A 56,660-nucleotide genomic window follows, 5' to 3' on the forward strand; every position below is an offset into this window, starting at 1 on the left:
AGCCTATAGAATCAATTCTAAACTCTTCCAAACGGCATACAAGGCTCACAGTCTGCCCCTAACTTATCCTTCCAGCCTCGTTGCTGGGATGCCTCGTGTATTCTATGGTTCTGCCTGTTAAAAATCAAACTACCAGCTAGTCCTGAAAGAAAGCTTGTCATTTCATTAAGCTGGTGGTTCTTAACCAAGAATACATATCATATCACCTGGGGAGTTTTTTAAAAATACAAGTTCCCTTTCTCCATCTCAGACTTATAAATTGAGAATCTGTATGAATGGATTGCAGAATCTGGATTTTAACCAGGTCATCGGGTGATGGGGATACCCATGCTTGGTTTAGACATTTGTTCATGCTGTTCCTTCTGTCTGGAATGCCCTCTCTCCTCCACCCCCTCCTCCCATTTCTCTACCTCGCTACCTCTTACTCATTTTTTTTTTTTTTTTTTTTTTTGGCACCTGGATAGTACAGGGATTGAACCCTGGACCTTGGTGTTATCAGCACCATGCTCTAGCCAACTGAGCTAGCCGGCCAGCCCCTTCTTATTCATTTTTCAAGGCTTAGCTCAAATATCCCCTCCTCTATGAAGTCTTCCAGGATATACACAGGTTAAATGAATTGCTCTCTGGTGCCTGGTGCTTTAGTATTAATAGATTGCTGCCATAATCATTTATGACTTTGAATGCTCCTTGTTTGTTTATTTTATTTATTTTCATGGCATTCTCCTGCGAGAAAGCAAACTCCTTGCATGTCTTTGTATTCCCAGCACTTTGTATTGCCAGGCACTGTGCTGAAGAAAAACGTAAGAAAGAAAAAAAGGGAGGAAAAAGGAAAGGAAAAAGGGAAAGGTGGTGTAGCTTAGGCTGGATCTGGGGCCAAAGTGAAAGTATAAAAAGACATTCTGTCTTCTATTTCTCAGTAAAAATCCTGTTACCGTCTACGGTTGGCCCCTTGTGGTGGGCCTCATCGGATAACATACTGAATGCTAACTAATCTTAAAATATCGATGTGGCCCAGGAAAAAAAGGAGTAGGTTGGGAGCTTTGCTTGTTTACAATGTTCAGTTTCTGCCCCCAGAAACTTCTGGCAGCCCCTGATAACAGTCCAGCAAGGGGTGCCTTGTTACTCCCTTACTCTGTTCATGTTCTCTTGAGTACAGAAGTAGCAAAACCATGTAAGTTTTTACCACAGGGTGACATAACCTCAGCGAAGCAAGTTGAAGGGTGGTAAGCAAGGGTGGTAATTTTACACAACTGCCTTTCTTAGAGGTCCCGGCAACAACTTCCTTTTCCTCAGTGTGAGCTGATGGCATAGTCACTTCCTATTTGGTCTCAACTGCCAGTTTTTTTCCAGTTTTTAACTGCCACCTTGGACTAGAGCTGTTTTTTTTTTTTTTTTTTTTTTTTTTTTTTTTTTTTTGAGGAGCCTACAAATTAAAGAACAAGTGGTCAATTCAATACATTTTTAAAAGTCCACTCAGAGGGGAAAAATATCACCCAGATTTGGTTGTTTAGCATCATTTCATGGTAACCCATGAAAGGCTCTCCTGTGACTAAAAACTGCACCCTGGAGAGCACAAAAAAGTTACCTGACCTCATTTACAAAGAGCCCAGTCTCTGAAAGATTCTCTCCCAAGAAACTCCCCAGTCTCTTCATGTACCCATATGGTAAGACAAAACTATCATTAGAAGAGTACTGTGTTATAACCCCTAGGTCACGAGTTCGGATCCCCATACCAGCCAGCCACCAAAAATCAAAAAATCAAAAAAATCAAAAAATCAAAAATCAATGACTGTTGCAGCAAGCAGTTGTTCTCTCAGCATTGAGGAGTCTGTGAGTGAGCCCATACAAGCTTCTGAGGGCCTTCACCTTGGGTCCAAGGCATCTAAAGGTCAGTGGTGGGATCCTTTGAGGGTTTAGGCAGGTAGCAGGAAGGCAGCCCTTAATGTTCCACCCTTTGACTCCTACTTCTACATGTGAATGAGATTGGGCCACATTTACCTCTCTCAGCTTTGTAACCAGCTGGTGAAGGCAAGAAGACAGGAGCTTGATTCTTTTGGCACCTGAATGCAAACATCTCAAAGCAAGGAAGCGTATATGCGAAGAAACGTTATAAGCAGGAAATCGCTGAAGCAGCATCTGCTTCCACCCACCTCCTCTGTTGCTCTATTTCCCTCAGTAGCATCAGGAAGTAAAGCTACTGAGAAAATTCAGCTGTGCTGAGTCTTTGATAACCATAGTTTTTGTTATAAATGATACTATGGTAGAGTATTGCACAGGCCCCAAAAGGTACAAGATTACTCAGGCGAATCCTGCAATTAAACAGGTTGAATGTTCCTTGACCAAGAATTGATTCAAATAGGTTTTTTCTCAGAATGCTTCGCTAGAACGATATCGAGGATACAACATCTGAAAGAACTATTATATCATGGCTTCCAATTTGATACCCACAGAGAGTAAAGAGAAGACTTGTGGTATCACATATGCTTTTATTGAAAAAGAGAAAAAAGGACACTTGAATGTTGTTCTTCCAAACGTCAATACAGAGTCTGGTAGCCTGAATTGGAATATTCCTATCACTGAATGGTGGGTTTCTAGAATTACCTAGATAATTTCCTTTAGTTTCAAATATTCAGATAATTGAAATAAACTCAGATAATTGTATCAATTTGCCAGTATACATTTATACATTTTATATATTTCGACATAGTCATTAGGCTGAAAATGTGAAAGTCCAAAATGTGAAAACCTATCTTTAAATTTTGTCAAGTGGACTAAGAAGTCAAATTTATCTTGATAAGGTAACATATTTGAAGGCTCCTAGGTAATGCCTGGTACATTAGAACATGCTCAGTGATTATATATTTTTTAAGCAAATCACTAATTTTTCTTAAAGTTATTTTCAGTTCAATATTACTTTTCCTTAAGTTGTATTCACTCTTTTGGAGCAGATGATCTATGGTTTGGTGCAAAAAGAACATAAGAATACTGTTTTGTTTCCAGTACCCACTTGTGGCCCAATATCTTGTGAGGGTTTTTTTGGCCCCAGCCACAACACTGAACTGAAATCTACAAGGAACAGTGATTCCCATGTCTGTTTCTTGGTTAGTAGCCCCAAACGCAAAGAGCATAGAGCAGGATTTCTCAAATCTTGGCACCACTGACATTTTGGGCTGGATAATTCTTTCTTGTTGGGATTGGCTTCTGCATTATAGGATGGTTAGCAGCATCCCCGGCCTCTACACACTTAATGCTAGGGACAATGCCCCCTCCCCATTTGCAACACCCATAAATGTTCTTCAGGAGGCAAAATTGCAACCATGGCATTCAAGTTTATTTGGCCATTTCTGTCTACCTACCTACACTTTAGCTACGAACCAGTTTATTCAGTAAACATTTATAAACATGGGTAAAGTAAAATAGTTAATATTGAGAGTATGACAAACGTCAGGAAATTGAAACCACAGATGCTAAATTTAAATTATTAAGTTTTATGGGGTTCAAGGACACTGACGTGGACTTCACTGACTTTACTTCATCTATGTATAGTCTTAGTTTATTATATGGTTATCAAGTATTTACAGCCACTCAGGTCACATCAATCAAGCAGGTACCAAATTCTATCTGAGGTGCTATGTCACACTCTATGGGGCTACCAAAAAGCACAAGATGTGGTGCTTCTCCTCAAGGAACTTTTCCCATCAAGCTATAGGAATACACTGTAATGTATTACTAGACTCTGGGCTGACATTTTGAAGTAAAATATTCATGTCCATTTTCTATGTGTGTGGGTGGGGAGTGGTAGCAAAAGCATACCTGAATTTCTTGTCATTTTATTTAAATTAAGAATTTGAGAAGTAATGCAGTCCAACGGGGAAAAAATTCCTGGTGCTCATAAAATCTGGATTGTTTTCAAATATGGACAACTTCAAGGGCCGGCCCGTGGCTCACTTGGTAGAGTGTGGTGCTGATAACCCCAAGGCCACAGGTTCAGATCCCTATATAGGGATGGCCAGTTAGCTCACTTAGGAGAGTGTGGTGCTAACATCACCAAGTCAGGGGTTAAGATCCCCTTACAGGTCATCTTTTTTTAAAAAACAAAACAAAACAAAACAAATATGGACAACTTCACAATATTTTATGAATACATACATACACACACAATGGAAAAAGCATAAACAAACCCTGTAAACACTCAAGTGATCTTTATCAATAATAACAATAGATGGTTTATTTAATAACAGTAGACCTAAATAAAGGTCAAAAAGTTTACTAAGATCTCAAAAGTTGTGTATTTTAGAAAATGGCTCAATAGTCCAGGTCTCAAAATTTAGCATTCAGTTTTCCACAGTATTCCATAACTCTTGCCCAGAATGATGTCAGGGAAAGTTACTTCTCTGATATGTATGTAAATTATAGAACTTACTCTCAGGTAGTTGTGAAATTAAAGTTACTGAAAATAATTTAGGAGACAAAAAATGAAAGGTATAACACATAATAAAGTGAACGACTTAAAGGTTCAACAATTAACCTAGCATCAATAAAACAAACAGTGTGCTCATTAGGCACCTAGTAACCTCAGTGCATTCATTCATTCATTCATTCATTCAACAAATATTTATTGAGGGCCAACTATATGCCACACACTGTTCTAGGCTTTGTGGATACAGCAACGAACAAAACAAACAAAAAACTTGCCCTTAGAGAGGTGCCATTTCTACCTGAATAATTCTGGTGTAAGAAAAGCTGGATCTCTGGCCTCCAGGACCTAATAATTTTGTTGGGCAGATAAAACAAATGAAATACATGAAGTAGGAATAAAGAACAACACTGTGAGCGCTGCTTCCACCAACATACAATAAGAGGGATTGGAGCAACTGGGAAGGCTCAGTGAAGGAGGTGGGACTTGTGATGGTTATTAAATGATGGCACTTGATTCAGGCCTTTGCTACTCAAAGTGTGATCTAAGGCTCAGCAGTATCAGCACCACCTAGGAGCTTGTTAGCAATGCAGAATCTTGGGCCCAGTCCAGACTTGTGAGATCAAAATCTGCACTTTAAAAAGAACCCTAGGAGATTTCTATGGACATTAAAGTTTAGGTGGCACTGCAAGGTCAGGCTGGCATTGTTAAGTGTGGGAAACCTAGACCAGATCAGGGCCCACCATCAGGTTAGAAATAGCGAGTTCCTGGACTTGGGGAACTAGGAGTAAGGAAAATGCAATTATATCCTTTATCGTCATTAAAAACAAACAGAAACCATAGAGGAAGGAGTAAGTTTATCACCAGTTAGAATTTGAATTCCCAGCTCTCCCACCTCTTAATAGTGTGATACTTGGGTCAGATTATTTAACCTGCTGAGCCTTTTTCTTCATCTGGAAAATGGGGAAAAAAGCAGTTACGACCCGAGAAGGCCCTTGTAAAGATTCAATAAGGCAATGCATATAAAGCACTTAGCAGTCCCTGGCACACACACACACACAAAATAGCATCTATTAATGATAATGCTATTGATAATAATCATATGCTATTCTCTGAGAAAGATTAAAGAGAAGATAAATATTTATTGAGTGTCTACTAGAGCCCCCCCCCCCGAGTGTGTTGGGTACAGACCTATAACAAAATGCAAGATAGGGAACTTCATCCTCATTTTAAACTGGCTCTTGGATTTTACGTTTTTAAAATGTAATTAACCCCTAGTGTGTTCCCAAAGGTGCCTTCCTAATGAGATTCCTGTAATGGATATTATTTTAGCATTGTTACTGCTATTATTAGGATACTCTCAGAAGAGCTCATCACCCTCCTAGAGTGGAACTTAAAATGAGGCGGAGGCAGGGAGTTGGCGTAACCACTGCTGTGTATGCTGAATTCAGCCATCCGTACTGCTAATGATCCAATCTCATTTCCCACGCCTCTATTATCCTCATTAATTTTTCTGCCAATATACCATCTGTTTTCCAATTTCTCTCTCCCTTACACGTGCAGAACTTGTAGAGAAAAACCTCAGTCGGGCCGTCCCCCAAGTGATAGCCCAAGAGGCGGGGACAGCCTCAGGTTGAAGTCACCTGAAGCATGTCTGGGGACGGGGAACACGGAAAGCCAGAGAGTGGCTACGGGTCCGCCCAGTGGTGCAGCCCCCGGCTGGGGAGAAGGGACGGCGGGAATGAGCAAGGGTCCACCGACTCAGCAGTTCACTGTGGACCCAACTTCGGCCAGCTGGGGGTACCAGGAGAGACTTCTAATACTCCCCAAGTTTCAACTCAAGAAGTGTCTGAGGCTGCATGTGCCCCAGTGTCGCACGCCTGCCTGCAACGTGGCCGCGTCCGGGACGCTCTCATACCCCCAGGGTCTCCCACACTCTCCCATGCTTTCTCCAGGCCCAGATGCGTTCCAGGTCTCCCAGTCCCGTGGTTCTCCTCTCCGCGTGCCAGGAGAGTCTCCCCCTTCTCGGGCTCCCGCAAGCCCAGTCAAACCCCTTCGCTGCCTGGAACCCTAGCTCCCCTGACACCGCCCGGCTGCGGGACTGGGACGGGGGCAGGGCCAGCGGGGGAACCGCCCCCAACCGCCTCCCCGGGCAGGCGAGCGGGCGGGTTGCTGGGGCGCCTCCACCTCCTCTTCCTAAAGCGGCGAGGCGCAGACGAGCGGCATCACTCGAGCCCAGGTCCCAGCCACCGCCACACGCAGCGCCCCCCGTTCAGGAAGAGGAGCAGCAGCGGAGGCGGCGGCTACAGCGGCAGGCGGGCGCCAGAAAGGTAGACTGAGTCCCAGGGAGCCGCGCCGCGAAGTGCCCACCTTCCAGCTCTGGGCTACGCGCCACCAGCCCAGTAACCCCACTTCTGTGTGTCCTAACAGGCCCCGATCGAAAAGCCTGGGAGGGCCGCCGAGCTACCCCCGGAGGAGGAGCCAGTCTCAGCCCAAGGCGCCACCGCCGCAGAAGCAGTGCGGAGCAGCAGTCGCCTTCATGGCCCACTCACCGGTGGCTGTCCAAGTGCCCGGGATGCAGGTGAGGAAGCCCCGGCCTCCCCCGCCACCCACGTGACTGCCCGGGAGCCCGGTGCGCGCTCTGCGCTGGGCACCAGCCACGAAGGGGCAGCCCCCGGGCTCCCCTTGAAGGCAGGGCCGGGCACTCTGGCCAGGTGACCTGGGAGTAGGGCTTGAGGTGTTTTCTGGCGTCTAGGCTACCTGGTGCTCTGCACTGTGAAGGCGAGGAGGGCCTGGGACGCGCAACTAGGTGGGGATTGCGGGGGAAGGGGGGTATAAAAATAGGCCAGAGCCAGAGACACCTGCGCCTTCTGAGCCTGGCACGGTTGGGTTTTGGGGGTGGGGGAACTTAACCTGAGAGCGATGGAGGTGTCTCGGAATTCGTGGGGTAAAAGGCGAATCGTGCCCCCCAAAACACACACACACACATACACACACTCAAGTTGGGGCGGGGCAAGACAAGGGGTGGCGGTGGCGGCGGCATTGAATTGGGCTCTTCCTGTGTGCGTAAAGCGAAGAGCGAGGTGACTTTTTCCCTTTCGGTGCTGCTCTGGTGCTGCTCTTAAAGGGCGAAGTTGTATCTCGCTCCCCCACCTGGCCCAGCCCATAGTGTGGCGTGAGAAATGTAGGGTCCTATTCAGAGTCGCCTCGATGATGACTTCCCAGCCCCCTCTCCCTGCCTTTCCCACAAGACTGTTGCATGTGGTTAAAGGAAGCTTTTTGTCTTGGACAAGGGACTACTGCGTGGGACCCAACTTCTTATTCAAGGTCTACCCAGTCCAAACCCTCCCCCTATTATATTCTCACTTCATCAAAGAAAAACTATGTCAAGACACTTTTTATGCTGTTATATTTTTAAATCGGTGCATTTTAGGCTCTCTGCTAAATATTATCCAAATCTACTAACTTTTTTGAAGCATTCACGTTTTATTTATTTTTTCTTTTGTTACATAGCCCCAATAACCCACTTATGAATAGGTCAGAGGCTAAAAACACTAAAGCCTCAGTCCCTCATGATCTTCTAATAATGCAAAAGCAAACTTTTTTCAAGTTCAGAAAAGAAATGTTTGGAGTCGTAAATAACTTATGTTTCTAGTAGAAATCAAAGGACTGTGGATGGGGGCCTCAATTAACTTATTGATGAATAGAATTCTTTTTTTTTTTTTTTAAAGCAATCAGTCTAATTTTATGCATGATCACAAGAGTGATTTCTAAAATCCTTTCCCAAATCAAGGCTATTTGTGTAGGACATGTCTAACCTAGCATTCCTGTGTGTCCTAAGCACCAGGCCTTGAAAGACCTGCACTTAGAGTAAGTCTGTGTTGAGTCCCAGAAAGTTGGTACATATTTAATAAAAATAGGTGAAAGAGGGGAAAAAAAGAGAGAGAGAGAGAGAGAGAGAGAGAGAGAGAGAGAGAGAGATAAAGGGAAATAGGTTAATCCATTCAAGCTTTGCAAAATGCCTCAGACTTCCTTCTCGGGCTGTCTCCCCCCCTTCCCTCTTTCTCTTTCCCCATCCACCCTGCCCTACACCCCTACACCCATTCATTCAGTTCTGCCTTTGATTGTATCAAGAGAATTAGTAGTTTGCAATACTAACTACAGTTTTGCCGTGTCTGATCTGGAATAATGTGTGAAATTTTCCCACTGTTCTCTTCTTTCCCTTATGTGGCGAGAACAGTAACAGATGTAAAATTAGTCTCTAAGGGTCTCCAGTCTTCTCTCTCCATTGTGTGCGCATGCCTGCATGCATCCCTCAGCAGAGAACCTCCGGTCATCAAGTTGGTGATTCTGGGGAACTCTTTGTGCTGAGGAAAAAAATGGTTTCTGGCCTTTATTTGATTTGTCTTGACCTTATTTGATTTATATGGTTTCTAGTCTTTATTTGATTTGTCTTGACTTTATTTGATTTATATGGTTCAGGAACTGCTTGCTGTTCAGTATTTCTTATTGCTCCCCACTTTAATTGTCTGGGTTGCCTATCTCTTGAGTTTTTAAATCTTAATTAAGGTGGATGAGGATGTGAATCACATATTTTAAATTACAAATTCTGCCTTTCACTTCATACCCTCCAAAAGTTGTGAATACTTTGTGCAGCAGTTTGGGTAGGACAATCATCTCAATATTAGCAAACAGAAGAGGAATATTTATTTGTCATTCTCTCCATCTTAGTGAAGTGGTAAATTCTTAACTCCTTATTTCCATTTTCTTTCTACACATGGTTTTTAAACAAAAGTTTTTTTCCGTATTTGAAATTGTACAGTACCCTATAAATAAATTTGACGGCATGAAGTGTGACTCTTGAGCCTAAACTACTTTTACTATTTATCTGTGTAAAAATATTGCGGCTGAGATACAGAAATATACGACAAGCTTGTAAGATCTCCTAAAGTTTTATTAGAGTTAGAAGCAACTTTTAGACCTTTAGAGTAGTAAGAAAACTTGAGTTAGCCATGTGTTCTTGAAATCAATGTATAGTATTTCCACAAATCAGGGTGAAGTGGTTGACCAGCCTGTAACTTTTTAACAGTTTATTTTAGAGAATTATGAAGATTGATGTAAAAAAAAATGATTTTTCCAGAAATACAAACAAAATTACTTTATCCACAATGTTTTTCTCCCTCTGAGGACAGACGTGCAGTAGAAGCCGAGCTACCTGTTCTATCACTTAAGTCTTCCAGCATTCCTGACTTGCAAACAAAGAAATTTCTGTTGCCACTAGTTTAAAATAGGAAAGAAACTTGGAGTGAAAAAAGAAAATCCAGGATTTGGTCCAGTTCAAACTCTTCCTTATGAATTAGTTATTCAAACTCATATTGTTGATATTTCTTAATATTGTGGTAATGAATATTTTTGCCATATTACACCAAATGTTGAGGGTATGAATTTTTTTGTACTTAATTTGTGCTTACTTTTTTAGTGTAAAACTAAAGGAATTTTCCATACCAGGAACTGAACTCTTGAAAAATATTTAAAGCACAACCTAAAAAAATAAATAAATAAATAAACCAATAAACCTGTTTCTTTCCTCTCAAATATTTACTCTTTATTTAAAACCTGTTTTTTCCTTTGAAGTTTTCAGTTTAACTTAAGTTTAAAATATTTCCCCTTAGAACCTGCATTAGTATTTATGAAGACAAATAAATTGACTGTCAAATTTTTTATAAAGTGTAGGTGGGAGAATAAAGTTAAATGCTGAATTGTAGTACTAATGATGTTATATGCTATGCATTATGCTCTGCCTCTCACTAAAGAATTTTTTTCAAGTTTCTGGTAAAGAATTTTTAATTAGCCTTCATGTATCTTTAAATACGATCGAGGCGGTACAGTTTGAAATGCTTGTTCTTTGAGTTGTGAAGTGCAAACGAAGTTTAAGGATTAATAAACGCTTTATTGAAGACTTTTATCGAGGAAGTGGAGAACATTGCCTGGCACCAGTGAACCTAGTTACTGGGTTCTTGGAAGGGTACAAAAATATACTACATGATCTGCCCTTAAAGATCTTAAAATCGTGTCGAGTTGTTAAAGCTAGTACATGAAATACCAACTAATGCAAAAATCTGTGAACTTACTGTAAGTACAATAGAACTTTCGGACTGGCAAAGTTGAAGGCTTCCAGAAGGTAAGCTGACCCCAAAGTATTGTTTGGATCCATATTGGGGAGGGCATTTCCAAGCAGGGAAATACCCTGAGCAAAGATACATATAAATGGAAAAGAAAGGGTATGCCCCCAAGTGCGAGTACACACACACACACACACACACACACACACACACTCTCTCTCTCTCTCTCTCTCTCACACTCACACACACACATACATGTAGTCTTTGAGAGCCGGATAAAATTGCTTGGGCTGTGATGAAGAATTCCTCTAGAGAAATAATAGGAGATAAGATTGGAAAACTGGATCAGATCCAGATCGTGATGGTCCTTAAATGCTAGGGAAGGATTTTGGCCTTTGAACTAGTCCTCAAACACTTCTGAGTAAGAGAGACTCAATGAACAAAGTTATATATAGGAAGAGAAATTTCAAGATTGGATGAATGGATGAATGGGAGACATGGCAGTTTGATCTGTAGAGGCTATTTCAATGGGACAATCATGACTGTACAGACCCAATGGACCTTGTACTGACAGATTGCTTCAGGTATTCCTAGTACTGTGAGGGAAAAAAAATTACCAAACTTTATGATTAGCTAGTTACAGAAGGAGGAGTCAGAGTGTTTGTGGTGTTGGATATGGGGAACTGCGAGAGTTATGGCACATGTGAAAGAAATTGGAATGTAATGCGGAAGAGCCAGATCTGGTAGGAATTTACTGATTTCTGTCCTAGACTTGAGAATATTGAGGTAACAATGAGATGACAAAGTAAAATTGTCCAACAAGTAGTTGAAGATACAGAACTGGAGCTTTAGTCATTCATCAGGCATTTACTGACCTCTACTTATGCCAGGCACTTTATTTGAAAATGAAGAACCAGAGCCACCAGGAAGGGAGAGGTTCATAACGCCAGAGAGAATATGTGGACGTGAGGGCCCTCATTGTAAGAAAAGGAAGCAGGGCTTTAAGATGCATGCGAGGACAAGACGATGTTTCAAGGCAGACAGAGAGTTAATGGGGGCAAGAGGTGGGGAGCAAGGATTGTTTATTTAACTGTTATCAGGAAACCTAAATTGGAGAAAGAATTCCATTTGGTACCACAATCTAGTTTGTGGAGTTCTTATTTCTCTTACACGTTCCAGAGGGACTAATCAGTTTTGAAGTTTGAGGTGGAAAGCATTGCCTTGCGTTAATGAACGCAAACCATTGTCCTTGTTGAGTGGTTGATGCAGAAATATAGCACATGCTAATAAAAATGGCAGAAGACTAGCTGAAACAAAGTAATCAAAGCCAAGTGTTATCTGGGAGAGGTTGGGCTAATTGGAAGGTTCGAAGCTGGGGGCTAGAGGCCGTAGGGAGAGTAAATGGGAATTGGGCCCCTGGGAGGGCATGTGCTTTGAACAGTAATGAGGGTCTCGTAATGGCACTTGAGTACAAAGGTTCATCATGTACCTCCCTTGCTTGAGTAATAGAAAATGAGATAATATAATTTAGCTGGTACTTAGGAACTATTGAACATTGTGATACTGTATTTTTTAATTCTGCCTTTCATTTATTCAATGACCTTGAGCAAATCATCTACAAAATGGGGAATAATAAAAGCTGCATTTCCTTTGCCTCAATGAGAGGTTATTAGGATGAATTAACTATCATCTGTGGAATATATTTTGAGTTCCTTTACAAAAGGTGTTATGTATATGGGCATTTCATCCTGCAAAACAGTACTAGGCTAATCACATGAAAACACTCTCATATCTTATCTCTCTCCTGCTTAATAACACATATTTTTCTATTGAAACCTAATCACCACCTACATCCCTGCAATTGGATCCAGAGCTTTCTGCTCAGCTCTTGTCTATAGTTTAAACTCAGTTCTCACTACTTCCTAACAAGAAATCCCTTTTGTTCTACCATGCTAGATAACTCAGTAATCACTGATTGGCCAAATTCTACCTGATTTTCAAGGTCTTCACCTTACCTTCTCCAAGAACTGCCTCTTGAATGTTGCAGGCTATAGAAATCTCTTCCATTTGCAAGCACCTATTTTGTCTGTTGTCAGTAGCCGACAGTCCAGTCCTTGATTTATATACCGCCTTAGATTTTCTCTAATTATATATGTATATGTGTCTCCCAAACAAGGCTATACATTTTTTGAAGGTGGGGACCATATATTTTACTTTTCTTTATACCATCAGGTATGACTTATATGTAAAGTGGTGGCTAATGAGTATACAAAGGTACTTCAAAAAGTTCATGGAAAGATAGAATTAAAAGATAATACAAACCTTTCCATGAACTTTTTGAAGTATCCTCATAGCATAAACTGGACTTTTCTAACTTTTTTCAATTCTGGCTATGTTTCTTTAAATATGTTCTATAATGCTTGAATTCTGTGGATCACGAAGGCTTATTTGTGTACAATGTAGACTTTCTATAGTTATTAAAATGATTTTAATGCATTATATGTCTAGCAAAATTTACTTGTAGTTACAAGTAATTAGCTGTTCACACACTGAAGCTCTTACTCGGTTGCCCTCCAAGGCCTTTGAGAGAAAAAGGAGCCTCGTTGCTTTCCTAGTAACCGGGGCAGATTGCAGGCAAATTTGTGTCTTTGGGAGAAATAAACCCCCCTCCCCTCCTCTTTCCTCATCTTCTTTCCCTTTCTCCTTCCTTCTAGGTGGTAGTTGTAGTTTCTTATGGCTCTTCAGAGTTGTCTTCCTGGTGATTAGGACCTACCTACCTCTTGTCCCTTCCCTCTGTCCTCCTCCCCGCAAAATGAAGTTTTTACTTCCCTGTCCCAGCTGTCACATCAGAAAGAATCTGATAATTTCATTCATATTAAGATTTTTTAATTAATGGCTCAGTGTGTGACCTCTTCTACAGATGTTCACATTTTACAGGGAATAATGCCTTAAAGAAATGAAAATCTAATAGTAGAATTTCAGACATCTTGATAATAGTTTTGACCGAGTTGTGTCTTCTGAAAGAGTGGTGGTTTTACTGGTTTAGTTTGTTGCTAGAAAACGGAGTTAGGAGAACAAAAATTAACTCAATTATTAGGTGTGCTGTAACAAACTCCTTTTCATTTCTCATAATTAGGACTCAAAGAATCTCCACCACAGGTACATATAAAACAATGTCTCTGGAAGTATGCCTATGAAGTAACTAACATGAAGAAAAACAAAAATTGATAATAAAACATGCACAACTAAAGTTTTGCCTTCAACTTATGTACATTTCTCACTTGGTCATCTGCCATTTTAGACTAAGGTGTTATGTGGTAAGGATCACATCTTTGAATTAATATTTGTAGAAATCAAATGCTTATTAAATATATTAAATAATTCCTGTCAACAATCCTATGAAATAGGAGGAGTGAGTCTATAGGAAAATGCCTTCAAATTTGGATTTAAAAGTAAAACTAACAGCATATTGCTGGCCAACTCTACCCATAACCCTCTTTGTTGTCTCTCCCCTAAACCTTATATGACCTGATGTGCACATTCAGAGAAACAGGGAAACCTATGTAGAGAGCTGATCTCTGAATATCCTCCTCTGTTCCTGGCAGCCTCTCCCCACCTCCCTTCACCAGCATATATATACCTTACTGGGGATAGAGCTCCAGGGTGCTGCCGAGAACACCCCCCAGTCTTTTCGTTTCAGCATTCCCCTGACAGTAGCCTGCTGGTCCTTCTTTTCTTTCATATCGTAGAATCATGAATTAGAATGATTCGTGTCCTAAAATATCGAGTAAAATTGTGGTTCATACTCCCTGGGCCCCAGAGTAAATAAAATTGTAGGCAGCTTAGATGCAAGAGTTGAAAATATTTAATTATCTTTTTTTTAAGTGTCCACTTTCCCCCTGTTTGGTAAAGTAACTTCAAAAATGTGCTGTTGAGGGAATCCCAGGCATTGTGTTCTTGTATTTTTCTCATGAAAAATATTTACAGAAAATATTTACATTTCAACCTGTAACCTCTGTTAGAATAACAGAGATTGTGTGTTGTTAGTGGTATTTTTAAACATTTCTCTCTCCCCTTTCACCTGTTAAAGAAAACAGTGGGGGGTGGAGGAAGCGACCTGTAAAACCCTATTAATTTAAAATACAAAGGACTGAAACAAGTCAAGTTCAAATCAACCATCATCATTGGATTTTTAAAGTTTGTTTGTTACGGAACAATTGGGTGTCTAGCCAAAGAATAACAGTTGCTTTGCATTATAGAAGCAGCTTCACAGTATCAACTTAATGAAGTTTTACTGGATTTGAAATTCATACCACACTAAATGTGTTAGGAAATTTCGAGGCATAGTAGCAAATTACTCTACCAGGTTTCAATAGTGCCTGGTAACACAATCCTAGGAGTGAATTTTTGGCAGGTGGAAGAAATATTTCAAGGACATCTAGATACATCCAGATTTTTCTTTGAAAATGCATTTTTGAGTTGCTCTGTTAGTGCCTTTTTAACCCCCCCACTCCTCCCCCAGCTTTCCATTAAACCATTGGCTTTGGGACATATCACTTTACAGTATGTTATATTAGGCTAGGCTTAACTGTTTGATGCACTATAGTATAAATAACAGAGCAGTGGGTGATAGGGGAGGAATGGGCAACGTAGACAATCAGGTGGGGCATAAGTTGTTATTAACGCAAGAAAATTTGGGGGAGCTGAGCCATAGAAACCATAAAGTCAGAATTTTTTCCCAAAGCTTCTGCCTGATCATTATTGCTGCTCACTAGGGCTGGGAAAGTTTCTAGACTCCCTGGTCTCAATTTCCTGCTGCCTGCCTTAACTTTAAGCAGAAGCACAAAAGAAACCAATCAGCAAAGCATGCACACATGCTACTAAGTATGGTGATAGAAAATAGAACTTTGACCTCTTGTGGTTAAAGAGACTATAGTCAGTGTGTCTGGCAGCCTCAGGGAAAGAAGCATATTTCAAATGTATGCTTTTTAAAAGCTACTGAACCCCATGGGAAGAACAGTTAGCAAACTCATTAATTAAGGTCCTGTTTGCTTCTCTAGTTTTAGTCTAAATCCTTTGTTTGAACTAAACTCTGAGCCTTCCTGTGTGCTTGTCAGTAAATGGTAATATATTGGACTTTCCCAGGTTGGACATTGGTGACCCAGGTTTAATGTTTTTACACATTTAGCCTTTGTGAAACAACGGGGTCTGATTTAAGCTTGAAGATTATTAGTAGCAAAGGCCTGCTTTGCATAAGACACAGTGCTTATACCCTAACTGGAGTGACTAGATGCATTTAGAAATCCAACAACGCAGAGCAATAGTGAGGAATCCCAAATAGTGAGGAATCCAAATAGTGAGAATCTGATATAGAAACATCCCAAGAAAGGAAACTGTCATTTATAGAATACTTTTATGCTACTGCACTGCATTGCTTCTAGGCAGGGTGGCCTTCAACAAACCCTTAAAAGAGAGTGGGGGACAAGCAGGAGAAAGGGCACAAAGGACACACACAAGGTTCCTTCTGTAACAGAGGTATGAGCTAGGTGCCTATGGGCATGAACTATGTTAGGCCAGATTGTAAAAAGCCTTGAATGCCACACTGAAACATTTATTCCTTACTCAGTCCATAATAAGGAATTTTTCAGTAAGATGATGAAATGATGGAAGCAACAACGTTGTTTGCTTTGGAAGATTGCATTAGGCTTCCAACCCAACAGGCTCAGCTGCAGATAGGGGAAGGCTGAGGGCTTTAGTTGATAAGGGTGATCTAGGGCAATGAGTGGTCAAACTTGAGCATGTATTTGAACCACCTGGAAGGCTTTTTTAAAACACAGACTGCTAGGCCCCATCCCCAGTTTCTGATTCAGTAGGTCTGGCTGGAATTTGTGGATTTGCATTTCTAATAAGTTCTCAGCTGCTCTGCTGGGCTGGGGACCACTCTGAGTACCACATGAAGAAGATTTTAACAGACCTTGGTGACTCATTGAATGTGAGAAGAGGAGAAACATGATGGGAGAAGAAAGAGGTAAAGATATGGTTGAGTTTGGAAGAAAACGAGTTCATTTTTTAAAATGTTGAATTTAACATTCTGGTCATATGCAAGCAGAAGCATTTAGTGACACGTTTGTTCAAGAGAGAAGATGGAGATTTTAGAGTCCTGTGTGGAAATAGATAGATAGGTGAAATTGAGAGATGAAAGTAATAAGACTTCTAATTATCCTTCCAGGAAGCTAAACTCTGTGTTAAGTTCTACAGCTTCCCAAATCTCACTGTCACCCCTGACTTCTGTTTTCTTTGATCCAGGTTTGCAATTTAGCAAATGCCCATTGTCATCATTATACCAGTCTGCTTCAAAAAGTTTGTGGAAAAATCGAATTGAAAGATAACACGAATCTTTCCACAAACTTTTAAAAGTACCCTCATATATTTATTGCTGACCCATGTGTGCTGTATGTAACATACTTCAGTTTTTATTGATTTAATGTTTTTATTATGTTATATTTATTTTTTCAACTTTTTTGTCTGGATGAGTTTCTTGGATGACAAATCTTGCAAATAAAACCTTTCTGTGGAATTCTGTTACTATGCTTAGTGTGATTAGGTGTTTACTGTAGTAAATAGCTCAGTAAATGCTCTTATCTTCAAATGCAAAGCCCCATGAAGAACGTGAAATCTCTTTATGCTTATAGTTGTGAAAATGCAAGTTGGCTAAAGTGAAACAAAATATCAATAAGTGGCAACATTTCCCCCAAAGGTCAAGATTTTGATACATCTCACCAATTTTTATTTTTCAGAATCCCTTATTCCTCCCCCTATTATCACCCCCATCCCCAAATCCCCCCAATCAAACTGGACTTAGTAGCCCTGGGCTGCTATTATATAAAAAATACCCCTTCACAATTATGACATCCCAAAGCCAACTTATGTTTATATATGTAAATTGCTGGAAGAAAGAGGAAGTCACTTCTGAATCATTAAGGAAATATCAAACCACTTCCTAAATGGCTTCTCTGCTCTCTAAAATATTCTCTATACCTGTCAGATTATATATTACCATTTGCTAACAGGTACCATGTAGTATGGCTCAGAGTTTAGTTCAAACAAAAGATTAGAACTGAAAATAAGAGAAGCAAATAGGGCCTATTTAATAAGTTTGCCAACACCAAACAATGTGAGCAAACTTAATTACCCTAATCCTAGGGTTATTAGGATATTAGACATGTTGCAATTTTATTGTGTCACATGTTGCAATTTTATTGTGGGTAGTTCCTTTCAGCCTTTGATATTTAAACTCACACTATTCTTGAAGAAATTGAACTCACAGCAGTCTGTTCCATACAGGGTACAGATCATGGGAAATGACTTAATGAAATTCAATACCAGTGTTCAGCAGTTTTAGTGAATAAGAATTGAATTGAGCATTATATGGGACTGTATTTATCAAGATTTTCAATTCTCCCCTTCATTTCTCCTGTAGTATAGTCTTACAGAGAATCATTGCATCAATCATTATATTTGCTTTTGATAAATATCAATCTGTTTACCTGTTAGTAAAATCAAAGATATGTGGGCAGTATACTAAAGACTTCTAGTTAACAGAAACTTCTAAACATTGTGTAAGCTCTTATTTTGAAGCTAACATTGTTATAGGTCCTTCATGCTATAGATTTTAAGGCGATGAGGAATGGAGAGGACCAGACATTGGATTCTGTTTCAGTGACAAACAAAATTTTTTACCTGGAGAGCTGCTGTTCTTTTTTTTTAGAAAAAACTACTTATCTCTTCATGAAAAATGGTGACTGTCACTGAAAGATCTTTTTTACTCTGTCACAGGCTTTCCAAAGGGCACATAGAATGAAAACGTGGGATTCGACTAGTTAAATATGAATCAATTTCGAGGTTTTAGCATAGGTGACACCTCCGTGGTCGTCGTTTTGGACTGTGATTTCTGGTAATAGCAAGTGAAAAAAACTATTACTGCTGTTGCTATGAATCTTCTATCTGCTGAGGTTCAGACATCGTTTTTTTGGAGGCTGCAGTGTAAACCCTGCTTAGCGAAGGTAGAATTTCATAATGCCAGAGGATTACTGCTGCCTCATGAGCAAACAGAAAATGTAGGTGAAGAAAAAGGTGGACTCTGGAAGAACAGAAAGACAGTATTTCCAAGGAAGGGGAAAAGTAGTCTTTTGCTTTAAAGATTGAGAATACTCTCTATTTTTTTAGAATGGGAAATTTCTCTACTTTCTGCAGAGAGGAGAAAAACCTAACAGAAAAGGAAATTGGGGAGGTAAATAGTCATTCCTTTCTTTCTTGTTGCTTCTGACTTCTGTGATAAAAGTGACATTTACATAATTAATGTGTTATGGCAAGAAAGTGTCTGTATAGAGTCTTTTGGGTTGGGAGGAAGCTTGTGAAAGATCCAGGGGAAGAACTGACATCATGGGGAAGTGATTTCAGCTGCTTTTTTATTTAAGATGTACAATTTTGGTGGTATGTGTACTCGGCCAATAAATTGTTTCTAGACATTTGGAATCATTTTGGGTGGCCTTTTTTTTTTTTTTCTTCTGTAGCCAAAATAAATACTTTTCATTAACAAGGAAAAATGCCAGAATATCACTAGATTTTATTTGGCTAATTGAGACTGCTGTTTTGTGGAGAAGAGAGGCTAAAGAGAAGTCTCACTTTCAAATGACTGGACTTAATATCATTGTTACTTTTCCAGTAGGTTCTGTCATTAAAGGTCTCCCTCGGGGAATGATTAAAACAGTTCTTTAGAGCATTTCAAGGCTGAGTAGCATCTCCGATTTACTTTAAAATAAGTTTGCCTAATGACTTCTTAGCACAAATTGATTTATGTTTTGGCTGAGAGAAGAGTTCTAAATAGTAATAGTAGTCCAATCACTTTTTCTTTAAAGAACACTTGTGGAAACTGAATAATGTATTGTTTCTATAATTGACTTTTAACTTTCCACTAGTTTAAAAGGTATAAATGTCTTCATACTTTAAAAAAAGAAAAGAAAAGAAAAACCAGTTTTCTGCCCAGGGATTGCAGCCCCCTCTCTGAGTTCCAGCCATAGATACACTTTTCTCCCGTTGCCTGCCCATGTGCCTGGGTTCTGGGTCAATCTGTATAACTAGAAGCATATTAATTTAATTACTCTTGTGTGTATTTTTTGATGACCGTGCATCATACAACTGCAATGTAAGGGTGATACTGGTTGAAAGATAAAGCATAACTTTAGGCATTTTTTTTTTAAAACCTCCTTTAACTGAAAGAATATTCTTATTTAACATGGTCAGTGGTTCCAGACCTTGAGAATTTAAATTTTTTTCCTGGTAAGAAACTAAGTCGTTTGCTCCTAACTCTTAGAATGAAGAGATAGTGTATTCTGTTCCATTATACTATGAAATAATGCCTGCATGCATCTCCTCAAATGTAAAGTGAGGGGATTGCATAGGTAACCCTTAAACTCTTAAGCTGTGTGTTTGGGGGATTCTGCTCAGGAGTGGCAATTAGGTTATTATTGTAAAAGACAAGGCACACACCACTGTTTATATATGGAAGGGATCGGGTACCCTTTTCAAGCAAGTTTTGAATTCGATGTAATTAACTTTCTACTGAGACAATTAATGTGTAATTACTTTCTTACTATTTGTAATTAATTTTCTACTAAGAGGTAATAAGGGTATAACATTCGCCTTATGCTTTGGACAAAAGGAAAGTTCCTTGAGATAGTTTTGAATGCCTATATTTTTTGAAAATAATAATCATTCACCTTCTTCCAGTAGTGTTTGTAGAGTTTTGTTAATCTAATGCAGACTTTCTCAGCCAGGGTTTTCATCTGAAGCATAAAACAGAAAGTGATCAGAGGTACTGTTTTCTCTATTCTCCCGAGGATATATAACTAAGACCAATTCTAGATGCACTAGAGAGCAGTCGATTTATTACATACAATGGATTGAATCCTTAGGACAGCAGTTGGCAAACTACAGCCAAGGGCCAAATCCTGCCTGCAGGCTGTTCGTGTATGGCCTGCAAACTAAAAATATTTTTTACATTTTTAAAGAGTTGTTGAAAAAGAGTATGTGACAGAAACTCAGAGACTGCAGAGTGTGCTTGACCCACAAAGCCTAAATTATTTACTATCTGGCCCCTTAAAGAAAAAGTTTGCCAACTCCTGCCTTAGGGCACTGAAACCCATTGAGAATTGGTGGTCTGAAGAAAGGCAGCTTTCACTGAAGTTCGGGATATAGAATGATAATAGAAAAGTTTTTCTCTTTACTAAGGTAACTGACTTCTATATTGGTCCCATTACTGTAATGCTTAATTCAAGGAAAGACCTCAGATTATAGTTAATAGGTAGGCATATTTTTGTTTGCTTTTTAGAGATAAATTTTAACCACTGAATTATGTGGAAAGTTGTATTGGTAATGACAGTAAATGATAAATTGTGTGTGTGCATACTGATATTTTAATATTTTTCTCAATTTCTAGAGAAAGAAAAAACTGGGTGGATTTTATAAAGGAATAAAAGAGAGGACCAGGGAGAGCGTTAATTGCTTTTATCAAAATTTTAAATTAAACGGCCATATCTATTAGTGAAAGAAAGTGAAAAGCGAGCGTTGTGTCAGATACAATCACATTTGTTTCCTTTTTGTACTGAGTGTCTTCACCCCACAATTAACATTTCAGGTATCTTGTCAGCTGTAAGAAGAATAATACTTAATCAAAAATGCATTGAAGTTATTAGATCATAGCATATGAAATAATCAGCCTCTACCAAATGCCACTTAACTACTTGATTTAGTGGGGGAGGTGCCCTCAGCTGTAAAAGACCTATGGTATTAGTAAATCACAAAATTATCAAGGGGAGAAAAGACCAGCGGGCATTATTGTAATTTGCTGCTGATTTTCTTTATCTCCATATTCAGTTAATCGTGAATTCAATCAGCATTTTTTTTCCAGAAAATGTTAGACATCATCCCTTCTTTCATCACACCATTCTGGCCTTTGTCACTAAGTAGACTGCAGGCTGCGTGCAGACATAATGGAGTTACCTGAAACACAGCCTTTATTTTTTCACTCAGCTGCTGAAAGCTTTCAGTGGCTCCCTACTAGCCTGACCAGAAATTCCAAGGAAAGATGCATCAAGCCAGGCTGCAGAGATGGTCAGGAAAGGCATCACTGAGTAGCTGAAGTGGCTTTAAGAGACTGGGTGTGAAGAAGGGAAACAAAAGGAGGAAATGAAATTAGCCAAGGCAAGAAAGGAAAAAGGGAGTTCTGTGGTCGTTTTTTTCAAAATGGTCTGTAAGTCCTTCTGGGGTGGGCAGTGAGGATTTGTTTGGTGAATAGTACTTTCTGGTTAGGGCTGTAAAATGATGGGGTACAAGTCAGCTCAAGTTGTAGATCACAGATCTCCTTGGGTAGACACTGTTCAAAACATTTTAATTACTTTGAATTGCTCATCAAGCTTATTTTGGCTATGGCAGTTCAAGAACTAATTAAAGAACTTTCTCATTTGTCTCATCTTGAGGTTACTTGTTTATCCTCGCCCACCCCACTGCCAGCTAGAAATCACTCGTTATAAAATTTAAAAAGCCAGGTATTTTATAAGGGTCACTTCCAGTTATAAAATCTTATTGCCCTCGAAAGTTCCTAAACAGACTATATAGCATTTCTGGAAGGAAAAAATAATCAGTTTGCATACATGTTCAAGTTTGGTACTGGACATTGATTATCCTAATTGGAGAATTAGTTTTGTTAAATTGATTGCCAAATAGACAAGGACTATAAATTTCAATTAATAAAATGCTTTGTGTTTACATTGGTATGTATTATCTTAGTCATATTTGTGTGAAGAACATGGAAACAGGTTTATGTTTATAATATTTGTTAAAAATTAAAAGATTCAACTCGTACTAAAAGATTCCTCATAATTTCAGTAACATTTTTCCCTTTATTCGAACAATTGTCAAACGTTTAATTTGTGCTTTGGTAATATGCACAGATTTCAGCAATGTCAGCACAGATTAATGGGTGGAAACACTGGCGAATCTGTACCTGTAGGGATAGGGGTTAGTATATTCACAAGTGCTGTTGACTGTGGACAGTGGGCTGTGAGGTGGGATAGGGACAGGCTTGAGAAATTTCAGTTAAGGAAAAGTTGGGGATCTTTGAGATGGGATTAATTCACAACAAAAAATAGAACAGTTTTCTAAGCTGGAATTCATTGGAAAAATGGAAGTATGACAATATTTAAGGCTTTTTTTTTTTCCCTTCAGATGAATGGTACTCTCTGTGCAAAGGAAAGGGAATAATGACAGAATCATCATCAGTGAGAATGCTGAAATCCAGTCCCTGCCTGATTATGTTAGCTTACTTCTCATGTATGTTGAGTACATTGTAGTGCTCTGTTCAAATCTAACTTTTTTGCTTATTTGTAGTAGTTCTTCTTAGCTTAGGTTTTCAGGTACAACTATTTCACACATATACCACACTCACCATTTTACTTTGTTTTTGAGTATATTCTTATTTATTAATGCACTGTTCCCAATCTTTTAAAGTAGATAGGGTATAAAAAATAACAGTAAGCATTCTTTTAGCCCTGCACATACACACACCCACAAAAACACACCCCTGGTAATATTTTTCACTTTAGGGAAATGAAAGTGGATTGTTGAAAATATTAGAGAACATATTTTTAGAGTATCTTGTAATCTCCTCTCTGCTCCATTCTTAGTGTTTGCTAAGATTAAAATCGTTTGCTGTTGATGCCATCATGCCATCAGTGTCATTTTCTTGTGATCATAGAATGTTAAAGCCATCAGGACCCAAGAGATAATTTTCCTTAGTCCTGAGATTCCATTGGGTAACTCCTTGCAAATACTGTTTGATTAAATTCACTCAGAGTATAGATTTGATTAAGAAGGAAAATGTTGGGGGGGGGGAATTATGCTGCAGCCACTTTCTCATTAAGAATGAGAAGGTAAGTCTATGTAAAATTCCACTTTTTCAATCAGTGTTAATTTTCTAAAAGAAGTCATGGTGTTAATAATTTAGTGCTGTGCTTACGAGCTTCAAACCTATTGATTTTAATTGGAGGTCCACATCTAGAAGGAAGATAGGCAGTGAGCAAATCAATTTTGTTTTAATCCAATGCATTTTAATAAGTGTGCTAAAGATTCACCATAACATTACCCATGATAGTTCGATATTTGCTATAAGGGGCCGCTGCCTTAGATTCTAACCAAAGGTGTTTATTTTTGAAAATACTGGAATACCATCCTTTTATTTTACCTCTCATATGGATAGAATAAAATGAAGCTCTCAATGTCCATCACTTTAAAGTGCTCTTTTGTGGGTTTGATTAAATAATGGCCTGAATAAATTACAATACCTGTTTTATCATTTATTAACAGAACCATTGTCTTCCTTTCATTGTATGGCCTTTTCCCCCTTTCCAGATGAATATTTTATAGTTAGGGCTTGTTATCAATCCCAAGCCATATTTATGTAACATCCTGTCTAGTCAGTAATAATTCTCTTTAATTTTAACATTAATGCTTATGGTTAAACCTGACCCCTGGTTGGATTGTATATTTCTATGTGTCAGCCCAACTAAATGAAAAGAAATGCACAGCAGAGTGATACACAAACCATGGCTCTTTGAGGCCTCTAATCTTTGCATTAGAGTATGAAATCATCCCAGATGCTCCAGGGCATACAGTAGTCCTGTGGCTCTGGTTAAGTGATTGCAATTGTGCTTCTAGAATCAGATTTGCATACACCACTTGTAGACATCTTTGTGTGTGTGGCTACTACCAACTCTTCTTTGGATACAGCTCCATATTATTTCAAGAACTGCTATTTGTAAACTAAAGAGCTCTTCAGTTGAAAGAAAAAGAATCTCCAAGTTGTCACTTTGAAAAGTTTTTATTATGTTAATCACATGTGAGAATAGGGATTGATTTAAAATTTCATACCTATTTTAACATCTTTTGGTTTATTGAATGTAATCTCCCTTGCACCAAAAGTCAGAAATCAAATTGCAAATAAACAGATAACCTCACGCCAGTGATTTCATTTTAGGAGTGCCCCCAGGTAAACACCCTGCAAGCACCCAAGGGCCACAATGTATAAAGCACTGTACTGGGTACCGTGAGGGTACCTGACACTGAGTAAGACAGAGCTTTATCCTAAATGAGCTTACTGTCAAAAATTAAAAGATTACCTCAATGAAAGAGAATGCAAACATAATAAAATGTGTGTTCTAATGGAGGCACAAGTAAAGGGCTGTGGGGAGGCAGAGAATGAAACAATCAATTCTGCTGGGGTAATCAGGTTCCTCTAGGGGGTTGGGAAGGTGTTTATTTTTTAATTAAAGATGCTGGGACTTCCAGAGATGGAGAAGGACAGGCAGAGTATTGTAGACAGAAAATAGCATGAGTCAAAGGCTCAAAAGTAAGAAAATAGAATCATTTCCTAATGGATCATTGCATTTAATTTTGTATGCCTAAGCTGAAGCATTTGGACTTGAGATATGGTAAGATATCTCTGGAATTTTCCCTCTGGGCATTTAGTTTCCTTGGATGTTCAAGTTCTATATTTGGTTAACTATGTTATTTTCTAAATACTACTTTATTTTCTGAATCAATTTAAAGGAGAGGAAGACTAATAGAGCCTTAAGTTCTGTATGAGCTGAAATCCTGGCTCCCCTTGACTTTCTTGGGAACAGTCCCTCATACCTAATGGATCATGGCCAGTGTGAGAGGCAATAGATCCATCTGGACAGCAGCTCACTCTGCTGTTCTTTATCCATCCTTGGCTTCTAGGCCCACTTCATTATAGTGTCAGAGAGTTGGGTCTTGAATGCAGTCTACTAGTGATTCTGAATTTCTTACTGGAACAATGGTATAATACTGTTTATACTTGACATTTGAGCCATTGTGTACCATGTAGTGGTACATGGCCGATGCCAATTCATCCCTTACCTTATGTTTCAAAATTAGGGTTGGCGATTGTTAGTGATAAAGGGAAGGGAACAAAGGGACTTGGCTTTTAATACTTCACAGATTCACACAGTGTCAGAACAGTAAGGGATTTAGAAATCATCAAGTCCACCCCCTCCCTCATTATACAGATGGTAAAGCCGACATCTAATCACTGATTTCTTATAATTTCCTGGATAAGTAAAATTAAGGCAATTTTGCCTGACCTCTCTGCTCTCTTTACCTCTGTAATACTCATGAGAAACCAGACCTCCTTTTTCCTTTGGAATGGCTGTAAGGTCAGAGAGAAATGAGCTAAATGATGCAATGGAATTTGCATCCAGCATTTATTGTGATGATAGCCTTGACTTTTGGTTTATTGAGAGAAGAATGTGATTGTTTGCAGGATGTTTCCTTCCCCTTGCCCATGGGTATAATTAAAGGTTTAAGGGAACTTCAGATCCCAGAGAGTTAGTCAAAAAGACAAAATTGGTTATTTCCTTTATTTTAAGAGGTCTTAGATCCAAAGATGATTTACCTGGCTGAACAAAATAATCTGACATTTCTACTCTCAATTAAAATAACAGGAATGTAAAGCCCCCTGTATCTGGGACATAGAGCTAATAAAAGTGCTGCCTATTATGACTTTGGCTCTTGCTTGATGATTTCTAAGATGAGGGAAGTTATGGTTAAATTTCTTATTCTTTCTGTATTTCACTTTTCTTTAGAAAAATGTGGAATGTGGTAAAGGTGACAATGGAATCAAACAAATGTCACCTTTTTTACCTGGTTGTAAATCAAACCATCTTACAAACATATGTAAAGAACAGCCTTCTTCACATCCCAGAATGTGTGCCACTTGCTTCATTGTTCTTTTCCTCTGATCTGAGCTTAGGTAAAGAGCAGGATGCAAGTTAGGAGCAGAGGAAGCTCTTCTCCTATTCTCTCTTGAGTAGGAGGAATTAAGATGAAGGAATTATCAATTATTCTTTTGTTCTTAAAGATGAAGTAGACTCAAAATTATTAATCAAGAGAGATTCCTCAAACTGCTGTAATTCACGCAGCTATGTCAAAACCTTTTGTGATAATTTTAATGAAGTTATCCTCGACTAAAATATTTGCATTCTAAGTATTTTTTTTCCTTATGAGGTGCATTTAAAAATAGAGATTAAAAAGCACTTATAAATTTAACTTTATTTCTGTCTTGTGAATGCATTTGTCTCATTGCTATGCACAGTATTGCTGAGAGTTTAAGCGGTTGCCTTAAGAGTACAAAATAATACTGTGTGAGACCTTTGACTTTATGCTTTTCCGTTAAGACTAGGGTTGCGGTGCTGCTGCCTCATCCATTTCAAAACTGCCTTTTAAGTGAGGACAGGGACTCAAATGTGAGTTGATAAATGCTGTCTGATGACCATAAGGAAGCCCATGGTTGTTCAAACTACATTTTTGGCTTCATTTCATTTATCTCATTGCATACACGTAAAATCTTTGTGTTGCAAAGGCGAGTAATAATAACGTTTGCGATGTAAAAATGAGTACACCGTAAAAATAGGTAAACTAAGAACATTTTCTTCATACACTCAAATATTTTGAGCTCTTATTTAAACGTGGAAATACAAACTTAAATGACTGACCACCTAAAGAAATTTGACCTCAAGCCAAATTACTCATGTTTAATTTGAAACATATACAGACATACTCAATTTTTATCTTAGTTCTTATTCTGTCATATGCAGAAATATAAATCACAGAGGTCTCTTAAGAATTCCATAGAATTGTATCAGATACTTGTAATATGAACCCGAGGTTGTGCAAAGCAGAGAAATACTCTGCTCATGTCACATTCTTCAAAAGCTTAGGAAAATGTATGGGGGGTTTGTTTTATCCTTCTCATTATTAAAGTAATTTGAGCATTCATATGGTTATTTCAACAATTGTAGACTTACATAAAACCTAGCACAAAATTAACAACTGATGCTAAATATTATTTTTACTCTTGGACAATTCCATCAACTTGTGTGGTATTTTTCATGAACAGAACTGAAAACCTTAGTATAAAGGGTTACTGAAGCCTCCAATAAATCACTGATAAAGCTGGAATTGGGGCTGTTGACTTCCTGACATTGGATCCTATGGGAATCATGATATGGAAGACTATCACTACTTTGCCTCCCACATTCTAGAGGCTAGACCACTCCAGTCTAGTTATTGACATGGAAATAAAAATGGCCTGAGTATAGTAACCCTGCCAGAAAGACAAGGTTATTTACAGATCACTTTTAAGATTATAATAGGAAATATCTGGTAGTTGTACATATATACAGGGGTCAATCCATTGCATAGTGTTTCAAAAATTGTAAGAAATTAATGTCATTTGGACCAACATCTCCCCCCCCCCCCCAACCGCTCCAGCTTCTGGTGACCACCATTCTGCTCTCTAGTTCTATGAGATCAGCTTTTTCAGATTACACATATGAGTGAGATCATGCAGTCTTTCTATGCCTGGCTTATTTCACTTAACATGATGTCCTCCAGGTTATTACATGCTGTCGCAAGTGATTGGTCAAATGATACAAAATTTCAGTTGGATAGGAGGAATAAGTTTTAAATCTGTTGTACAACATGAGTATAGTCAATAACAATATATTGTATTCTTGAAAATGCTAATAAAGTAGACGATAATTATGTGAGGTAATGTGTATGTTAATTAGCTAGATCTAGTCATGCCACAATGTATAGATACTTTAAAACATAATATTGTATGTGATAAGTACAAATAATTTTATCTGTCAATTAAGGAAGAAGGAAGAAATTTTATCATTTGGAGAAAAGGAATATCCTATCTTAAGTTTTTCAAATTCTTTAAATGTTGGGATATTACAAAGTAGATATTACAAAGTAGACATTGGACAATTGTGTGATCTGTTTATGCTAAAAAAATAATTCTGGTTTTATAGCAAAAGGGAGTCTAGTTAAAGTTACAAATAAATTAAGCTGTAGTGAAAGAACCTCAGACACAAGTCAGGAGACCTGTGTTCAAGTTTGAGCTTTGCCACTAATTAAGTACTTTAGATCCGTGAACAATTTGATAACCTCTTTAGGCTACAGTTTTGTCCCTGTAAAAATAAGGAATTTTTTTTAGATGTTTGAATTAGATGTTTACTGGGCTTCTGCTCATCTCAAAGATACCATAATCCAAAACTCTGTATCCCTTCTCAACCTCTCTCTACCTCTACCATTGTTTTGACATAAATGACCTTAAACTTCATAGCTTCCATTTGGTGGGATTGTCCTAAGACACAGCAGGCATACCGTAAATGTTGCTGATGGTGGTGGTAAGGAGTTGGATTAAGTAAAAAAAAAAAAAAAAAAAAAAAAAAGCCAGTGACTGGGGAAGAAGTCAATTGTGCTTGGATCATATCTAGCACTTTAAAAAGATAGTATCCTGTGGTCTTGAACTCAGCAGTACTAAGAGGTATACAGCTGTTGATTTTAATTTTTTTTTTCCTTCTGGCAGTATCTTGATCAGGAAGCACTCAACAGAGTTTTTAGGCAATGATCATAGGGCAAATGAAAAATCTTAACATAGGCAATCATAATAGAACAGTAATGTAATTTGAGGGTAATATTAATCTTATAAGAAAAAGGCAAAGGTCTACAGTGCCAGAAATGAAATGTGTTCCCCAGTCATTCTTCAACATTCTACGCTTTTGCCCCATAATCATACTGTAGGCTCTCCAATATTAACATGTTCTGCTTTTATAGGAATAGTCCAATATAGCTGTAAAATAATCACAACCTTAAAATGGTTGAAACTGGCCAGTGTGGCTATTTCTTACGTGTAATGCTAATGCATTTGAACTCCAGGCTTCTTGGGTGAAACACATACATATGCTTTTTTTAAAAAAATGTATTGGCTGTATAATTGTGACAGTTAATAAAAATGTAAATATGAATATTAATGTTATAAAAATAAATAAAATTTTCTAAAGGTCAATTTTTAAAAAATAATTATTTGAGACTCATGGAGCCACTAGAGAATGGCTTTATTTAGATGTGTTCTACTTGTTATACGATAGGTAATAACAAAGACATGGGAGTAATCCAGAAAAGCATTTCATCCCTAGCTTGGGAGATCTAATCTGAGCAATTTAAATAGGTGTATCTCTAGTTTTTACTACATTGTTAGGCTAAGGTTTTTAGTTACCCCGTGTGATTGTCAGGGCACCCTGTGTTCACTGCATGTCACTCCCGGTATTACCACTTGAAGATTTAAAGGGAGTAAGAGGTCGTCCTTTCTAATAAGCTTTGATGTCATAAGCACATTCTTTGCTCTTCATTTCCTGTAATACCTCTCCTCATGTGTAAGTCACTGATAGGCCTACACACAGGCCAGTCTTTGTAAAGCGCAAAAAGTTATCTTATAGCTGAGAGCATTCATTGTTTAGGCTTTATTAAGGTAGGGAGGCAAGGGCAAAACCTAGTGAGTTCAGCCTTGCTCAGCTTGGTTATTGGTTCCTGAAGGTTCTTTCAGGAACCTGAGCTCAACCCTTTATGGTCAAGTACTCTGAGAAATCTACCTTCTCTTCCTTAAACCTATTATTATGTTTTCACTCTCAGTCCCATACTGGAGGTCTTAGCTAGCTCAGATTCAAAGAGATAGATTCTTTACCTTTGGTTCTTTCACAACTTTGTCTCTCTAGGTCTCCATTCTACTACAACTCCAAGGCTGATTCTAATTCTGTCTAAGATTTTCTTGTTTCCCCTGGCTGCTCATTTCCAATGCCCCCTTCTACCATTTGGACCCATTTTCTCCTAGCTAACTAGATGTAAACTTTTACCCTTCTTCAGTGTTGGTTGTTAGCCTCAAAACTCTGTCATCAATCACATCTTAACCTATTATATAGCCTATAGATTGCACATAGACTGTGTTGGGCAAAAACAATGTTTAAGAATACACACACACAAAGAGCATGGGCTGTGTCGCTTATTTCTGACAAATATTACATTTCTAATCTTGAGAATAAGTACTAATTATAGAGATGTGTCCTTACAAGAAGTATTGCATACTTAATTTTAAAAATATAGGTACATGTACATAAATACCAAAGACCTATTGGTTTTATTTTAATCCCTGAGTTGTTCGCTTTTAGTGCGCAGAATTAGATGAGACCCATATGCTTCCCTCGGAAAAAATAGAGATAGTGAGTTCCCTCTAGTCAAGGTTACAAATTTTACATCTGTCTGCTCAGTGGTTCCCAAATGCTGATCTCAAGACTGGTGCCAAAATAACTACATAGGAATCATTTGGGGTGCTTTTTTAAAAAAAAATATTGATTGCAGGGTCCCAATCTCAGATATCCTGAATCAGTAGTTTGGGAGTGAAGTCTAGAGAGCTGCATTTTTAAAGTTATACAGGTGATTCTGATATACAGCCAGGAAGGGAGAGCACTTACAGAAACTGTGAGTTCTCCCAGCCTTCTGTTTGTGTGGTTTAAGTATCCAAGAAGCCTTCCTCCATCAGCCACTGACTTTTTACAGGAGACAAGCAAGATGTTCACCTTACATTTTTCCCTTCTGGACTTCTTGAGAGTATTTCCCTACTGAATAGTTGTTGTTATGGTTGTTTCAGTAGTAATGATACCGTCTGTCTAGGACTTTGTAACAGTGTACTCGTACCTGAAGGGTGTAGATTCAAGTCAAAGAACAGGTAATGCAGGTTAAGGAATAATGCGCGTGTCCTGAGGTGGATCTATGAGGTTTTCATTTTCACAGTCCCATTTTTGGTGGGGCATGTAGAAATTGTCTGCCATAGTTGTAAACCAATATGAAGTTAATTTAGCAGTCTCTCCTATTTGCTGCTACAGAACTTAGAGCTCCTTCCTGGGCTACAGCTTTGAGAAGGCAATGCAAACACACATACCGTAATAAATCATAATTTTACGGTAGAGATAAAAAGATCTAGAAATTTTAATATTCTTAAAAGAATATTTAATTTTGGTGGAGAGGAAGCTGACTTGACCTGATTTTCTTAGAAGCACCAAAGAACAATGGGAAAGATTGGGCAAACCAGCTTCTTTATAAAGGTGTTTTTTTTACAAAACTGCATTACTTGGGATGTTTACCATTTATTTACTTGATTTTTGCCTTTGTACTAAATAAAAACAGGAAGGAAATTTGTCTAAATAAAGACAGGATACATTGGTTTAAGATGGTGAAAGGGGAATTAGAACTTGGGTATTATCTATCATGTGTTCAGTAATTAGTAAAGGGGGCAGGGATCTATATCTCTCAGACAGTTAGGGAAGTGAGTGAAACTTGTAAAAACTTGTTCTCATGATTCCCTCCAATCTGAAAATTGGTGTTTTGCATGAGAAATTTTAGACCCCAAATAAAAGAATAGAAAGTACGTTGTGTAAATGATGGATCTTTCTCTTTTTCTGTCTCCAAATTGCTAGTCCTCTATTTAAAAATCTTAAACTATATTCATGAGTTAGAATTCACTTCAGAGCTTCTTTAAAATGCAAAATGTGACTTGGTTTTTAAATCTTTGATTTATATATTTGCAGGAATCCATTTATTATAGAAAGCACGGAACAGCTGTATCCTCCCTGGGGATGATTGTTTCAGTCAAATCCTTTTAAAACACTAATTAGGAAAACTAGGATTTAATTTTTGTTTCTTAACAGAAGAGTCTCGTTATAAACTTAGTGAATACACACACCTCCCAGAGTGTGTTATCAAAAGGCACATGCAAAGGTACTTCAAAAAGTTCATGTAAAGATTCGTTTTATCTTTTAATACTATTTTTTCCACAAACTTTTTGACATACCCTCATACTATGTATTTTTAAATCAATGATATATTTCCAAAATTTAGAACTATTTTGCAGCTGTATCAGAAAAACTGAAGAACTCTTTTTCCCAAGTCCACTGAATTTAGGAAGTTGTAGGGAGGTGAACCCATCACCAAGCTATTTGGTGGGTATTTTTGCAACATGGTACTAGAAAGACAAGCTCCATGACAAAAGTAGGAAGAGGTAACTGTGGGTTAGCCACTATGTAATGGTTATCACAATGAAGTACAGTGTCTTGGTAAGAGAGAACACCAAGGAAATCAAAGGAGCATTTGCAGCCTCCTGTAAGTCTCAACTACATTTAAATACCCATATGGGAAGCTCGAGATATGTTTATTTCATGTGGGTATTGGAGGTGGGTGCGGATATATAAGTAGCTTGCAATGTCAAAGAGACTACTACATGGAAAGGGCATCTTTTAGAAATGGAAAAAAATCCAATCTAGGAGAATGGGGAAGCTTATAAGGTAAACAGGTCATGTGCAAACTTTATTTTAGGCAGGCTGAACAAAGAGAACTTGGTGAAATTCTTTAAAAGCAGTCGTAAGTTTTGAAGTTACCTCAAAAGGAAGCAGTTTACTGGAGGGAATAGTGTGTCTATTTGGTGATCATGGTGCAAAGAACTTGATAAGAGAAAAATAATAAACTTTAATGGCCTCTTTATCTAATAAAGATATAAGGGACATGCTAACTCCATAATTGTCTCCTGAAATTGAGGATGAGGTGAAACTGGTAAAACTATAGTAAATAAGCAGATGTTATAGGTTCAATTGACAAATTAGATATACATAGCTCACCAGAACTAGATAGCATCCTCCTATATTTTGAAGAAACTCAAAGTAAAGGTTAAGAATAATAAATCACATAAGTGTAATTTAATAATGTGCTTTTTAATTCAAAATTTGTTTATTACAAGATAAAGAATATTTCTGAATCAGAAAAGGACAGTGAATTTGTAAATATAAGTCATACCTATACACTTGTTAACTGAAAAAGCTACATTTGATTCCAGATTTTATTGTTAGCAAAGTGTTAACTTATTCTGGATCCCCACTGTGAGTTGATTTGTGGAAGTTCAACATATTACTGTTTCCTCATGAGTACTAGCAATTGTAATAAAGGCATAGAATCTTATTTCACCCATTGATGAGAAAATTACATATGGATAGGATTCCGAGTAAAACTTGTAAATCCTTGAGTCTTTGGGGTTCAGTGTTGTTTAGATGGTGGTTTGGAAGTGCAGTTGGGGTGATTAAGATGTCTGAGTTGGAGACAGAGAAGGAGAGTTAAAAGGTGATATTGTCAGAATGTTAGAATTTTAAATGATTCACCTTAACTTAGGCATTCTCTCACTATTGCTACATTTGCATTAATGTGCAAACTGTGTACTGTGTGCATCTGCTTTATTCCAAAAAGGCACCAGAGACATTTGCTTTATGGGATTGTTTTTGGTAGCAGGATCAGCTAAGCCAAGTTAGTGTGGGTGATCCAGTAGACTACGGACTAGCTGGCTGTTTGGGATTATAATTGTTCTAACAAAGCACATGTGGAGAATCAAAGGAGTCTGTACGCTTTTTAAAAGTGTGTTACTGTCTTATGTGATTTATTTTCCTTCATTTAAAAAAAATTTGATTCAAAACATTTGTGTTCTTTCTTTTTTTCCCCCTGCCCCTTAGAATAATATAGCTGATCCAGAAGAATTGTTCACAAAATTAGAACGCATTGGGAAAGGCTCATTTGGAGAAGTTTTCAAAGGAATTGATAATCGTACCCAGCAAGTGGTTGCTATTAAAATCATAGATCTCGAGGAAGCCGAAGATGAAATAGAAGACATTCAGCAAGAAATAACTGTTTTGAGTCAGTGTGACAGCTCATATGTAACAAAATACTATGGGTCATATTTAAAGGTAATGTGTGTGCTGTATTATTTAAGTCATAAGGTATTTTCATTATAAGTTTTTCTTTTTAATTCTATTTTTTGAAAGGCAATGTCTTAAATTAGGATTTGGCAGTCTTTGGCCTCCAGGCAGTATCCAGCTCCGTTTATAGAGCCAAATAAACCGCTGTTAGATTTAGCAGCTGTATCCTGAATGCATCCCAGTACTCAGCTGCACCCTTTTTCCACACCTGAACTTTTGATGGAGGAGCAGAAATGCAGCTGGTCCTTGAGACATATCCGTTCTCAGGAAAGAACTGTCCCCCTGGGTTTCCACACACTTTTCTCAATAGTCCAGTTTGTCTCAACCTCAGAATTGATGGATTATGTAAGTGTGTCACTTATTCTATTGAGTTATGATAGTTATTTACATATTTTCTCTCCCACCAGGTTGTGAGTACCTTGATGGTAAGGAGTTTAAGCTTAACCAGTCTTGGTTTTTACATCACTTAGCACAGAGTATAGTACATGTTAAGCACATGATAAATATTTGTTAAAATGGAATTAAGTGGAATAATATCTGTTCCCCCCACCAAAAAAAAAAAAGTTGGAATTTTGATGGTTCCATGATCATGAAGTTAGCAGACACCTAAAGTTCCAGCAGATGGAGATGTTACTGCATAACAGAAAACTTTTTGGTTAGTAAAACCCAAAAGTTCTTGGGTTTAAGAGTTAGAAGTCAGGATTTGTTTCTATTGAAATGTGAAGAATAAGTAGCTAGAAAACTCTAGCTAAGGTTAGAGTTTAAATTATTTTAAAATTAAAATTGTTTATCGCCATGTTGAAATTTTTCAAAGGGAGGCCGTATTAGATCTTTGCCTTTCATGGTTTATAAAAGGGGAATGGGTGGTGGTTGTTGATCGATCTGTAGGCCAACAAGGTGTGTTTATAATTCATTAAGCTGTTGGCCTGCATAAAATTAATGCTATCTTTTTATGTTCTGCGGACCAAATAAACCCTAGGATATCTGTCTGTATGTTTTTCAAATAACATGTCTTCAGATTCACAGATGATTTCTTCTGCTTGATCAGTTCTGCTGTTGATGCTCATTATTGCATTTCTCATTTTATTTTTTGGCTCCAGAACTACTGTTGTTGTTGTTGTTGTTGTTGTTGTTGTTGTTGTTGTTGTTGTTGTTGTTGTTTTTAATGATTTAATCTTTCTGTTAAATTTTCCAGATTTCAGTGAATTGTGTCTTAGCGTTTTCTTGATGTTTGTTTAGCTTGCTTCACACAATTATTTTGAATTCTTGGTCAGGCAGTTTGTATATTTCCATTTATTAGGAGTCGGCTACTGAGAAATCATTGTTCTTTCCTCGGTGAGATGTCTCCTTGGTTTTTCATGTTCCTTGCTGTCTTGAAGGTGATGTGTGAGCATTCGGTGGAGCAGACACCTCTTCAGACGTTACTGGCTGGTTTCAGTGTGGAAAGATCTTCCCCTGCCATAGGGTGTGAAGGAAAGGGTGGAGTGCACGCATGCGCAGAGAGACCTTGGTGCTGAGCGCGGGTGCCCGCAGTGTGCGCATGCGCAGAGAGACCTTGGCTCAGGGCCAGTGGGAGGTATCTGTGTCCAGCGGTAGCTCCAGTATCTGATCTGTAGGTGGGTGCGGTGCAATCACCGAGGGGGTCTGGCGTCTGGAGCGCAGGCTGGCTTTCAGTGGCAGATGAGTGGGTGATGAGCGTGGGCACGCTTAGAAAGACCTTGGCTCTTGGCGGGGTGCGAGCTAGCTCCAAGACTGAAGCGTGGTTGGGCACAGGCCAGCCTAACTTGGATTTCAGAAGCTTGCATGGTCTTGGAGAAGGGCAAATGGCTCTCCAGGTGGCTCAGTAGCATCTGCTTCTTGGGGCTGGGGAAGCAGGGGTTGGGTAGACATGTCTTCTCTCCGGGGTTTCCCAGTGGAAATGGCTGTTGGATACCTAAGTAGCAAGAGACGCCAGTGTCCTCTGAGGAGCAGGCTGCTGGGGACCACAGTGCTTCCTACTGCCTGGTGATGCCACAGCCTCTGCCTTTCTTCTTTGTTCCTAGCCATCTCGTGGCGTCTGAGGTATGCTAATCTCTCTCTCTGTCTCTCTCTCTCCCTCCCTCCCTCCCTCCCTCCCTCCCTCCCTCCTCTGTGTTGCTGCAGATGCTGCAGATTCTTAAATGGGCCCTTGAGCCCTCCCAGGGTTATTTTGGTTTGTGGATAGTTGTCTATGTTTATTTTTTCTGGAATGATGAAGGCTGGTATCTCTTACTCCTCCGTCTTGGTAACCCCACTCCGTCATGCTTTTCTTGATCTATCTGTATCTGTATTAGTAAATACTGATGTAGAAGTTTATCATCAATTTCACTGCCTTTTTACAAAGCCTGATTTATTCTAATATTACATGAATTAGATGAATGTGGAATGAATGCACAGTGGAATGAATCATTAAAGAGCCAAACAGCCACTGAGTCATACGCTGTACTAGGTGATGAAGATATAAAAATGAACAACTCACTCCTCCTGTCGAGCTCACAGTCCAGTATTGTACTAAAATGGTGCTCATTTTATATTTAAAGTATGTACAAGGTACAGATGAAGCACAAATAAGCAAGTAGTCACTTCTGCCCTTTTCAGGGGTGATGTGAAGAAAAGGCCTCTAAGAGGAGGTGATAATGCTGGTAATTTCCGTTCAATTTGAGCACTTATTTCCAAGTGTTAGCTGTTACTCTGTTTTACTGCATACATAATGTTTGGTCTTTTGTGGCATAATTTTGCTTTCATATTTGTTCCCTAAAAATCTAATTTAGCAGGTCATATTCTTTTTTAGAAATCTTACGAGTGATCACTCAGTCTCAGTTTTAAGTCCCCATCCTAAATCCCATAACAGGCTTGGTTGCAGGCAGCCCCAGGAATATGGAATATGGGTGGGTGGGTGTGGGTGTGGGTGTGGGTGTGTGTGTGTGTGTGTGTGTGTGTGTGTGTTATTTGCTCATTCTGGTTTACTCTTTCTGGATTGTATCCTGGTAATTCCAGACCCACTCTAGAGCAAACCTGAACCCTTGCTATTTTTAGGCACCTGTAACAGATAAGCTATTTTTGGTGACTGACTTAAAATATTAAATAAGCCCTATTTAAAATGGGCTATTCAATATTATACTGAAAACCAGTACTGATATGGTGTTGGCCATTTTACTGGTTGCTTATAGCCTTTGTTTATTCATATTCAGTACTCAGGAAAAGTGAATTGCAGCTCGGTTTGTATTTTTATTCCTAAGATTTCACTTTTTTAAAAATGCCCCCAGCACAGTAGTATACATGTACTAATTCCCAGTAGTTACTTAGTCTTTAAATAAATATAAACTATTTTTTTGTTTTGTACCGAATCTTGATAATAGAATGTCATACCATACCAGTCAGTGATATGAAACCATTGTCCAAGATGTCTTCTTGAAGGATTAAACTGAATAATTTTTATCTCCTTTACTCATCATTAGTTAAAATCTGTGACTATTTTGAATAACATGTTGTTTCATAATAAAACAGTAGAAATGCACATCTGGTTGATACTGATATTAATTTGTGTACCAAATCTACTTAAAGTAAATACATATGTGTATATATACATATATCCCTCTATACAGATGTACGTATATACACAGAGAAAGAGAAGATGATCTTATAACCTTTTCATACATACTATTTAAATCACTCTCTTAAATTGACCAACTCATTTATTTTCCATTTATATTAAAATGTAGTGTGACTGTGTGGGCTTGCACTTTTTTTCTTAACTAAAGTCACATCAAACATAACAGGGTTCTGTTTAATGCAGTCGACATGATTCAAGGCCACGTCCTATTCGTATCATCAGGGAACTGCATTATCAGTCGACTTATGTACGTGGCCCGTCCTTCCATTTCAGGTGACATGGGGGATTTTGTGAGTCAGGTTAATTGAGCAAAGTAGGATATGGGTTTTTCTCAGGTTGTCATTACACAGGATATCATACATAACCAAGACCTCACTGTAAACTGGAGGAAAAGGTTATTGCATTCGGGAGAAAATTATATACTCTCTGAAAGTACATGCAGTTGTAATGATTTCCCTGAGACATGCAAAAATGTACTACGTACTCATTTTGACTGAGCTCACTGTACAACTTCATTTTTAAAAACAAGAGTGAAAACCAGACAAACACATCAGTATGACCACAGTGTTTTCCTTTAATTTTAGCTCACTGCAGATTTTCTTGACAGACAAAGTTAGTCTTTATGAAGAGTGCTAAAATAAGCAAACCCTTCCCTTCTGATCTCATAATATTAGAAGAATCTTTTATAATCTTTAAATATTTTTCTAGTTCAATGTAAATCTTAAAATGAAGCTCAGTCAGGCATGGAGTAGAATTTGAATCATGCCTTTATTTGCTGTTGAAAATTGCCTTTAGATTTCTGTTTATGTTAAGAAAATATTGCCTCTCCCCACACCACTACCAATATGTCCAAAAAAAGAACTGAATGAATGAAATAAAATATTCCAGAACAGAGTCTGTACAGTTCTGTGGCCTTATCATCATTTTTTGCTGAAACTTTGTGTGTGCTTACATATACAGTGTGCTCAATGTCCCTGGAATAGTCTTTTCTTTTTAAAATTATTTTGGTGTTTTGTTATAAAAAGTTGAAGGAAATCAAGGACAGAAAAAATTTTCTCCTTCTTAAAATGTTCTTTTCTCAAAATAAGAATAGGTTTAAGCTTAACATAATGCACATCTAAGAAGCCTCATGTTAGATTCGATTCAACAGACATTTATTATACTGAGTGCTGACTATGTGTGTTCTTCTCATTCTGCATATTTGCCCTGGTCAGTCTCATCCACTTTATTTTGACCACTTCTGAATTCATGTTTCTGGTTCCAGCCTCTTTCCTCAGCCCCAGATACGTATTTCTAACTTGTCTCACATTACTTATCTATGGGTACATCGAGTGCAATAACCCGAAAACTGGGGAGGTAGCATTTGAACTAGGTCTTGAATGTGATTTTGGTGGGGGTGGGGTATGGACAAGGCATTCCAAACTAGAAGAAAACAGTTCAGAAATGGTACTGTTTTTAACCATATCTAGGCAAGATCTCTACTGTCCCTTGCTATGCTGTAAAATCTTATGTTCTGTGATTTTTTTAATTGTAGTAAAGTACTCTTAACATAAAATTTACCATTTCAGCCATTTTTAAGTGTACAGTTCTGTGGCATTAAATACACTCACATTTTTACACAGTCACCACCACCATCCATCTCCAGAACATCTTTACCAAGTGAAACTCTACCCATTAAACAGTAACTCCCCATTCCCCCCTCTACACGGTCCTTGGCCCCTACCATTCTGCCTTCTGTCTGTATGAATTTGGCTACTCCAAGTACCTCATATAAGTGGAACTGTATTTATCCTTTTGTGACTGGCTTATTTCAATTATCCATGCTGGTTTATTTGGTCAATGTTATGATTGGCTGTTGGATTAACAGACTAACCCACTTAATTCAACATGTATATAGTACAAATAATGCTCTCTCAAATACATATAATGGGTGCTTTTTCTATGGACAAGTGAATTCCAAGTTCCACAGTGACATTTCGTCCCCTTTTGGCCAGTGTCTGCTTTAGTGGTAAACAATTGAGGTTCAAAGGCCTCATGGGGTGACAAAGTTGATACTTTAGACACCAGTAATTTGTTAACAGTAGGCCACAGCTCCTTCCCATTAATGAGTACAACTCTAGAGCAGTTACTCTTTAGGCATTCTGCATTTGGGAACAATTTCCTAACCCCTGACTGGCCATCCATGTTGATGGAAGACTTTAAACTTATTCCTTCGACACATTGTTCAAATGTGTGGATCCTTTTATAAGTGGAGAAGTGGAGTTTTTCCTTCAGGGACTTCCTATGTCTAAACGTTCTGGGTTTATGTTTATGGTTTACAGTCACTTGGCTCTTTTGGAATTGTAAACCACTACGTAGATACCATCTTAGCCTTTTAAATTATTTAAGAAGCAAACCAAACACACTTATTTGCATTCTCCAACACTAACACCTTTTTACTACCAATCAAAGATAGAAGTTGTTGTCCCCCAAAATAACAGGATCATAGTGTCTAGTTTTTTTTTGTTTTGTTTGTGATTGGTGCTTTCATTGAGCTGTTGAGAACTGCTGTGGGCAAGGAACTGGTAAGAAGAGCCTCTGTGGGTTAAGCTTCCTTGAGCAGCGAGGAGCCCCACCCGCTCGCCATTCCCACCAGTGCCCACTTAGGACCCATGGCTGCCTAGCAGTCTTCTGAATGTTCAGATCTATGGCTGTCCTGCAGTAAGGCTTGTCATCAGAAGTGGCAGTCAAAATGAGGCAGCTAGAAAAGCTATCAGGTAGCTCTGGTCCCCTGCCTGTCTCAGAGAAGTCCTAGTTCCACTAAACAGCTTGCTTGCTGGTAGGAAGGCTTATTTTCAGATCTGGAAGTTGCTTAGTCGTAACTTTAATAACTCATTAGTATATACTGCTTGTAAAGCCAGATTTCAAGCTTTCTATGAATACTTTTCAGTGACACAAAGACAGTAAATTTCCTTATTGAATTGGTACAAACAAAAAAGCACACCTTGTTTTTAACTTGGAAAACAGGTGCTTTCATTCATGCAGAACTGCAAAACAGATAAACATGTTTTATAAGATCTTTTTCCTTTAAATGTCAGATGAGTGGGAAGCTTTCTGAATTCATATGTTAGAGTACAGCACTTGTTAGAAACAAGCGTGGCCAAAGAAAAACTTCTTAAGCTGTACGCCGTTGTAAGACCACTTTTTTCTTCTCATGAAAAAAGTATACATCAGGTTCTCCGTTCTCAGGTTCTGAGTGCCTAATTTGTATACATAAATATGAGTTCCATGAAGCACTCGTAGAACTGCTCCTCTTCCCTCCCTGCTATTGTGGGTATTTATTTCCTCTCTTTCCTACTGTAGACACCACTGCTAAAGACTCTCAGCTCTTTCTTCAGTTCAAGCTGCCATGCTTTGGCAGGACAGAGTGGATGTCAAGATTAGTGGAGGAGGTGGATGGGGTAGGGGAGCACTGTTCCTGTCTTCCTCTTATACATCCCGCGTAGTGTCAGCATCAAGGAAGGAGAATCTCTTTGTCTTCATTTAACTGAACCCTCCCTCCCCGATTCCTAACCCTAGGCCACATCCCATTCCCCAAACTACAGTGTCAACTCAACTCTGAGTCTTCAACCTTCCACCATCCCCTAGGCACTCATTATTGTGTCACTAGAGGCCATTCTCTGTCTTGATAAAGTCCCAGCCCCATGGAGATGCTTGGAAATTTTCAGCTGAACTCCTGAGTACTTAGAGTTTGCGGGCTACTGGCAGTAGCTTGGGAATCTTCATCCCACAGCTGGGGTTGTAAAGGTGAGAGATGTGTTCCTGGTACCTCAAGTTGAAACACAAAACGATATATTTTTTCTCTAGAAAAATTGTTAAGGTATAAATAATGAATTCCTCTGGTACTCTTCATGCTATACTAGTGATACATTTGTGTTAAATTGTCTTGTGGGAGGACTACCTAAGGAACCTAAACACTATTTTTATGGGAAAATGCTTTCAAATTCCAAACATCTTACTTAAAAATGGACTTTTGGAACACAGTCCATTCACAACTTGGCTGCTGCCAGTATAGTAAAACCAGCTCTTCCACTTCCAGTCTGCTCTGTGGTCCTGCAAAAATTCAGAGAATACAACTCATGAAATGGTATGGAGAGGTATCCCTCGTATTTCAAGCTATAGTTGGGGGGGAAAAAAGGTTTTAATGGTTTAATGTTTAACTGATAGAGCTGAGTATATGTGTGTGCACATGTGTGTACACGCACCTGTTTTAAAATTCAGATGCATCCCCCATGACCCCCATTTCTCCTTCTTCAGGGCACAGTGAAGATAATTCCATCTGGCGTAATCATTTGCTTTTTAAGCTACACATTCCCCTTTTCTCATCTATTTATAACAGAGGAGAAGTAAACAATATTCTTTCTAGGTTCCATATATGTACCAAAAATACCCACTAATCATGGCTGATAAAGGTTGTCAGGTACATTAAAACAAATGAAACCTGTGAATTGAAATCAAAATACTCAGTGTCCTCAAACTCTAAAATTGCATGGGAAGCATTTGAAATTTCTACAAGTCTCCATTTACCTCCTTTTTCCTTAACGTAACTGTCATTTCCTTTCAACATCATCATTCAATGTAATAATTTAAAGATGTGGGGTTTTTTTTTCTGGGTTTTATAAAAACTAATAGTTTGACAGTAGCAAGCAGTACTTTTATTTGTTTAGTTAGGTCATAGACTAAATATGTTAGGGGGGTTCTAAGCTCAGAACTTTACTTTTATTTGTAATGTTCTATGGGAAAAAATATATTCTGGGTCCAAGTCACTTTTTAACCTGTATTTTAGAGTCAGTGCATTAGTATGTGAGATTTAACATTTTTGCTAGTATGTTATTTTGGCTCAGGTTTGTAATTATTAAATTGTTTCATGGATTCACAGGGTTCAAAATTATGGATAATAATGGAATACCTGGGTGGTGGTTCAGCACTGGATCTTGTAAGTATTTTAAAATAATTACGCATGCACTTGCAGCCATTCTTTAACGCTTTTCTTTTAAGTGAAGTAAGCAATGGCTTTTGAGCAAGCTAAGTGATTGCTTTAGTTAATATGTTCAAATTAAACTCTTTCTTCAGGACCATTACCCTTATGTAGATATAGCTTTATTGTAGTTTTGAGCATGTTACTGACATTCTAAGAGTATATATAAGATATGCAAATGGCTTAATAAAACAAAGTCCCCCAAATTAGGAGTGGGTGTGTGTCAATTGCTGTCAGATTTGAGTTTGACTTTTGCAGTCTTATTCCAGAAAAGACTGAGTGTTCTTCGACTTTTAAAAAATATTTAACTGAGTTAACTGTCACTAAAAGTAGTTATGATGGACTGAATGTTTATGTTCCCCCAAAATCCATATGTTGAAATCTTAACTTCAGATGTGATGGTATTATGTGGTGGGCCTTTGGAAAGTAATTCAGTCACGAGGGTGGAACCCTCATGGATGGGATTAGTGCACTTATAAAAGAGACCCTAGAGAGCTCGGTAGCTCTCTTTCTACCAAGTGAGGGTACAGTGAGAAGAAGGCCATCTGCAGACCAAGGAAGAGTACCTTCAGCAGACACTGATCTGCCAGCGCCTTGATCTTGGACTTCCTGGCATCCAGAACTGTGAGAAATAAATGTTGTTCTTTAAGCCACCCAGTCTGGTGCCATTTTGTTACAGCAGTCCCAACTAAGACAGTGGTTCTAGGATTCTGACCAGGTAGGCCTACGGATCCAGTTCTCTACAGAGTTCTCTCTGCCCCTCTGTAGGTCATTTGGAAATGTGATGGCGCGCTGTGGATTATCACAACGATTTGGAAGTTCTATTGCCATTTCCATGGGCAGGGATGAGAATACTCAAATCCTGCCGTGTCCAGGCAAAATTCTGCCCAATGAAGATGTGTTTACACACAGAATGACTTGGAGAAACACTGATTGTTTCCCCCAAGTTAGTGTGATCCTATCAATGTTGAGTTTTTTCCCCCTTAAAATCCTCTATATGACATATTTAAAATTCAATATGACTTACAAGAGGCAACTTTGTGTAGGAGAATGACTACTGGGCTGGCCTATGAGAATCTGAGGTTATAGGGCTGGCTCTACTCATAACTAAATCTGTGATTATGAACTAGGCACATAAACTTCCCCCAGACTTGGCTGTACTACACCAAGTTGCACTAAATTATTTCTTAGTTCTCTTCCATTTTTAATATTATATGACTTAGATTTTATCTGCATGCTTCTGCCTTTGAAATTATAGAGTATGCTGTTTCTGAGAAAGTGTTTTGATTAAGATCATCAAGTAATATTTTAGTTCTGTTTTTTTTTTAAAGTGGAGATGAGTTTTCCTAACTGCAAGTGATTAAATATTTTTAAAGGGCTTTAACCCTTACTGTCAGTGATTCAAAGTTTCAAATAATCCTATGAACAAAAATGACTGTAAGGTATTTTCTTTCCTTTAGGCAGAAGGAACCATACTTAAACTATTTTAAAGAAATGGTAATAAAACTTGATGGAGAGCCTAGCGTCATCTACTAGGAATTCAATTCAGTTTAATCAGTTGCTGAGTTTGGTAATCCTTCCTTGTGTCTCATCTAATTCTTATATCTTTAAGCTTCAGTTAATCTTTTCTCTCTCTTTTTTCTAGTGAGAAAACACCACTGATGTTTCTCATATAATAATCCTTCATGCATATGGAGTCAGGCTTCATTGTCCTCTTGAAGTTAAATGATCTCATTTCTATTTGTCTTGTCACAGAGTCTTATTACGCAATAGTTTGTTCATTAGCTCCACAAGAAGCTTCTCAATTGCTCTGCAATCCTCCTTCCACTTTTGAAATATTAAGAGCCCTTTCCAAATTTATCAGTTACCTTATCTGGCCTCCCAAGGTACTAGCTATGTCTCTTCCCCATTTTGCAAGCATTGGCAAAGCTATCACTGATATCAGGATCACTGATAGCAATGTTAAGCATTGAACACTGGCCTAACCCCAACTAACAACCCTAATCTATATCCCCTAGTAGTATTTTGGTCAGTTTTATGAAGTCTCTGAGTGAAAGGATTTTGAGATCTTAATCTCATCCTGCCATTCTGATCTCTATCTAATAGAACAAATAGCAATTAGTATAAATTCAATGAATTAAAAATGTTAGCACAGTGTTGGTTAAGAATAAAAAGACCTAGGTGTTAGGTCCAGTTGTTCCACTAACTAGCTAGCTGATATTGGGCAAGCCATTTAACTGCATTGTGCCTTAATTTCCTTGAATGTTAAATGAAGAAATTGGATTAGAAATCTCGTTTTGTTTTTCTAGCTCTAAAATTTAATAATATTGTGACTCAATTGTAAACCTCACTGAACTGAACTTTATAGGGAGAGCAAATGTTGAGAAAGTGTGATCTTTCTTCTCCATGTACAATCCTTTACAAATGGATATTATCATTTTGGGGAATCTAAGAAAGGATTAGATGTAGAGGAGGATTCTGTTACCAGGAACAAGAGAAAACAAGAGGGATGTTGAGCAGAGTGTTTCTCACTTTAAACTGGTGCCTGACCAATGGGATAACATAAGATTATGACTTATAATTTATGTCAACATTATATAGTGCGTATATCAAGAGTCCCTCCCATTCTTGAAAAAATTAGTTGCGTGGACACAGACTTTGGGCATATTGTACATTATTTTATTGAATTTATTATACCCAACTTCTTTCCAAAAAGAATTGCGATGGATTTACAACAAAAACACATAATTAGGTGAATAGAATAAAACATGAGCACCAAGAAAAAAGGTGGAAACAATATTCTAACCACAAGAGAAGGCATGACATACCATAGCATGCTGCATTAGGGACTAGCTGGAAGTCAAAGGAGTGTGGGGAAAATCCATGAGCCCACAAGCGTACGGTCTTTGAAAGAGCAAATATCTTTCTCTTGTGCATCTTCACTTGACAACAGAGGCAAATTACACAAGGTTAGTACACTGCCATGGGGGCAGAGGTGTTACCTATTAGAAACATAGCAAGGTCTTCAGTCATTGGAGAGAAGCTCAAATATGCGCTCCAAGGACAGTAAACCAAGATCTTGACATTATCTCTTCCAAGGTTGTATTGGAAATAATGAAAACAACTTCTGTTCCGTGTATTTTACCTTTCTTCTCTTTTAAACTCCCTTTTTTCTCCTTTTCTAATCATTTCCATTGTCTAAGGAAACATTTTAACCACAAGGTTTGGGACAGTTTTCTGTGTGATAAGGAACCAGGAAAACCTGGCCACACCACAACCCCGTGCCCATTTCCCTGCCTGACAGTCTTTCCTCCCATCCTTCTCCAGCACCCAGTTAATTGAGATATTACTTACACCCAATTTTAAACTGAACCTAAAATACAGCAAATAAGCTAATGGGTCTTTAGGATCCCTTTTTTTTGTTGTTTTCACTTATTTTTTAAAAATTCTGTAGTAGGTAGTATACTGGCTTATTCATGCTATGTTTCGAAGTCCTTCAGAATGATAGTACCCCCTACATGGAACTCATTAAATTTCTTAAGTAATCAAGGGTATACCTCTTCTGGCCCTGCCAAAGTCTTATGATACATTGATACTAAGTGCTAATTCTGAGTAGTGTGACATTTGTCCTTCGGATATTTGGTAGTACTTCAGAATTTCATTGCCAGCCATCAATAAAATAATATGCCATTTTTACTATTTAGAATTATTTTAATCTCTACTGTTTACATAGGATCTTTTGGGATGGAGGTTGATAGATTTGAAAGTAAGTAGATAATGTTACCTAGAAAAGGGACCTACTGAATTACAGACATCCCTGGAGTATGCTATATAGCCAGACCACAGTTAATATTAAATGGTGAGAGCGAAGTATGGGTTCTATTTTAAGCTGTTAAATTTCAACATGAAAGTACCTTTTATTCAGCATAAATATGGCATTCATGAAAGATGAAATACACAAGGTGCCAAAGAGCTGTGAATCCCTCCCAGTGTGAGGCAGAGTGGGCAATGTTTGATTTCCACCACCTCTCCCCGCCTTCTAGCAAACAGAACTCTACCTCAGCTTTGACTTTAGATTCCCACCCTTTCCTGTAATAATATTGTACAGTCCACTGTTTGTGCTTTATGAGGTACCAGAATTTTAAAATAACCATTGATTTTAAAGAGAGATTTTCAGATATTCCATTACAAGTTCTCCTGAAACCTAATCATTGCTTTCCTTGTAGTCCAGTTGGAACTATTGGCTTTGGTACAGGGATGGGGAAAGAAAGGGAAATGTGTTATGTTTATTTGAAAAACAGTATCCCTCCATGATTTGAAAATTTTTTTCAATGAAAGTCTGAATAGTTTAATTATTCTGTTCTTGGCTAAATTTAATATTTGAATCTCAAAAAGGCTCCATTCCTTACAATATTATTGAAACACATAAATGCTAAGAACTGTGCTACAAGAGCCAACCTATGTGATCGAGTAGTTGCTGTGGAAATCTTATGGACTGTCTGACTAAAAATCAGTTCAGTGTCAATATTTAATAACTTTTAACAGCAAATGCCAGAATTTAAGTAACTGATTTTTCTCCATCTGAAAAAAAAAGATAACCGATTCCGTCATTATTTAAGTGTATTTGTTAAATCTTTGATATAAACATTCAGGAACCTCAGAATTTGGAGCTGGGATATAGGTTAAGAGTGCTCATATTATCTTTCAAGATTAAATTGAATAATTAAAAAAAAACATGTCCACCCCTTTGACTTAACTCTTTTTTCTTCCTGCATATTTTTAATTTTTCCTTATTTAACTATTGGCTTAATAAACAGAACTGTTTCGTATATCTAAGTGATCCTCTTATTTACAAGATATTGATTTTGAATTTTATTTTTTCAAACTTTGATACCTGTGTGTGTGTGTGTGTGTGTGTGTTGTGTGTATTTTTCCCCTTAAGCTGCGAGCTGGTCCATTTGATGAATTCCAGATTGCTACCATGCTAAAGGAAATTTTGAAAGGTCTGGACTATCTGCATTCAGAAAAGAAAATTCACCGAGACATAAAAGGTATACAAAAGTCTAATATGAACCTGAGAAAAATAGATGCATTTTGGGGAAGCTGAGGGTTCTTTTCTTTTCTTTTTTCCTCCTAGCTGCCAATGTCTTGCTCTCAGAACAAGGAGATGTTAAACTAGCTGACTTTGGAGTTGCCGGCCAACTGACAGATACACAAATAAAGAGAAATACCTTTGTGGGAACTCCATTTTGGATGGCTCCTGAAGTTATTCAGCAGTCAGCTTATGACTCAAAAGTAAAGTGTTACCTGTACAAACTCTTTTGCATTTAATAATAAATGTAGTATAGCATTACTATCCTAGTTAATATACTGCCTTATCTTTCCTTCCTTTTCAAGTGTTTCTTAAGCTAGAATTATGTTATATTTTGCTGCTTAATCATAAATTCCCTTGATGCTGGTAATATTCATTTCAATGGCTTTCCATCCCACTTGGAACGAATCCAAAGTTCTTCCTGTGATATGTAAGGATGTACATGATCTGGCTGTTGTCTGCTTTTCCAGCCTCATCTCCTACCACTTTCTTCTGTACTCTATCTGCTTCAGCAACAGTGGCCTCATGGTTATTCCTGAAACATAGCAAGTACACTCTGGCCTCAGGACCTTTGCACTTGTTCTTCTCTCTGGAATAACCTTTCTCCCAATAAGGTCTCTGCTTAAACATCACCTATACCGAGAAGTCTTCCTAGCCATCCTATGTAAATTTGCAACCCCTTTAACTCTATCATTTATTATTTCCTTACTTTATTATTTTCTTCACAGAACTTAGCACCATCTGACATCATATTTATTTATTTATTTATTTGTTTATCTGTCTCTCTTACTAGAATGTAAGCCCCTTATAAGTCTGGCTTATTCACCACCTAAATTCTCTGTGCCTAGAATGGTACCTGGCACAAAGTATGGAATTCAATAAATTTTTGTTAATAAAATTCTATTAATAACAATTTATTAACAACACATTGCTTGAGATACTTTAATACTGTATGACCATTAGGGTCCACAGGCTATTTTCTGGCAGTATATTGGAATGAAGTTTCAACGTGTTATATTATTTTTTTTCTTTCTCTTACCTTAGGCTGACATTTGGTCATTGGGAATTACTGCTATTGAACTAGCCAAGGGAGAGCCACCTAACTCTGATATGCACCCAATGAGAGTTCTTTTTCTTATTCCAAAAAACAATCCACCAACTCTCATTGGAGATTTTACTAAGTCTTTTAAGGAGTTTATTGATGCTTGCCTGAACAAAGATCCATCATTTGTGAGTATACATTGCTCTTACTACTATTTATTTTCTATTAGATCTGCTTATAGCAAAGGTGGCTTTTTCTACAGTAGAGATTACAGTTTGTGTGAAAATTGACTAAGGTCCTTCCAAGAAGGACCTTCCCTCTGTATTGCCAATTCTATTCAGTTCTTAACCATATCCTTAGTTCCTTTCTTCCTCCCTGCATCTTTTTCTTGGTCCCCAACTTCCTCCTTATTCTACTGATCATTTCCTATTTCAAGGGGAAAGAAATTTGAGAAATAAAGTTCATTTTATATTATGTCATTATTAAAAGTTATATGTATAAATAGTCACAATGATTTTATTCAGGTGTGTTTTCATAAAGTCATGTTTCTGTTTAACTACTTTTATTTAATGTATAAAAACTACAGCATAAAGTTGTATACTTAATCTAGTGAACCTCACTCATTTACTTGGCAGATTTGATTACAGTTGTTTTACTGTTGCTAAAATAAAACTGCCTTGTGATGTCTAGAGACTAGAAATATACAAGAATTGTCTAAGCTTGATATAACTATTTTTAAGTTGATAATAGACATACTTCCATTAATAAAAAGCTAGAGGGGAATATCTTCCACAGCACCTAGTTGCTTGCATTTAGATGCGATAGAAATTGATGCTTGATAGAGAAGGGATTATAAAATGTATACAAATAACAAAATTAGGGGTTCATAGTTCATAAGATGTGTACAGATAATAAAATTACAGCCTTGCTAGTTTTCATCAGTTTTTTTTCGATTTATAGTAAATGTAATAAAAGTATTTTAAAGCATTATTTTGAAATGTTTCTAAATTTTCACTTTGCTTTCTAAATCCTGCCATGTGTTTCTCTGCTTTTGAGAAGGCTGGTAGATAGGCTACCTGCAGCCCATTGAGATTTAACATATTGATGTACCAAAGTAGTGAATTTAATTTGATTGCCTTGAGCCACGTCTAAAACAGAATTAGCTGTTTTCTCACAGCACTTTAGTTGTCCTGATGTCCACAGACTTACTTTTATACCTTTCAGCTTAATAATTCAAATGATTTTTTACCACTCCTTACAATCATAAAGAGCCTAGAAATAGTCATGCATCCTTCATTTTTTTCCTTAGCGTCCCACAGCTAAAGAACTTCTGAAACACAAATTCATTGTAAAAAATTCAAAGAAGACTTCTTATCTGACTGAACTGATAGATCGATTTAAGAGATGGAAGGCAGAAGGACACAGTGATGATGAATCTGATTCTGAGGGCTCTGATTCGTATGTATAAATTAGTTAATTTTTATGTAGGTAGCCCAGTTTAATATTGCATATCTTTTAGCTATGATCTAGTATGCTTGTTCTAGCATAAAATATAAACCATATTCTGAGGTTTCACCTTAGAAACTGTGAAAGTCTTTTTCAATCATAGTTCTGTGGAATACAATGAATTTAGAAACACATTTTTCTTGGAAGTGAATAGCTCTAGTTTTAAATGGTCTCGGTCTAACCCCTAGTGGATACTTGAGTATATTACAAAATTTTGGAGCAGGATTCGATTATATAGGTGTTTTATTAGTTTTTCCAAAGTAATAAGGAGCTATGTCTTCTCATACTTGATGATAACCTGCAAAATCCCTGTGGAGAACTGACCTCCAGGCCTTTCCCACCTCTTGGCCACGTACCAAACCATGATCAGACTGGTTTAATTAAATATTTATGTATGATTTTTACCCCCTTAAAAAGGCTACAGTGTTTTTTAACGGCAGCATTTACACTAATAATTTAGCCTCTGAGCCCCTAACTTTAGACTAGGAGAGTCTATAGGCTACACCAGAATTTACTCCTTCAGTGGCTGGACTGGCACAAAAGCAAAACCAAATTTCTTTAGATAATACTTGCACATTCCTACATTTATGAGAAACTGCCCAACATTTGAAAGGAATAAAAAATATCAGTGTAGTTTATACCCTGTTCTAAAGGTTGTTAGCTTTAGCTGTCCATGAGAGTCACCCATAGAGCCTTTAAATCACAAGCCATACTACTGGAGATGCTGATTCAGTTAGTATGGAGCTGAGGGGACAGATATTTATATATGGTAGGAGGTCTCCACCTGGGATCCTGATGTACACTTAGAGTTGAGAACCACTGCTGCTCTTTAGTAAAATGTAGTATCCACCTGAAATGGATATCAAATGCTTTTTTAATACTATGAGTTTTTAAACTTTGGGACAATTATCTCTTCAGATTTTGCTTGCATTGATTTGATGTTTTCACCAAACTGAATTATTTAGGAATTTATAGAGGTACCTTTGGTAATCTCTTTAGGGAATCCACCAGCAGGGAAAATAATACTCATCCTGAATGGAGTTTTACCACCGTGCGAAAGAAGCCTGATCCAAAGAAACTGCAGAATGGGGCAGTACGTACATGGAGATGGTCACTTCCTCCTAACAGACTTTTTCAAACTATGTAGTGAGATTATAATGGCCAAAAACTGTTACAATTTAATAGGCCTAAATGCCTGTCTGCCTCACTATGTATATAGTATGCTTTATTTGTCATTAGTTTTGAGCTAATTAAGAAAAGGTAGTAGAAATTATTTAAGTGGCCATTGGTATTTTTAAAATGCATTTCATCTAGAGATACATAAGCCCAAGGAATCATAGATAGCTATTGTAAGCCTAGAAGTTGAGAGACCTTCTGGATGTTGGATGGGAATTAGTGATAGGAAGAATGCATAGGGAGTTGCCTTATATTGGGTCTTTTTGGGGGAAGGGGGATTCAAATTAGTCCATATTTCTTTTAAAATAACTAAGACAGACATGAATGATCATTTTCATTTCATGTGTATAATCTATATTATTTGTTCAAAGGAGCAAGATCTTGTGCAAACCCTCAGCTGTTTGTCTATGATAATAACACCTGCGTTTGCTGAAGTAAGTGCAGGTTCATTAGCACTGGATGTCTATTTTAAGTCGTATAGTATTTTAAATACTATAGCTATTGATCTTTCTCAGCTTAAACAGCAGGATGAGAATAATGCTAGCAGGAATCAGGCAATTGAAGAACTCGAGAAAAGTATTGCTGTGGCTGAAGCTGCCTGTCCTGGCATCACAGATAAAATGGTGAAGAAATTAATTGAAAAATTTCAAAAGTAAGCTTGAAATGTAATTTTAAAAAATTATTTTGATATTTTCTGTTGGGTGTTAATTTATGCTCCAATATAATTATCTTGATTTCAGTCATTTCAGTTATTCCTAAGAAAGTCACTGTTTAATAGTCGTATGCTTGAAAACAGTTTGGTTTGTTGCTCCTTTTAGATACTAGCTTTTGGAATTATTATCTTTAGGCAGGACCAAGGTAGTTTTCCACTGAATGAAATAGTGTGGCTTTTTTTCTTTGCCTGGTAGTAAGAGTACAGTAGAGACAAAAGGTCACTGAGCATATTCTTATTTGGGCCCTTGTAAACATTATTTAAGAATGCTTCCATTCTTGCCACTACCCTCAGTATTTGAAGAAACACAACTATGCACATAGTTTCCAGTGCTAAAGTTCCTAAGTTTGACTCCCATATGAAAAGTTAAGGGAAGGATTTTAGGGAGAGGATCTCATTCGAGATGATTAAAAGCCCTTATGTTTGACTTTAGTTTCTATACTGACTCGAACTATTCGTTTGATTTTATTCACATTCATAAAAGTTCTTACATTTAATTTTAAAATTCTTTTTTAAACAAGACTTTTATATGCATTCAAACACGTACACTTCCTTAGCTCAAGCAAGCTATAAAGCAATGCTGATTTTATCACACACTCTCAAAGATCTTTCTATCTGATAAAGCCCACTTGTACTCATAAACTAAAGCTCCTCTTACAATCCCTTAGATTTTAATGGAGAACTACCACCTGTTTTCCAGTTTGCAAACAAATCAGTTGTAATTGTGAAACCAGATGCAGAAGGGATTTTTCAAGTTGTTTATATTTTAATATCTACATGATGAGATTCATCTTGTTTGCTGAATCAGTTCCTACCTTGCAGAGTTCATACAAATGAAAAATATAAACATGTATGGTTGTACATCAGTTTAAGTTTTTCTTATTTTATAGGTGTTCGGCCGATGAATCCTCCTAAGAAACTTATTACTGGCTTCTGTTTCATATGGACCCAGAGAGACCCACTTAAGCTACTTCAAGCTTAACAATGCTTAACTCATGAGCTCCGTGTGCCTTTTGGATCTTTGCAACATTGAAGATTTGGAAGAAGCTATTCAACTATTTTGTGATGGTGTTTATCATTTTATATTTTAAAGAGATTATTTTGTAAGGAATAAGTTTTAATACTATAGTTTCACCTGTATTCTAGTAATTGTTGAGATACAGTTTTGCTTTTAGGTATTATTATTTTTTTAAGTTACTAGGATGAATACCTTTCATGGTTTAATCTTTAGTTAACTGTACACTCATGAAACGTACAGGTCTTTCAAAGTCATCCTAAGTATTCAACTTTTATAAATCATCAAGCTTCATAAAGCTTTTTTTACACAAGCATATTTTAAAAATGACTTGGTGGTAAGGCAGAGATAATCATAACTTCTTAAAACAGAAGTTTTAAATAAGCTGTTGGAAATGAATCCTGGAAAAGTATTGACTCATCTACCAAGGTGGAATATTCCAGGCGGTTCAATGATGATCACATTTGAGATCTCTGTGTTTGAAGCATTTTCAGGCAACATGTAGCAACAGAGGTACCTCTTGGTGTGCAGTATTTACCTTCTCATTTAGATGAAAGAGGCATTTAATTTTTATTTAACATGATTAGAAATGTAAAGCAATTAGCTTTACATTAAATCATTTAGCCAAGGATGAGTTTTTGGTAATACTGGAGGAATTAGTTTGGCTTCATTTTTTAAAAATCTTCAGCTCAAATTGCTTATTATATGTTTGGATTTGGAGAGCTGAAAAAAAAAGTGATTGTCATGTGAGTAAATACCTGATCAACAGGTATGAATATAACTCACACCAGCATTTTGTCATGGTAGTAAATTGTCCAATAAACTATTTATACATTTTTGTCCTTCATAATTATTAGTACATAAGCATCATTTCTTCATTTTTAAAAGGGTATTTAAAGAAGCATTTTCTAGTTCATATGAAAATAACCATAGTACAGGATGATTTCTGTCCATACGAAGGTAAGTTAGACTGTACAGTTAATTTTCAGTTATATTTATGGTACTGTTGAGTGGGTAATACCTTTTTCTTTTAAGCCCAGTATATATATTATGCCTGCCTAAGTTCTGAACTGGGGCTATATTTCAGTAGTTGTAGAATTATTGATGTTAATTAGTTTTTATAGTTAATGTTTTATTGTTTGGATCTGCACATTTTGGTTTTTGCACAAAAGTCATTTTTTAAAAAAAATTGCCAAATATTAGAAGAAAGATTTCTTCATGTAAAGAATACATTTTTAGTCAAAGTAGCCATTACATCTTTTAAAAAATAATGAAGACACTTGGGAAAGTTATTGTGGTGTCAAATGCCAAGAAAAATCTTTTCGTTGGTGCCTATGCTGTAATAATTACTTTTAACACATTGTATTTTGAAGTCAAGGTTCAGTTAAATTTTTCACCTGCTGTTTAACAAACTCAATTACAGTTTATAATTTGTAGAGGTCTGGAAATAATTTTGCAACTCATATCATAGATTAAATGAATATTTTTGTAAAAGTAAAAGCGATAAATTTATTATTTGAAAGTTTACAACACAACTGCATCACAGACACAAATTGTATTGCTTATTCATTATAGTTACTAGTCGTGTAAACTGTTTCTAGGTGAAGCATACTTTAGTGTTTGGGGGATTTTAAAAATAAATATTTAAATTTCATGGTCTTTAGTGTTTATTTTCTTGAGAAGGGCTGTGGTGTGATATATGTATTTCAAATTATTTCTACTTTACCCTTTAATGTTGGAACACTTAAACCAGAGTTTGTTGGAAAGTAGAAGATACTCTCCATATTTTGTTAAGCATTGATTATAGCTAAAGTGAACATCTCTCCTGATTTTTGCCTCCTGTCTTGACAAAATTATTAATAAAGTCCTTTCACTCAAAAATGTCCTGGGTTGGACAATAAATTATATGATCACCTTTGTTTTATTAAGAGGTCATATACAGATTTGAACCCTATAGTTCTCCAAGGAAAACATCAATTTAGCAAATATTTTCAGAAATTGATATAATAATAGCATATAGCATAAAAGAGTGAGTTTTTTCTAGAGAAAAGGTTGAGGGTGAACTTAATATAGCTTCAAGGATCTATAGAATTTATGGGTGATCGGACTGCAATATATTCTTAATAAATAGCTACTCTAGATAGGAGTAGGAGTGACTTACTGGATAGGAGTCCAGGAGTGGGAAGGAAACTGCTAGAATGTAAGAAAGGGGGGCAATGAGGTATATTAAAAGGGATTTTTCTGATGTAAGTACTAGGAGGGTGAGGAAACTATTCCATCCATCTTTTCTCCTTTACCTATAGAAATAGCTTGCCTATATAATTGCATCATTTCTTTGAAGCTAGTACTTAACATTATTTTGTAAATATGTTGGGCTTAACATTAAAATCAATAAACAAAATTAAGTTCTCAAATAGAATACTGTACCTTCCAGGAGGACTAGGAGAGAAATTTTGAATGGGTCAAGAACAGAATTTTGGTTCATTAATTCAGCCTGGTGTCAGTATTGTTCTTTTTCTTTTCAGCTACCCATCAATTCTACCACTTCTCCACCCCTGACCATACATTTTCATTTGCCTGTATCCCTCTCCTTAGTAATAGGCCAGAACCGATCACGTCTGAAATTGATTAGAACAAAAAGGAAAACCATACTTATAACTTATCTTTTAATTTAATGGATTTTCCATCACTCTTTATTAAAATAACACTCATCTCATTTCTTTGCCTGCATGCATTTAACAAGATATGGCAAAAAATTCTGGCAGGAAGATTAGATAAATATACTGACCTATCATGTTTATCTTCCGCTATATGTAATAAATAGATAGTTAAGAATATAGAAGTAATAAGTCAAACATATCCTCGTCAGGCATGTATTTGGCTTTAGAAATTGATTTAATTCATGAATTTCCTAGGTTTAGAACTCTACCAGTCCTACATTAATTCTAAACTTGTGTTCTGTTGAGAGGATCTATGTATGCCATCACCTTGTTTCTGAGGCTGTAAAAAGACCATGTTCCCTACATATGTTACAAAAATTGAAGTCCTTAACATACAACACAGCTTTTTACTGGGCCCCACGCAGATCATGAGGACTGAAACCTTTGTTCAGTATTAGTTAAAAACAAAATGATCATCACAGTCACAATCTACTAAATAAAC

At 37.5% G+C, this 56,660-nt stretch overlaps 1 protein-coding gene across 1 annotated transcript; it reads left to right on the forward strand.

Moving 5' to 3' along the window:
* The first annotated feature begins 6,659 nt into the window (after positions 1–6,659).
* Positions 6,660–53,570, forward strand: STK26 (serine/threonine kinase 26). Its single transcript, XM_063083741.1, has 12 exons — positions 6,660–6,747; positions 6,848–6,998; positions 34,065–34,295; positions 42,857–42,913; positions 47,898–48,006; positions 48,093–48,250; positions 49,092–49,277; positions 50,399–50,547; positions 51,595–51,688; positions 52,143–52,205; positions 52,287–52,423; positions 53,374–53,570. Exons 2-12 carry the CDS (start codon positions 6,957–6,959, stop codon positions 53,396–53,398), a joined length of 1,251 nt encoding a protein of 416 aa, XP_062939811.1. The 5' UTR covers positions 6,660–6,747; positions 6,848–6,956; the 3' UTR covers positions 53,399–53,570.
* Positions 53,571–56,660: the final 3,090 nt, after the last annotated feature.

The sequence above is a fragment of the Cynocephalus volans genome, chromosome X (assembly GCF_027409185.1).
Source record: "Cynocephalus volans isolate mCynVol1 chromosome X, mCynVol1.pri, whole genome shotgun sequence".
In the NCBI taxonomy this organism is placed as follows: Eukaryota; Metazoa; Chordata; class Mammalia; order Dermoptera; family Cynocephalidae; genus Cynocephalus; species Cynocephalus volans.

Coding starts and splice junctions, on each gene's coding strand:
- STK26 (XM_063083741.1), top strand. CDS start 6,957: ATGGCCCACTCACCGGTGGCTGTCCAAGTGCCCGGGATGCAG. Junction 34,296..42,856: donor ACTATGGGTCATATTTAAAG/GTAATGTGTGTG, acceptor ATGGATTCACAG/GGTTCAAAATTATGGATAAT. Junction 48,251..49,091: donor AGTCAGCTTATGACTCAAAA/GTAAAGTGTTAC, acceptor CTCTTACCTTAG/GCTGACATTTGGTCATTGGG.